The following is a 70,157-nucleotide window of genomic DNA, read 5'->3' as shown; positions in this document are numbered from 1 at the left end:
ACACCTCTGTTAGATTTTCTGACACTGTATATCATCCCCATTTCCTCACATATCTGATCCTGCCCCATTTTCCCCTCCCCTCCTCTCTTCCTCCCAAGTCTTTCCCACTCTCTACTTCCTGTGAGGATATTGTTCCCCCTTCTAAGAAGGACTGAAGCATCCATACTTTTGCCTTCCTTCTTAAGCTTTATATAGTCTGTGAGTTATATCATGAGTATTCTAAGCTTTTTGCCAAATATCCACTTATCAGTGAGTACATACCATGTGTGTTCTTTTGTGACTGGGTAACCTCAGTCAGGGTGGTATTTTCTAGTTCCATCCATTCGCCTGTGAATTTCATGAAGTCATTGTTCTTAATAGCTGAGTAGTGCTCTATTGTGTACCACATTTTCTGTATCCATTCCTCTGTTGAGGGACATATGAGTTATTTCGGCTTCTGGCTATTATAAATAAGGCTGCTGTGAACATAGTGGAGCATGTGTTCTTGTTATATGTTGGAGCATCTTTTGTGTATATGCCCAGGAGGGGTATAGCTGGTTCCCCAGGTAGTGCCATGTCCAATTTTCTGAGGAACCACCAGACTGATTTCTAGAGTAGTTGTACCAGCTTGCAATCCCTCCAACAATGGAGGAGTGTTCCTCTTTTTCCACATCCTTGCCAGCATCTACTGTCACCTGAGTTTTTGATCTTAGTCATTCTGACTGGTGTGAGGTGGAATCTCAGAGTTGTTTTGATTTGCATCTCCCTGATAACTAAGGATGTTGAATATTTCCTTAGGAACTTCTCGGCCATTCCATATTCCTCAGTTGGGCATTCTTTGTTTAATTCTGTACCCCATTTTTAATGGGTTATTTAGTTCTCTAGAGTCTACCTTCTTGAGTTTTTGTATATATTTGATATTAGTCTTCTATTAGATGTAGGATTGGTAAAGATATTTTCCCAATCTGTTGGTTGCCATTTTGTACTATTGACAGTGTCTTTGCCTTACAGAAGCTTTGCAATTTTATGAGCTCCCATTTGTCAATTGCTGATCTTAGAGTGTAAGCCATTGGTATTCTGTTCAGGAAATATTCCCCTGTGATCATGTGTTCAAGTTTCTTCCCCATTTTATCTACTATTAGATTCAGTGTATCTGGTTATGTGTGAAGGTCCTTGATCAACTTGGACTTGAGCTTTGTACAAGGAGATAAGAATGGATTGATTTACATTCTTCTACATGCTGACCACCAATTGAACCAGCACCATTTGTTGAAAATGTGGTCTTTTTCCCACTGGATGATTTTAGCTCCTTTGTCAAAAATCAAGTGACCATAGGTGTGTGGGTTCATTTCTGGGTCTTCATTTCTATTCCATCAATCTACCTGCCTGTCTCTGTAGCAATACCATGCAGTTTTTATCACAATTGCTCTGAAATACAACTTGAGGTCAGGGGTTGTGATTCCCCTCAAAGTTCTTTTATTTTTGAGAATAGTTTTTGCTACCCTGGGTTTTTGGTTATTCCAAATGAATTTGCAAATTGCTCTTTCTAACTCTGTGAAGAACTGAGTTGGAATCTTGATGGCAATTGCATTGAATCTGTAGATTGCTTTTGGCAGGATGATCATTTTTACTATATTAACACTGCCAATCCATGAGCATGGAAGATCTTTCCATCTTTTGAGATTTTCTATTTCTTTGAGAGACTTGAAGTTATTGTCATACAGATCTTTCACTTGTTAGAGTCATACCACAGTATTTTACATTATTTGTGACTATTGTGAAGGGTGTCATTTCCTTAATTTCTTTTTCAGCCTGTTTATCCTTTGAGTAGAGGAAGGCTACTGATTTGTTTGAGTTAATTTTATATCCAGCCACTTTGCTGAAGTTGTTTATCAGCTGTAGGAGTTCTCTGGTAGAATTTTTGGGGTCACTTAAGTATACTATCATATATATCATCTGCAAATAGTGATATTTTGACTTCTTCCTTTCCAATTTGTATCCCTTTGACCTCCTTTTGTTGTTAAATTGTTCTGGCTAGGACTTCAAGTGCTATATTTAATAGATAGGGAGAGAGTAGGCTGCCTTGTCTAGTCCCTGATTTTAGTGGTCTAGTTCTTTGATTACTTCAAGTTTCTCTCCATTTAGTTTGATATTGGATACTGGTTTGCTGTATACTGCTTCTACTATGTTTAGGTATGGGCCTTGATTTTTTTTTTTTTTATCTTTCTAAGACTTTTAACATGAAGGGTTGTTGAATTTTGTCAAATGCTTTCTCAGCACCTAATGAGATGATCATGTGGTTTTTTTCTTTGAGTTTGTTCATATAGTGATGGATTTCCATATATTGAACCATCCCTGCAACCCTGGGATGAAGCCTACTTGATCATGGTGAATGATCGTTTTGATGTGTTCTTGGCTTTGGTTTGTGAGAATTTTATTGAGTATTTTTGCATCGATATTCATAAGGGAAATTGGTCTGAAGTTCTCTTTCTTGGGTCTTTGTGTGGTTTAGGTATAAGTGTAATTGTGGCTTTGTAGAACAAATTAGGTAGTGTTCTTTCTGTTTCTATTTTGGGGAATAATTTGAAGAGTATTGGTATTAGGTCTTCTTTGAAGGTCTGATAGAATTGTGCACTAAAACCATCTGTTCCTGGGCTTTTTTTGATTGGGAGACTTTTTTAATGACTGCTTCTATTACCTTAGGGGTTATGGGATTCTTTAGATAGTTTATCTGATCCTGATTTAACTTTGGTATCTGCCTAGAAAATTGTCCATTTTATCTAGATTTCCCAGTTTTTTGAGTATAGGATTTTGTAGTAGGATCTGATATTTTGAATCTCTTCAATTTCTATTGTTTTGTCTCCCTTATCATTTCTGATGTTGTTAATTTGAATACTGTCTCTGTGTCCTCTGGTTATTCTGACCAAGGGTTTATCTATCTTGTTGATTTTCTCAAAAACCAGCTTTTGGTTTTGTTGATTTGTTGTATTTGTTTCTACTTGGTTGATTTCAGCCCTGAGTTTGATTATTTCCTGCCATCTACTCCTCTTGAGTGTATTTGCTTCTTTTTGTTCTAGAGCTTTCAGATGTGTTGTCAAGCTGCTAATGTATGATCTCTTCAATTTCTTTATGGAAGCACTCAGAGCTATGAATTTTTCTCTTAGCACTGCTTTCCTTGTGTCCCATAAGTTTGGGTATGCTGTGCCTTCATTTTCATTAAATTCTAAAATGTCTTTAATTTCTTTATTTCTTTCTTTACCAAGTTATCATTGAGTAGAGCATTGTTCAGCTTCCATGTGGATGTGAGTTTTCTGTTGTTTTCGTTGTTATTGAAAAACAGCCCTAGTCTGTGGTGATCTGATAGGACACATGGGATTATTTCAATCTTCTTGTTATCTATTGAGGCCTGTTATGTTTGTGACCAATTATATGGTCAATTTTGGTGAAGGTACCATGCATGAAGTGCTGAGAAGAAAGTATATTCTTTTGTTTTAGGATGTTCTATAAATATCTGCTAAATCTACTTGGTTCATAGCTTCTGTTAGTTTCACTGTGTTTCTATTTAGTTTCTGTTTCCATGATCTTCCCACTGATGAAAGTGGGAGTTGAAGTCTTCTACTATTATTGTGTGAGGTGCAATGTGGGCTTTGAGCTTTAGTAAGGTTTCTTTTATGAATGTGGGTTTCATTTATGCATTTGGAGCATAAATGTTCAGAATTAAGAGTTCATCTTGGTAGATTTTTCCTTTGATTGATATGAAGTGTCCTTAGTTATCTTTTTATGTTAATTTTTGGTTAAAAGTCGATTATATTTGATATTGGAATGGCTACTCCAGCTTGTTTCTTGGAACCATTTGTTGAAAAATTTTCAAAGATAGTGTCTGCCTTTGTCACTAGATAATTTGCCTGCATGCTGTGTCCTGTTTATATATTGTCTGTTAGTCTGTCTTTTTATTGGGGATTGAGTCCATTGATGTTAAGAGATATTAAGGACCAGTGATCGTTGCTTTTCTTTATTCACACTTCAAATGTTATTCCTGTTCCAGGTTTTCCGCTCCGGAAACCCCCTATCCCATCCCCCCTTCCCCTGCTTCTGTGAGGGTGCTCCCCCATGCACCCCCACTCCCTCCCTTGTTGAAGATATTTACTGTCCCTTTGAGTGGAGGATCTTCACTCTCTTCTATACTTACTAAGCTTAGGTTTGGTTTTCTCATTGTGTCCTCGATTTCCTGAATGTTTTGGGTTGGGAGCTTTTTGCATATTGCATTTTCTTTGATGGTTGTGTCAATGTTTTCTATGATATCTTCTGCACCTGAGATTCTTCTATCTCTTGTATTCTGTTGGTGATGTTCACGTCTATGACTCCTGATCTCTTTCCTAGGTTTTCTATCTCCAGGGTTGTCTCTCTTTGTGATTTCTTTATTGTTTATATTTCCATTTTTAGATCCTGGATGCTTTTGTTCAATTCCTTCACCTGTTTGGTTGTGTTTTCCTGTATTTCTTTAAGGGATTTACCTGTTTCCTCTTTAAAGGCTTCTATCTGTTTACCCGTGTTCTCCTGTATTACTTTAAGGGAGTTATTTATGTCCTTCTTAAAGTCCTCTATCATCATCATGAGATGTGATCTTATATCAAAATCTTGCTTTTCTGGGATGTTGGGGTATCCAGGTCTTGCAATGGTGCAAAACTCGGTTCTGATGATGCCAAGTAGCCTTGGTTTCTGTTGCTTAGTTTCTTGCATTTGCCTCTTGCCACCTGGTTATCTCTGGTGTTAGTTGGTCTTGCTGCCTCTGGCTGGAGTTTGTCCTTCCTGTGAGCCTGTAAGCCTGTGATCTTAAGGGTGTCAGCACTCCTGGGAGACCAGCTCTCTCCAGGCAGTATTTGGGTATGGAGAGCTGTGGCACAGGCTTATTTCCCATAAAACAAATTTTAATGTATAGATTTCCCATGTGTTTCTCTGCCTTTCTTTAGACATTGTCAACAAATGTCAGTTCAGCATTCCCTCCCACATTTATTGCCTTTCTGTCAGTGAGAACTAGAATCTGTAGTTGTTAGTGTCCACCCAGTACTAACAGCCCTTGTAAGGAATTAGTGGTGAGGCACCACTGATGTAATCATCAGCAGATCACGGTACTCAGCCAAAACATTCAGACAGAGAAACATATTCTTGAACAGTTCTAGCAAGGGCCTTTGACATGAGAATATGGTGTTTGTTTTAGAATTACAGTTGCCTTCATGACCAAGAAACTTGCTTGACAACTAGTATCAATAGAGTAAACATTCCTTTCTCCTGAACTCAAACTGCATTTCTGAAACTGTGTCTCAAGGAAACAGCCCAAACAGAACAGTTTATTCAAAAATGCCTATGCATACCACTTGTAACATCTACAACTGGGAAATACTGGAGACACTGAAGCTGGTCAAATTGAGGAACTCAAGATTCATTCAAAACCTGAAATTCTTATTGTGGGACGTGTAATGGCTTTAGGAGAATATTCCTCCATTCTCATACCTTTATTCCCCTCATGAATATTCAAAGAATTTGGGTTTCTATGTCATTGGGCAGGCATTATGATTTCATCTCTGTGTGTCTTTCCTGGTATACTGGTGGGTTTTGTGCATCAACTTGACACACACTAGAGTCATTTGAGAGAAAAGGGACTCCTTTGAGGAAATGTCTTCATGAGGTCCAGCTGCAAGGCAGTTTCTCAATTAGCGATCAATAAGAAAGGGCCTAGCTTATTGTGAGTGGTGTCTTTTCTGAGCTGGTAGTTCTGGGTTCTACAAAAAGTAGGCTAAGCAAGCCATAGGGAGCAAGCCAATAAGCAGCATCCATCCATGGCCTCTGCATCAGCTCCTGCCTCCAGGATCCTGCCCTGTTTGAGTTCCTGTCCTGACTTCTTTCAATAGTGTTATATATAGTACAGAAGTATAAGACAGATGAACTCCTTCTCCACTTTTTTTTTATGGTCATGGTATTTTGGTGCAGCAATTGAAATTCCAACTAATAGAATAATCCCAACTAGATAGAAGTTGATACCAATGTAGTAGGGTATTGCTGTGACATAACTGACCATGTTTGGAGAGGATTGTAAAAAGACTTTGGAACTTTGATCTAGAAAAGCCAGTGAGGATTGAGACTTCTGTGAGAAGTTCTTTAGGAACTTTGGAGATTAGAATTTGAGAGCAGGCTCCTTCTTCCTCCCCCTTTCCCCCTTCTTCCTCTTCTCTCCCCTGCTTCTCCCCAATTAACCTCTTCTCATGTGAAAAGGGAAAGAATTTTGAGAGCAGTGCAGAACATGGTTGGTTGCCTTGTGACATTTCAGAGGGAAGATTAAATCTTCCAGGCCATTTTCTATTTTGATTTAAGATTCTGTAGTTCTGGTCAGGAAACTACATACTCCTCAAAGGAAAATGTACTAGAAGGACATTGCAATTTTTAACATCTGTACACCAAACATAAAGGCACCCAGGTTAGTTAAAGAAACATTATTATAACTTAAGTCCTGTATATACGCACCGTTAGTGGGAAACTTCATTACCTGACTCTCACCAACAGAGAGGCCATCCAAACAAAAGCTAAAGTGAAAAGTGCCGGAGCTGACTAATGTTATAAACCAAATGAACCTAACAGATGTTTGTAAAACATTTTACCTGAACACAAAAGAATATAATTTTCTAGGAACCTCATGTAACTTTCTCCAAAATTGACAACTTATTGGATACAAAGCAAATTTGTTTCAGAAACAATAGAAAGCTTACAAACTCATTGGGAAATAAGTCACCATTAGGAATAAAAAAATGGTTATGAAAGAAATTTAAAACTTTCTAGAACTGAATGAAAGTGAATACACAATATACTCAAACTTGTGGGGCACATTGAAGGCAAGTGAATAGAACAAAGTGCTTATATAATAAAATTGGAGAGATCTCATAACAATACACCTCAGCACTCTAAAACAGAAAGAAGAAATCACACCAGAAACAGCACCAAATGAGAAAAGATGTTTTTATTATCTATACATCTGATAGAGTACTAGTATCCAAAAACGTAGAGAGCTCAAGAAATTACACATTAAGAAAACAAATAAACCAATTTTAAAAATGTACATAGAGGTTGCCCTAGTGAAGACACAGAAGCCAACCAGGTCACCTACCTCGCAGTGTGTGCACGGGAGGTGGGTACCAATGTGATGAATGAATATGTGATGGAGAGATCAGAAAAATAGAAAGGCAGAGCAGGATGTGCACTGTGGAGAGAGGTAGAACCGGAGACAAGACAGTGGTGAGGACCAGGCTGATGTGAGTGACCTATGCTTACACCAATTGTCATATCTGTGTTCAAGGTCCTATTGCAGCTGTGTGTTGTGTTCATAGTCTGTGCTTTCACCAGATACCATGTGGAAGTCCATGACCCATGCTCCTGGTGGTTGTGAAGAACAAGGAGGGCACTTTTGCTGTGATATACATGAGTGCAGGTGTTGTGGTTTGCCCTGAAGTTATCTGTATTTTGATGCTAATTCCACTGCCCCAAGGACAGCTGCCTAGTCAAGGACTCAGAACTCAGGTGACTTCACCAGAACCACCTCCCCATTGAATGTGTAAAGCAGAGGTGAGGGGCAGGTACAGGATAGAAGGAGGCCTGTCATTGGCGGAGAAGGAAGGATGGGCAGGAGAGAAGTTTGAAGGAAGAGAAGAGAGGAGGAGAGAGGAGAGGGAGAGAGGGGCTGAGAAGCCTTGGCAGGACAAGATGGCAGGTGATGTTAAGATTCTGCTCTGTGTATTTACAGGCTGTTATTAATGTTCTCAAGGGATGGATAGTACCGGGCTTTGTATGTTTAAGTGGGCAATTATATCTTACCAATTGGGTCAAAGATTATTGTGTTGTGTGTTCTTTTATGTGAGGGTTTGAGTGTAGGAAAGTGTGCAGCTGGGATGTGTTTCTGCCAAGATATCTAGCAGATATCTTGGGGCACCGAGGTGTGGACCTAGCAGGGTAAAAGACAACTGTACTCTTTCTATTTTATAGATTTTTACAACAACATACATGTGCATAGTTGAGAAAAAGAGACATGGAAGGCTTCTGTGACAACTTCTACCCCACCCCAACCCCTACCCTCCCAAAAAGTAGCAGGAAGCCATTACAAAGAATGCTTAAACTCTTACAAAATGTAATAAGGATCTTGAACTTAGATCCCCACAATTAATGGCTTTTGGGGGTGGGGAGTGGTATGACTCAGTTCTATTTAAGAGGAAGACAACTGACAGTCTGACCATGGTTTCGTGGGTATCTAGATAATATAAATTGGACTTGTTTTTCTTTTTCCTTTTTTTTCTTTTTAATTTTTTTGGGGGAAAGGTCACAAGGGTGAGAGTGGACATAAAAGGGCAGGGAAATGACTGTGATCAGGTTATATGATGTGAAGTGCCCAAATATCTAATAAAAATATCATGTTGAAAAACTGTATACATCTAAAAAGAGGATCCTCAAAAGATGAAACTCAAATGGTTAGTAAACCAAGAGACATCTAGCATCCTTGGTCGTCAGAAAAATGCAAATCAAGACTACTTTGAGATTTTACCTTACATCTATGAGAATGACTGAGAAAACAAGATAAGACAGTTATGGTACGAATGGGTGAACTAGAATGGGAGGATTTAATTGGGAGGACAATGGAACAGGCAGTTGAGCTAAGAGATATAGGGAGAAACACCTAAATGTAAGTGCCATTGGTGGGGTAGCATGAAAAACCAATACAGACTGAGACAAATGAGGGTACAGCCAACCATTGGGGACCAATATGGAGGAGTTAGAAGAAGGACTGAAGGAGCTGTAGGGGATTGCAACCCCAGAGAAACAAGTGTTGACTAACCCAGACCCCCTCAGAGCTCCCAGAGTTTAAGCCAATAACTAAGGAGCATACATGGTCTGATTCATGGCCCCAGGCATGTGTAGCAGAGGACTTCCCTGTATGACCTCAGTGGGAGAGGATGCGCTTAATCCTGTGGAAACTTGATGCCCCAGGAAAGAGGGATGCTGGTGGGGGTGAGGGGATGGTGGGTGAATGGGTGAGACAGCATCTTTTGAGAGGTGGGAGAAAGAGGTGAAGAACTTGGGGAGGAGGGACAGGGAAGAGGGGCAACTTTTGGAATGTAAATAAATAAATAATTTAATTAATTCATATATATATATATATATATATATATATAGAGAGAGAGAGAGAGAGAGAGAGATTTAAGTTAAATCACCAAGTAATGGGGGAGACAGAGCCCCCACTAGACATCCTATCAGAAAATGAAGTTTTCAGTGCCAGGATTGAGTGACATCTAATTGTGTATGTATCCAAAGAGGTTCCATGGGAACCCCCAAACAGCACAGCTTGTTGTCAAAACTATAGGTTGCTCTACACAAACCGATGGCAAGGCCCTAATGCTAAAGACAACACCTATGCAGATCATTGAACATGAAGAAATCCAGCTGGTGCCTACACAGAGAGCTCTCACCCCTGTATGCTACTTAGGCAAGTACTCTGCACGATTCCCAAAGGAGAGATATAAACACCAAACCAGCAACAGCTACTTTAATCTCCAGGTCCTGCCTGCAAGATGTGCTTGTGCAATTGGTGGCACAATGCTGTAAAAGTGAAGTAATATTTAATTCCATTTAAGGCCTACTTCACAAGACAGAATCTATCCCCAACACTACTTGGGTAACCAAGAACCTGAGACCAGATAGCCTAGGAGACCTAGGGTAATACCAAAAATTACTGTCCTACTAGAAGTACATAGTAATAAAATGACTACTAGTGGTTTTCCGCTTCATGTATAGTTCAATGTCATGTTTAGTTATCACCAGCAAAGCTGGTGGGATCAAATGCAGAGACCCAAAGCCAGATAATATGTAGAGAGGGAGAGATCTTGGAACTTCATTGCAAAACAAAATGTCTCCATCAAATCCTTCCCCTGGGGGCTAAGGGAACCCTGTGTAAGAAGAGCAGAAAAAAAGTGTCCTTTGGGTATATATTCTGGCTTTTAGTTTAGTGTTTCTATGGGATTGCTGTGTGTGAATGACTGCATTTCTCAAGCTATTTCTTATGCTTTTTCTTGTTTTTTTTTCCCTTCTGTTTGTTGATTTGTCCTAATATGTCAATTTTGCTTTATCTTATTATTATCCCTCAGAAGCCTGTTTGTTTTCTAATGAGAGACAGGAAAGGGATGGATCCAGATGGGAGAGAAAGTAGAGAGGAACTTAGAGGAATAGAGGGAGGGAAAACCATGTAATCAGAATATATTATATGAGATAAAGAGTCTATTTTCAAGGAAAGAGAAAGTTCTTTGTACATTTTATTAATCTATGTCATTTATGAGATAAGTTCCATGCCAGCATTTGCCTGGTCTGTAGCTTGACCCCCCAAAGATTCCCTGAACACAGCCTTCACAGAGTTTTATACACTGGAACAAATCTTAATTCTTGAAAGCAAAACCAATACTTTATATGATCAAGGTAACTTAGGATAGCAAGTAAGACAAGACAAAAGATGTTAGCAGATTACAGATAAAGGAGCCACTTTATTAAAGTATAGGATGGAGGGGGTGATCAAACGACTGACTGAGCAGCCCTGGAGTGAATGAGTACAATATATGAGCCTTAAGGGCAAAGAACTACATTGTGATAGCTGTACTTGACATGACTGGTTCCTGTAGAGCTGTGACTAACAATTCTGAAAACACTCAGTAAACAAAATATTTTTTGAATCCAAAACACATGTGTTCTGCTCTAAACCTAAAACTGCTCAAACATAAAGGGAAATAGAGACAAAAATATAGGAGAAGGGCCAGAGGATGGACACACACACACACACACACACACACACACACACACACACACACACACACACGTGAGAGACAGACAGATGAGATAGAGCCAGAGAGAGAAAGCAGTTAGGAACAGGCTCACATAAGTTTGGAAGCTGAATCTCATTGGTCCCAAGGCAAAAACAAAACAAAACAACAACAACAAAAAGCATACTTCTCTGTCTTTCTTCTATGTATAGAGTATGAGGAGCTGCAGATCACAGTGAACTGTGACCAACACAGAGCAGGATACGACAGAGATCAACTGTATGATCCAGAGGCCAAGATTTCAGATTGATGGTGTTAGGAAGAAGGTATGATTGTGGGCAGGCTGCCAGTTGTTGGTTGGTTGCTGTTGCTTGTTGTTGGTCATGGTTTATTAAGTAGTTGTGTGCAAAGAAGAAACAACAACAAAAAAAGTAGAAATTAAATATCCTGATGGTGAATATCAAACTTGCCCCAAGGAATTTGAAACCCCCTAATCAGCAGGAATTAGTCTAATGATCACATTGATCCTTTCCTTTCTATCTTCTTTTTCTCTCCTACCCAACATTATAGGGCTGGAAAAAGAGAAGGGTGGAAAAAGGCAGAAACCAAAAAGTATTAAGCATTGGCTACAAGTGGCACCCAGATATGGGGCTAGGCCCAAAGGGAAATTTGATTACAATGCCACAGAGAAAACAGGAGAGGATGAAGGGATGATTTTTTTTTAAAGATGATGGCAAAAAGATAACTCCCACTTTGCTTTCTGAGGGGAGTTTTCTTTTTGCTCCTTCTTCATCCTATATTCTGTTTCAAAAAATGTTGGGAGAATAGCTGAGCAGTTAAAAAACTGTGGGTGAGGGGTTGGGGATTTAGCTCAGTGGTAGAGCGCTTGCCTAGCAAGCTCAAGGCCCTGGGTTTGGTCCTCAGCTCAAAAAACAAACAAACAAACAAACAAACAAAAACTGTGGGTGAAAATGGAAGGGCCCGAGAAACTATATATATACATGAAATGAAAATATCATTTATGAATATGTTCCAGAGTTGGTCATGCAACTGGAAAAATTATGGGTGGAATTCTTGGGAGGCAAGGAGTGCCAGAGAGAGCAGGGAACGAAAGTGCTCAGTCCTGTTGACAGAACAAGAGAGTGTGATTTTCCCAAAGGATGAAGGTGGGAAAGAAACCTGTGATGCAAGAGTGGGAGGAGGGGTGGCCCGGGGTTACAAGATCAGCATCAGCTTTCAGTAGTCATAGAGTCCTATGCCTACTAATGGTGTGGAACTCAATCATGACAAGATAGGTTGGCATCCTATAGAAACAATGCATCTAAAGCATTTTTGAGTCCATAATTTCATATGGGATGCACTCGCCTTATGTAAAACAAATTCTAAATAACTAAACTACTCAAAATAGAATTATTCCCCAGGGCTAGAAGGGATTGTTGACAGCTATGCTAGAAGCTGGTCCGCAGTTGCAATGGTTGACATGGTAGACGGAAGAAGTTGAGCATATTGAACAGTGAAATAGAGCAAGGGGTTAAATATAGTAAAGTATCAGTTGCTGGGTGAAGGGTGGTACTGTGATACACAAGAACATATTTGTCCTTCCCAGTCTGCTCCTCTGTCAGTAACATCATAATCTCCTGTGTTCATGACCAATGGCCTGGGAGAGAAAGTGAGGTGGGAACTGCCAACTGAGACCTCAGGCAGCAAATGTGCCTGGCCAAGAACAGACTTTCAGAAGGCAGGCTTCGGTGAGACAACTCATTTAATTGGGGAATGGGGGTAGACAAAGGCTATTTAAACCTTTTAGAGATGAGTAGGGGATATTAAGTGAGTGTACATCATTGGCCAGGCCCAGGGTGCTGGGGATGTCTCATTTGCATAAGGAGAAAATCAAGGTGCTGCTGGATAAGGGGAAGGAAGTTTAATCTAGCTACCCGCTAGATGACCTCCTTGGGTGAGGCAATGTTGCGGGGAAGACAGGACTACCTGCACCAGGACATGCAGGACCAGGGCAGGGGGAGGGGGCAAGTTGTCCTACTCATGCCGATCTCAGGATTGGATAGACCTCAACACCACTCTACCTCTGGACTGGCTTCTTCCAGTCCCATGGCTCTCTGGCCCCACTTAGATTCAATTTGATAGCACTACTCTAGGACAGTGATGCTTAGCAGCTTTAAGAACTTGGAACAAAGTTGAGCAGCCCTGGAAAAGGTCCACCTCATTTACAAAGATTATACAAGGCTCTGGAGAAGACATCATTGATTTATTTTCAAAGATTCATCTCAGCTAGGAAGAAAGCCATATCAGACCCAGATGCAAAGCAGATGTTGTTAGAGTCCTTGGTACTTGAAAATGCAAATACTAAATGTGAAATAGTTATTAGATCATTAAAGATTCAGGCAGCACCTATGGATGGTTGGATAAGGGATCTGACCAATATTGGTTGTAATGTGTACCATTGATAATATCATAGGCCGTGCTATGGCTAGACGTCTCCAACATAAAATTTCGTGGTATTCAATCGCAGGAAGAACAGTCATTTGCAAAGAGACTGGGACCAAGCTGCTAAAGGTCTCAGATATGAAAATGTTCAGTGCTGTAATTGTGAGAAATACTGTCAGTTGCAACAAAATTGTGAACAAGGCTTCTCTAAAGGCAATGCTTTTTCTAAATATAAACCAGAAAGAAGGCCTAGGCTTCCAGGGATGTGCAGGTGATGTGTCAATGGTTACCACTGGTCATGAAAATAACTGTAATTCTAAAACAAATACCTTATTATCTTATTTAAAAGGCTCTGGCTATCCCTGTCCAAGAATGTTTCTATACCTGAATGCTTTGGGCAAACACAGTGATCTGTGGTGATAACGTCAGAGGGGTCTCACCACTAATTCCTAACAAAGGCTGTTAGCATGGAGGGGACACCAACAGCTGCAGACTCGAGTTCTCACTGAGAGGAAGATAACTCATGTGGAAGGAACACTGAACTGACATTTGTTGACTATTTCAAAAGGGAGAGAAAAGCACAAAGGGAACATACATTAAATTTATTTATAATGAAGGAAATAAAGGATCCCCCCAAAAAGACTATCAATTTGAGAAGGAAGGAGAGGGTGAGGGTGTGAAGTGAGGAAGGGAGGGCAGGACTGGATGGTGGAAAAAGAAGGGGTAAAGTGATGAAATTCAATGTATTTTAAAAGGTATTGAAATAAAATAAAAATGTGAACTTAAATTTGAACTACAGAATACTAACAAATGGAGACATATGCAGCTGGGAGAGGGAAAAGTAATGACACCTTGCCATTGTATAGCAAAGCCACAGACTTTTTATATGACACAATTAGTAACAAAAAATACACATGGAAAGGCTTATTATTTATGGACCTGATTTATTTATCAATTACAACAAAGCAAAGAGCATCAAGAAAAGCAAAGACATCACATGAGCTCAGATTCTACCTCACAGGACCAGTGACTGGGCAGTCACAGTTACTTACAAAAAGGTTTAAGATGTTGAAAAATGGGGTTTCACAGGCCATTGAAAACTAAAAAAGAGGTGCTCATTTCTTGAATAGGACCCAGACAATGATTTCAAGAATTAAAATGACAGAGACACCCTTGCACAGGCAGCCTCAGTGTTAGAGGTAGGGAGGCAGGAGCCTGGAAACCAAATACAACATGAAGCACCAAGTGTGTGTGAATCGTGATGTGAGCTCAGAGCATGACTATCAAGGGATGAGCAGTGGGGACAGACAGATGAGCACAAGGACACAATTTCCTCAGCACAAGAAGAGAGCAGAGGTTGGTGTCCAGCAAGGAGAAGGCCCTGAGCACAGGGCTCTGAGCAAAGGGCTCTGCAGCCATGATGTCTGGGATCAGGGTAAAGCTCTTAGAGACAGAATTCATGGCCTGTAGCTCTTCCTGGTGGAGGAGGTGGTGGTGTACTTGATGGTGGAAGAGCTGCCACCAGAGGAGCTGAGTCCACTGCTGATGCCTCTGCCACTGCCAGCACTGAAGCCACCTCCAATGCTGTGGCTACCACCATAGGAGAAGCTGCTGCCTCCTCCCAGGCCTATGCTGCTGCTGGCACCACCTGCACTGCCATAGCCGCTGGACACGGTGGACTGCACCACAGCTGTGAAGGAGGAAGAGGACACCACAGACACGGTGAGCTCACTGTGACCAGCTAAGCATGTCAAAAGGAAAGGGAAAGTGGGAACATGTATGCAGAATACTTACAGATGTTGACTGGTCCAATGCCTTCACCATTCAACCTAGGAGAGGAAAGCAGCAAGTGAGAAATGGGCAGACATCACCTTAGTACCAATGGGAAACCTCAGTCAGGTGAAGGTTCAGAGAGAATCCTCTGGCACCATGGAACTGTTGGGGGATGTAGTTACTCACCTGCACTCCTCCCCTTCCAGAAGCTTCCTGTAGGTGGCGATCTCCACATCAAGGGTCAGCTTGACATTTAGGAGCTCCTGGTACTCCTTCAGCAGCCTGGCCATGTCCTGCTTGGCCTTCTGCAGGGCGTCCTCCAGCCCTTCCAGCTTGCCCCTGGCATCCTTCAGGGCCATCTCCCCACGCTGCTCAGCCTCAGCAATGGCAGCTTGCAGGTTGGCACACTGGGCAGAGACAGCAACAAAAGCAATCGTGGAGTGTGCATCTCTACAGAGCCTGAGCCACACCCATTGGTTTCCAGAGAGCAAGAGCTAGAGGACAGCAACAAGGCCAGCATCCCCTCCATTTCTCTGAGTACCCCACCTGCTTCTTCACGTGGTCGATCTCAGACCTCAGCCTCTGGATCATGCGGTTGAGCTCAGAGATCTCCTGCTTGGTGTTGCGCAGGTCATCCCCGTGTCTGCCAGCTGTGACCTGCAGCTCCTCATACTGAAGTCAATGGAAGAGAGAACATTTGTGTGAGTTGTTACATGCAGAAGCAAATCCACTTCTAAGTGTCATGCACGTTCATGGATGAGTTGACTTTTCCTCAAGAGAAGCTTTAGGAGTCGACAAACTCCACAGTTCCCTCAGGAAGAGAAAATGTTTCCTAGTGTCTCCTGAGGACTGGTGTTCAGAGAACAGCTCAAGCAGAGAAAGAGAGAGCATTGATCGCATTAATGGGAACTTCAGTTCTTCTCTGTGTTCATTATCATTCTATAACTCAAGTATAGTACATTTGCTGTGAGAACACCCCATGTTCTGTTCAATGGGACTTCAATACTAAAGTCAGAGACTTCTGGAGTTCAGGGTGGGCTCCACACATCCTGATCTGCCTCTAACCCAGTACTCACTTTTGTCTGGTACCAGGACTCAGCCTCAGCCCGACTTCTCTTTGCGATGTCCTCATACTGGGCCTTGACCTCAGCAATGATGCTGTCCAGATCCAGGTTGCGGTTGTTGTCCATGGAGAGGACCACAGATGTGTCTGAGATGTGGGTTTGCATCAGAGACAGTTCCTGCAGAACAGAAAGTGACAGGGTCAGCTCTATTTGTGAGGATCCTATCAATTTATAAAGGATAAAAAAAAATAACAGGACTGGGAAGGACGAAGAGAGAGAGAAGGGGAGAATTTGGGTGCTTACTGCCTCAAAAATAACTCTCAGGAAGTTGACCTCATCTGCCAGACTGTCTGCATTTCCTTGTAGTTCAACCTTTCTCATAAAGGCGGCGTCTACATCCTGAGGAAACCATAAACAACATGGAATCTGGTTAACTCTCTTGCCCAGACAACCATTTCTTCATGACAACCATTTCTCTGGAATGGCATGGGCAGACAAGGCCATTTCTGTCCTTCAGGAGAGAAACAGGACCCTGTGATTAGTTAACTCACCTTCTTCAGGGTCATGAATTCATTCTCTGCGTGTGAGTGCCTGTTGATTTCATCCTCATATCTACAAGAGGGAGGGTGCACCACATTGGAGCCATCAGATGGATGTGCCTCCAACCCAGGTACCATTCTATAATATGTCCACATGTGGCTAAAAGGTGTTCTTTTATTAAAGAATTCATTCCTTTTCTGTCCTCCAATGTCCTATAACCCACATTGGTCTGATGCTTTTGCTCTCTCCAAATAAATTAGCATTTTTATCTCTGTTAGTACGATTTCTTAAATCATAGAGCCCTTGTCTACATTTGGGCTTCCATCGTTATAAAGTTGGGAGACTGGATTCCTCCTTCTTTGTAACTCACTTGCTCTTGTAGTCCTCCACTGTGTCCTGCATGTTCCTCAGTTCTGAGTCCAGGCGACCCCTCTGTCCAAGGATGCTGTCCAGCTGTTTGCGGAGGTTGCTGATGTATTGCTCAAACAAAGGCTCCAGGTTCTGCCTCACGGTCTTGGTGCCCTGCTCCTGCAGCAGGGTCCACTTGGTGTCCAGGACCTTGTTCTGCTGCTCCAGGAACCGTACCTGGAGGGGTGGAATGTAAGAGGAAGAAGTTTGAGTTTCCTCCTTCTGTGACCCCTTCACTATGTATGTATGTATGTCCTCTCAGACTCTCTGCCTAAACCCATTCCGTGTCGTTAGAACCTGGCCCTGGGTCTGAAACAAACAATCCAGACTGAAGCTCCCAACACCACCTCTCCAAGGAGTGTAGAGCTCTTTTGCAGGGCCCTGGCAGCCTAACGGTGTGTTGCTGGGGGTGAGCTTCAGCTTAGTGAAGCTGGCATTGCTCTCCACAGAACTCTGTAGAGATAGAGTACAGTCATCTGTCCTGTGAGTCTTTAGGTCCTCTCAGTCCATTGGGATCAGACTCCGTTATGTGGCAACCTCTGGGGAGAGGAACTTTGACCCTGATTTCCAGAAGTCAGTCTAATGGAAGGGAACAAAAAACCAGGACAGAGGATTAACTAGGAACAAAGGCAACATCTGAGCCAAGCCTGAAGCCTCTTCCCCCCACCTCCGTTCAGCATTCACTGCAGACACACAGGCTGCTCTAGGAAGCATCCAGTCTCACCTTGTCGATGAAGGAGGCAAACTTGTTGTTGAGGGTCTTGATCTGCTCCCTCTCCTCAGTCCTGACCCGCTGGATGGTGGGGTCGATTTGCAGGTTCAGGGGTGTGAGGAGGTTCTGGTTGATGGTGACCTCTTGGATGCCTCCAGGTGGGCAAACTGGGAAGCCAGCTCCCCCATAGCCACCACCAAAGCCAGCTCCAGCACCAAAGCCAAAGCTACCCCCAACTCCTCCTCCATAGCCCAAGCTTCCTCCGAATCGACCGCCATAGCCTCCTCCAATGCCACAGCTGCCCCCTCCGATGGAGATCCTCCGGGAGCTGCCCACACCACAGAGACTCCTGCTGCCAAAGCCAGCTCCTCCACACACTGCACGGGAGCCACCGCTGCCCCTGGAGCGGCACACAGACACACTGCTGAAGCCAGAGCGGGTGAGCCCAGGCAGTCTGGCTGAGCCCGCACTGAAGCCACGGTGGCTGGTTTGACTCCGGATGACGGTTTTGGTAGACATGGTTCTGTGAGATGAGAGGCAGCAGAGAAGTGGAGAGAGGCAGGGCAGAGCTGAGGAGATGAGTGTGCTGAGCTCCGGGCAGCGGCTTATATATGGTACACATGGTCTGAGCTGAGTCCTGAGGTGAGGTTGCTGAGTGGGTAGGACAGGGCTTTACAGACAGTGAGGTCACACCTAGATTACTTGAAAATGTTATGAAATACTCAGGTTGCAGTTTTGCAGCAAAGGCAGCTGCAGTACATGTTCTGACCTTCGTGAAAATACTCCTACACATAAAATATACAAGTAAATGGAACAACAGAAATAATTGGTTTTTCTAGAACCTACTAAGCATTATTGACTTTAATGTTTTGATTGTTCAGTTTTGAAGATACATTTCATTCTTGTTCTATTTAAGTCATAGATCTTAAAAAAATTCACTGTAATTTTTAGTTCTATATTTTTCTCCTCGTATGATTAAAAAAAAATTGCATGGGTCTTTCGGCTGGATGAAGAATGAAAACCACGTGTGCACCTGGATCCCTTGGAGGTTGCAGAGTGAGTCAGATCCCTTAGAGACGGAGTTGTGAGCTCTGAGTCATAGTGTGGCAAGTGGGAATTGAACCCAGGACCTCTGGAAACCAGACAGTGCTCTTTACCACTGACCCATCTTTCGGACACCTCTGCTGGTAACTCCTGTGTCCAGGAATCCGGATCAGCTTTAACCCAGATCCAGTCTTTAGTGCGTCAGCTGCTGCTTTTCCACTGAGTTACCTTTGCTTTCTCCTTGCTGCTGGCGGCTATGGAGGTCACTGTGTTTCCAACATCTTCTGTAAACTGACAGTCCTTAAATCACAAACCGAAAGAACTATGCAAGCCTTTCAAGTGTTGTGAACTGACAGCAGTTCTTGTAGGTAGCCCGGGTTTTTTGAGTCTCCGTACAGAAAGTAAAAGTTTTCCTCTCAAGATCTGTGAAGAACTGTGTTGGGATTTTGACAAGGCTTGCACTGTATCTGTTCATTCCTTTGGTAGGATGGCCATTTTCCTGTGTTAATCCTACTGACTCCCTAGCATGGGAGGTCTTTTCATCCTCTGATGTCTCCTTCACTTTCTGACTTCAGCATCTTAAAGCTTCTATCGCAGGTGGGATTGGTCTTTTCCTTGGGATGGGTCTCAGGTTGGACCAGTCACTGCCTGGCCAATGTCTCATCTCTGCTCCATCTTTGTCCACGCCCTTCATGTGGACAGGACACACTTGGGGTTGAAGCTTTTGAGGGTGTTTTGGTGTCCTTATCTCTCCACTGAGAGTCCTGCCTGACTACAGGAAGGAAGGGGCCCCTTCAGCCTCCTTATCCCCCAGTGCTAGGAGTCTCAGCTACACTCACCCTCATAGACTTCCTGGAAGCTCCTCCGACCCAGGTCTCTGGCTTGTCCTAGAGATGTCCCCCCATGCTCCACCTCCATTCCTGCCTGCCTCCCAGTTCCACTCACACTCCTGGTCCTCTCTCCCCTACTCTTCCTAGTCTGATCCCCTTCCTTCCTGGGGAGTTCTTTTTCCACTCTGCAGGCTGCCATATTGTCCAGTGGCCTTTGCCTTACTGAAGCATTTACGTTGCTGAGGTCCCATTTACTAAATGTTCATGCTAGTGCCTGAGCTATTACTGTTCTGTTTTGCCTTTTTTTCCCAGGTGTTTGTCTCTTGTATCAATGTGCTCAAGAATATTCCCTAATTTTCTTATATTAAATGTCGTGTATCTGGTTATGTTCTTTGATTCTATTGGACTTGAGTTTTGTGCAGGGTGATAAGTATAGATCTGATAGTTTTCTTCTATACACAGAAATCCAGTTAGAGCCACACCACTTGTTGAAGATGCTTTCTTTTATTCCATTGCATGGTTTTGGCTTCTTTGGCAAAAATCGTGTATCCATAGGTGTGTGGGTTTGTTTTGGAGTCTTTGATTCATTTCCTTTGATCAGCCTTTCTGTTTCTATGCGAATAACCTACATTTTTACTACAATTGCTCTGTAGTAGAGATTGAAACCAGGGATGGTGATGCCTACAGAAGTTCATTTTTTGTGCAGGATTGTTTTAACTAGGCTGGGGTTTTTTCTGTTTTTTGTTTTGTATTTCTTTTTTTTTTTAAAGATTTATTCATTTATTATATATAAGTACACTGTAGTTGTCTTCAGATACACCAGAAGAGGGCATTGGATCTCTTTACAGATGGTTGTGAGCCACCATGTGGTTGCTGGGAATTGAACTCAGGACCTCTGGAAGAGCAGTCGGGTGCTCTTAACCACTGAGCCATCTCTCCAGCCCCCTTGTTTTGTATTTCTATATGAAGTGAGAGTTGTTCTCTCAAGGCCTGTAAAGGCTTGTATTGGGCTTTTGATGGGAAGTGCATTGATCTGGAGACTGCTCTTGGTAAGATGTTTATTTTTACCCTGTTAAGCCTACTGATCCCTGAGTGTGGGAGGCCTTCCCCTCTTCTAATGTCTTCTATAATTCCTTTCCCCAGAGACTTGAACTTCTTGTCATAGAGGCCTTTCACTTGCCTGTTAGAGATTTACCAAGATACTTTGCTGTATTTGTAGCTGTTGTGAAGGGTAATGTTTCCCTGATTCTTTTTCTTCTCAGCTTACTAATCGTTTTTGTTTTTAATTCATTTTGCACCCAGTCACTTTGCTGAAAGTGTTTATCGGGTGTAGGAGTTGTCTGGTAGAGTCTTGGGGGTCACTTAAGTAGACTATCATATCATCTGTGAATAGCAATACTTTGACTTCTTCCTTTCCAATTTGTACTCACTTGATCTCCATTAATTATCCTATTGCCATGGCTAGGACTTCAAGTCTTATACTGAAGAGATACAGAGAGCAAAGACAGCCATGTCTTGTCCTTGGTTTTACTATAGATGTTTTAAGTTTCTTTCCATTTAATTCGGTGTTGGTTGATGGCTTGCAGCACATGGCCCTTATTGTGTGTGTGTGCCTTGTACCCCTGATCTCTCCAAAACATGAACAGGTATTGGATTTTATCAAAAAGCATTTTTAAGCATTGAATGTAATGATCATTCTATCTTTAAGCTAAATTTGTTATGTGGAGGATTACTTTGGTGGATTCTCATATGTGAAACCATCCTTGTATCCCAGGGATGAAGCCTACATGTTCATGGTGGATGATGTTTTCGATGTGTTCTTTGACTCAGTTTGCAATTATTACAGGGTATTTTACTCCAACGTTCATAAGGGAAATGGCTTTCAAATTCTCTTTCTTGAGTGTTTGTGTGCTTTGTGTATCAGGGTGACTGTGGCTTCATAGCATGAGTTTGGCAATATTCCTTCTGTTTCTATTTTCTGGAATAGTTTGAGGAGTATTGGTATTAGCTCTTCTTAGAAAGTCTGGTAGAATTCTATGGTAAAACCATCTGGCCCTGAAAACCATCTGGCCCTCCCCTTTTTGGGTTCATGGATGGTAGATTGAGACTTTTAATGACTAATTGTATTTCTTTAGAAGTTATAGGACTATTTGTATTGTTTACCTGATCTCGATTGATCTTTGGTAAGTGGAATCTACCAGAAATTTTTCATTTTATTGAGATTTCCCATTTTTATGGAATAAGGCCTTTGAAGTAAGACCTAATGTTTCTTTCGATTTCCCTAGTGTCTGTTGTTATGTCTCCCTTTTCATTTCTGATTTTGTTAATCTGGATATTGTCTCTCTGCCTTTTAGTTACTTTGCTAAAGGTTTGTCTATCTTGTTGATTGTCTCAAAGAATCCTTTCTTGCTTTTGTTGATTCCTTTTATTGTTCTCTCTGCTGCTAATTTATTGATTTCAGATCTGAGTTTGAGTATTTCCTGCAGTCTACTCCACTTGGGTGTTTTTGATTCTTTTTCTTCTAGAGCTTTCATGTATGCTGATAAGTTGCTAGTATGAGATCTGTCTAATTTTCTTATAAAGGCATTATTGCTATGAAATTTCCTCAGCAATACTTTCATTGTGTTCTATAAGTTTAAGGAACCTGGACCTTCTTTTTCACCAAATTCTAAAAAGTCTTTAATTTCTTCATTTATTTCTTCTATGAACCAGTCGTCATAGAATAGAGAGTTGTTCAGTATCCTTGACTTGTAGGCTTCCTGTTGTTTCTGTTGTTGTTGAAGTCTACCTTTAATCCATGATGATCTGATAAGATGCAAGGGTATATTTCAATTGTATTGTGTCCATTTAGGGTTGCTTTATGCCCAATGATATGATCAATTATGGAGAATGTTCCATGAGGTGCTGAGAAGAATGTGTATTCTTTTGTGTTTAGGTGAAATATTCTATAGATATCTTCAGGTCCATTTGATTCATAATGTCTTTAGTTGCATTATTTGTCTGTTTAGTTTCTGTTTTGATAAACTCTGATCTGTTAAGTAAGGTGTTGAACTCTCTCACCAGTAACGTGTGGGGTTTGTTGTACACTTTAGGCTTTGGCCATGGTTTTGTTTTGTATGTCTGTTTGCTTTTTACAAATATCGTTGCACTTGAATTCTGGGCAAATATGTTCATAATTGAGAAGTCATCCTGGTGGATTTTTCCATTGATGAGTCTAAGTGTCCTTCCTCATCTTTAATAATTGCTTTTGTTGAAAGTCTATTTTACTAGATATTAGAATGGCTACCCCAGTAACTTTAATGTTTTTCAAGAGCTATCGTTAATGATGGTTTTTAAATGCTTTGACTTCCCTCCTATCCCACCACCCACCACAGGTAGTGGAAAAGGAAGGATGTGGGGGAAGACAATCTGTTTAGAATGGGGTTTTGTTTTTGTTTTGTTTTGTTTTGTTTTTTTGGAACAACTCCCACTTATTTTGTCAGGAACTCAGCACTTCAATTTTCAGGTCAGCAGAGGCGGCTTGAACTACGTGTAAACACTTCTCAGATATACAAGAAGTCCAGTTCAGTGGAGTCAGGATAGCAAATATAATTCAGCAGCAGTGGCACAGCGTAGCACAGTCAGCCAAGCCTCAACCTTGGCCCAAGTCAACAGGAGGCACCATTGGAAATGCCAGAAGTTCTCAGCGATACGTCTCTCAGTGAAGTGAGGATCAGCAAAGAAGCAAGACCAACAAGCATTGCACAACTTTCTCCATATGGAAGTCTAACCCAACCTCTGTCATGGTCTGTGAAGTAGTGTTTATACTCCCTCTAATCATCATGTGTCCTCCTAGGTCTTGCTTCAGCATGTGAGTCTGTCTCAGCCAACATCAATTGCCAAACAGCTTGACTCCATGGAAGCAGCAAGAAACTATAGCATACAACCATAAATTTTTTGGTCTTTTTTGATATGAAGTCCTAACAAATAGAGCTTAATTAAGTAATGTAAGGCTGACCAATATATGTGTGTACCATTACCAAAAAATCCTTCATCATGCTTCCTTTCATGTACTGGTTTTAGTAAGACATCTTTCATATGTGTCTGCTTCAGGAAAACACTCCAATTGTTTACCCAAACAAAATACCATCCAACACTTTCCAAAGAACCCTTAAATTTCCCGTTTATACTCTAGTTTCTTTCTTGGATCCATTGGCTTGGGAAATGTTTTTCAAGATCTTTACTCTGAGGTAAAGTCTACCTTTGTGCTGAGGTGTGTTTCTAATATCCAGCAGAATGGTGGAGCCTATTTATGCGTCTACTATGTTAGCCTGTGTCTTTGTATTGGGGAATTGAGTTCACTGATGTTGAGAGATATCAGTAACAAGTGATTGTTAAATATTGTTATTTTTATGTTGGTCTTGGTGGGAGTGGTGCTGGTAGTGGTGGTGGTTGTGCTGGTAGTAATGGTAGTGTATTGTGTGTTTGTATGACTCTCCTCTTTTTGTTTTGTTGTTGAGAAATGATTGATTTCTTGTTTTCTTGGATGTAGTTACCCTCCTTGAGTTGGACTTTCCCTTCTACTATCCTCTGTAGGCCTAGAATAGTGGAAACACATTGTTTAATTTGATTTTATTGTGAAATATCTTGCTTTGTCCACATATGGTATTTGAAAGTTTTGCTGGGTCTGATATTTTTGATCTCTTAGATTCTGCAGGACCTTTTCCCAGGGCCTTCTGGTTTTTTAGAGCTTCTGTTGAGAAGTCAGGTGAAATACTGACAGTCCTGACTTTATTTGTTACTGAGGCATTTCTACCTCTGATTGCATCTAAGACTCCAAAGATAGAACCCATGGCTGGTATTTAAACAGGTAAAAGCAGGTGACTGCCTCAGTCACAGGCCTTAGGGGAGAAACTAATACTATGATTTACTATGGACATAGTAATAAGCTGTTCATTAAGTTATTAACTTTAAGATTAATTCATGTCTCAAACCAAACCAGAGAAATTTATTCTATTTCAGATAATGATTAATACAGACACCCACACCTAGTCATCTCTTAGAGAGCAAGGGACTGTGAGATATTCAGCTCTAAGTGAAACTCTATATCACAACTCCTCTATATTCACAAGGCTCAGCTATCATTGCAGAGAAGAGAGGTAAGATTGTAATAGCTAAAATTTATGAATATTTCTATCAGAAACATGTTTGCTCGACATAATAGGGCCATTGTACACATGATAAGAGCGCAGCAGTTGGGCTAATCTTCTTGCACATTGCCCCAGGTAGTCCTGTCTCTATTTCCAGAAGGATAGAATACTGTGTGGGCCACCATAAGAGTCCACTTTGTGAACTTAATAGTCATGCAACTGAACCACAACTACAGTCCTTTTTATATTTTTTTTTTGGTTTTTTTTTCGGAGCTGGGGGACAGTCCTTTATATTTTACATTTACATTTTCATTTATTTCATATGTAATGCACACATACTACATGATTTAAATTTTACTTAACCCACTCTACACATGGTCCTGTTTTGCTCTTTTCTATATACTATTTTCCCTGTCAGTGATTTTTCTGTTATCTCCCATGTATGCACTTGTCATAAGAAGGATTAGATTTCAGATATGGAGACTTTATTTTTGTTTGTGTCGAGGAATTCTGGGAGAGAGTGAAGAGAAACCAGGGTGGGAAGCTTTCAGTGCTGTTAGCAGAGCAGTGAACATTGTAACAAGCAGAAAATGATGCCTAAGGCTTCAGAAACAGCAGCAAACCAAGGAAAACATCTATTGGTCTGTGTACTTGTGGGTCAGATGCTAGATGAGGGGACAATGTGCTGAAGGAGTCCTGGGAAGGAATCAAGCAGAAAACCTCACACTACAGCTGAGGTTGCCCTGCTCACTCAGGAGTTAAACCAGGAGTGAAACTAACACACCTGGTCTGCCTCATGCAAACCAAAACACTGTGCGTATCCATGATGGGGGACTAACTGTATTAGAAGGAAAACAATAATATCATGATGCATGTACAATTTATAAAATGAGAATCTCAGGTTTGAAAGCGTCTGACCTCCCCGATTTTGACTAGCTTGTGTGTTTGCAGTATTTCCTAGTTGTAGATGTTACTGTTGGAATGCTTAGCAGCGCCTGAACACTTCCTTGACTTTCTGCTGTCTTTTTAGAGCATTTTTCCAGAAATGCTATTTCAGGTCAGAAGGAGGAAATGTTTCCTGCAATTGTGGCTGCATGTCAGGCAAGTTTCTTCATCATGGAGGAAACTTTTACACTAAAACAAATGCCTTATTCTCTTGTCAAAGCCCTTGCTGTTGCTGTAAGCTTCTCCACCCACATGCATTGGCTCTGTGATCTGCTGGTGATCACATCAGAGGATCCTCCCTGTGAATTCCTCATAAGAGCAGCTAGGAAGTAGGGTACGGTCACAGCTGGAGATTATGTTCTCACTGAGAGAAAGCTACTCATGGGGCAAGGCAAGCTGAACTGACATTTGTTGAATATCTCTAAAGAAAGGGAGTTAAACACCTTGGAAATGGATGCATTAAAATTATCTATAGGTAAATGAAGGAAATAAAGGCTCCTCCAAAAGTCTTTCGATTCAAGAGTGGAGGAGTAGGTGAGGGTTTGGAGGGAAGACATTTTGGATGGACTAGTTATTGGAAAATTAATGGGGAATTTGATGGAATATTACTTTATTTTAAAGAATATTAAATTGAATTTAAAATGTGAACTTAAATTTAAATAGCAGTGTGCTAAAAATGGAGACATAAATGCTGGGAGAGGGAACAGTAATGGCACCTTGTTTAGAAAGGCCACAGATTTTGTGTATACAAAATATTGACAACAAAAATGCACACACAAGAGGTTATTATTTATAAATCTGCTTTATTTAGCGATTATAAGGAAACAAAGAGCATAGAAAAGCAAAGACATCACATGAGCACAGATTCTACATCACAGGACCAGTGACTGGGCAGTCACAGTTACTTGCAAAAAGGTTTATGATGTTGAAAAATGGGGTTTCACAGGCCATTGAAAACTAAAAAGAGGTGCTCATTTCTTGAGTAGGACCCAGACAATGATTTCAAGAATTAAAATGACAGAGACACCCTTGCACAGGCAGCCTCAGTGTTAGAGGTAGGGAGGCAGGAGCCTGGAAACCAAATACAACATGAAGCACCAAGTGTGTGAATCGCGATGTGAGCTCAGAGCATGTCTATCAAGGGATGAGCAGTGGGGATAGAGAGATGAGCACAAGGACACAATTTCCTCAGCACAAGAAGAGAGCAGAGGTTGGTGTCCAGCAAGGAGAAGGCCCTGAGCACAGGGCTCTGAGCAAAGGGCTCTGCAGCCATGATGTCTGGGATCAGGGTAAAGCTCTTAGAGACAGAATTCATGGCCTGTAGCCTTCCTGGTGGAGGAGGTGTACTTGATGGTGGAAGAGCTGCCACCAGAGGAACTGAGTCCACTGCTGATGCCTCTGCCACTGCCAGCACTGAAGCCGCCTCCAATGCTGTGGCTACCACCATAGGAGAAGCTGCTGCCTCCTCCCAGGCCTATGCTGCTGCTGGCACCACCTGCACTGCCATAGCCGCTGGACACGGTGGACTGCACAACGGCTGTAATGGAGAAAGAGGACAACACAGATATGGTGAGCACTATGTGACCAGCTGATGCAGTCACAAAGGATGGGAAAGTGGGGGCTGGTATGGAGGATACTTACAGATGTTGACTGGTCCAACGCCCTCACCATTCAACCTAGGAGAGGAAAGCAGCAAGTGAGAAATGGGCAGACATCGCCTTAGTCCCAATGAGAAACCCAAATCTGGTGAAGATTCAGGGAGAATCTCCTGGAAAGAGCTTTTTGTGGTTGTGGTTTTGGTTTTTTGTTGTTTTTAAGTATTTCTCTACTCATTCTATATATTGGAATACAGCTGTTTTCAGATACACAAGAAAAGGGTATTGGATCCCAGTAGAGACAGTTGTGGGCCACCCTGTAGGAGCTGAGAATTTCACTCAGTAATTCCAGAAGAGCGCTCAGTGCTCTTAAACACTGGACCAACTCTCCAGCTGAGCAAACCGTTTCCTGAAGGGACCAGGGTGGCCACAGCCAGTGCTCCCTCCTCTGGTGCTCAGTGATGGCATCATGGAGGAGCCCTCAGGGATTGGAGTACATACTCACCTGCATTCCTCCCCTTCCAGCAACGTCCTGTAGGTGGCGATCTCCACATCAAGGGCCAGCTTGACATTCATGAGGTCCTGGTACTCCTTCAGCAGCCTGGCCATGTCCTGCTTGGCCTTCTGCAGGGCGTCCTCCAGCCCTTCCAGCTTGCCCCTGGCATCCTTCAGGGCCATCTCCCCACGCTGCTCAGCCTCAGCAATGGCAGCTTGCAGGTTGGCACACTGGGCAGAGACAGCAACAAAAGCAATCGTGGAGAGTGCATCTCTACAGAGCCTGAGCCACACCTATTGGTTTCCAGAGAGCAAGAGCTAGAGGACAGGAACAAGGCCAGCGTCCCCTCCATTTCTCTGAGTACCCCACCTGCTTCTTCACGTGGTCGATCTCAGACCTCAGCCTCTGGATCATGCGGTTGAGCTCAGAGATCTCCTGCTTGGTGTTGCGCAGGTCGTCCCCGTGTCTGCCAGCTGTGATCTGCAGCTCCTCATACTGAAGTCAATGGAAGAGAGAACATTTGTGTGAGTTGTCACAGGCAGAAGCAAATCCACCTCTAAGTGTCATGCACGTTCATGGATGAGTTGACTTTTCCTCAAGAGAAGCTTTAGGAGACCACAAACTCCACAGTTCCCTCAGGAAGAGAAAATGTTTCCTAGTGTCTCCTGAGGACTGGTGTTCAGAGAACACCTCAAGCAAAGAAAGAGAGCATTGAATGCATTAATGGGAACTTCAGTTCTTCTCTGTGTTCATTATCATCATTCTATAACTCAAGTATAGTACATTTGCTGTGAGAACACCCCATGTTCTGTTCAATGGGACTTCAATACTAAAGTCAGAGACTTATGGAGTTCAGGGTGGGCTCCACACATCCTGATCTGCCTCTAACCCAGTACTCACTTTTGTCTGGTACCAGGACTCAGCCTCAGCCCGACTTCTCTTTGCAATTTCCTCATACTGGGCCTTGACCTCAGCAATGATGCTGTCCAGATCCAGGCTGCGGTTGTTGTCCATGGAGAGGACCACAGATGTGTCTGAGATGTGGGTTTGCATCAGAGACAGTTCCTGCAGAACAGAAAGAATTGCGGTCATCTTTGTCTTTGAAGACCACTGTGGTCCAACGCTTTGCGTGGAAAAGAAAGAAAGAGTGGAGAGGGGAGAGAAGCAGGGGAGATAAGGGGTCTTACTGCTTCATAGAGAGCTCTCAGGAAGTCGATCTCATCTGTCAGACTGTCTGCCTTGGCTTGCAGTTCAACCTTGTTCATGTAGGCAGCGTCTACATCCTGAAGAAACCATCAACAACACGGAGTCAGGTCAACACTCTTAAGCTCACGTCTGTCTTCTCATTCACCTCTCTCTTAAAGACCTTTCATTATTCCTCTGGAATGGCCTGGACAGGCAAGGCCATGTCTGTCCTTTGCAGAGAAACACCTCCCTGTGATTGGTGAGCTCACCTTCTTCAGGGTCACGAATTCATTCTCTGCTGCTGTGCGCCTATTGATTTCATCCTCATACCTACAAGAGGAAAGGTGCATCACATTGGAGCAATAATGTGGATGGAATCAATGGCAGCCTCTCACCCAGATGCCATTTCTATAACATACCCACTTGAGATTAAAAGGTGTGTTTTTATTAAATAGTTCATTCCTTTTCTGTCCCCCAGTGTGCTCTAACACACCTTGGTCCAAGGCTTTTGCTCCCTCCCAATAAATTATAACTTTCCTCTGTTAGTATGATTTCTTAAGTCATAGAGCCCTTGCCTACATCTGGACTTCTATCTTTATAACTCACTTGCTCTTGTAGTCCTCCACTGTGCCCTGCATGTTCCTCAGTTCTGAGTCCAGGCGACCCCTCTCTCCAACGATGCTGTCCAGCCTTCTGCGGAGGTTGTTGATGTATTGCTCAAACAAAGGCTCCAGGTTTTGCCTCACGGTCTTGGTCCCCTGCTCCTGCAGCAGGGCCCACTTGGTGTCCAGGACCTTGTTCTGCTGCTCCAGGAACCGTACCTGGAGGGGTGGAATGTAAGAGGAAGAAGTTTGAGTTTCCTCCTTCTGTGACCCCTTGACTGGTGTGTATGTGCTCTCAGGCTCTCTGCCTAAACCTATTCAGTGTCGTTAGAACCTGGCCCTGGATCTGAGACAAGCAATCCAGACGGAAGCTCCAAATACCATCTCTCTAAGGAAGGCACAGTTCCCTTGCAGGGCGATGGGAGCCAAATGTGACTTTTTATCTTGTGTGACAATTTAGTGAATCTGTCAATGCTCTCCATGTAGATGGAGTGCTGTCATCTGTCTTGTGAGTCTTTAGGTCATCTATGTCCAAATGGGTCAGACACCTTTATGTGTCAACCTCTGGAAGAGAGGAACTCTGACCCTGATTTCCAGATCCCCATCTAACTGAAGGGAGCACAAAACCAGGACAGAGGATCAACTAGGAACAAAGGCAACATCTGAGCCAAGCCTGAAGCCTCTTCCCTCCACCTCCGTTCAGCATTCACTGCAGACACACAGGCTGCTCTAGGAAGCATCCAGTCTCACCTTGTCGATGAAGGAGGCAAACTTGTTGTTGAGGGTCTTGATCTGCTCCCTCTCCTCAGTCCTGACCCGCTGGATGGTGGGGTCAATTTGCAGGTTCATGGGTTTGAGGAGGCTCTGGTTGATGGTGACCTCTTGGATGCCTCCAGGTGGGCAAACTGGGAAGCCAGCTCCCCCATAGCCACCACCAAAGCCAGCTCCACCACCAAAGCCAAAGCTACCCCCAACTCCTCCTCCATAGCCGAAGCTTCCTCCGAATCGGCCGCCATAACCTCCTCCAATGCCACAGCTGCCGCCTCTGATGGAGATCCTCTGGGAGCTGCCCACACCACAGAGACTCCTGCTGCCAAAGCCAGCTCCTCCACACACTGCACGGGAGCCACCGCTGCCCCTGGAGCGGCACACAGACACACTGCTGAAGCCAGAGCGGGCGAGCCCAGGCAGTCTGGCTGAGCCTGCACTGAAGCCACGGTGGCTGGTTTGACTCCGGATGACGGTTTTGGTGGACATGGTTCTGTGAGATGAGAGGCAGCAGAGAAGGGGAAAGAGGCAGGGCAGAGCTGAGGAGATGAGTGTGCTGAGCTCCGGGCAGCGGCTTATATATGGTACACATGGGCTGGGCTGGGTCCTGAGGTGAGGTTGCTGAGTGGGTAGGGCAGGGCTTTACAGACAGTGAGGTCACACCTAGATTACTTGAAAATGTTATGAAATATTCATGTTGCAGTTTTAGTTTCCTTTAGTTAGGGAAAATGCTTCTGCCTCCAGTTTTGATCACTACAACAGTTCTTCACTCCCAGGACCTCAGAGTTAGTCATCAACTCTACAAAGGTTTTGCATGTCCTGTTGAATGTGCTGACAGCTTGCTCCCAACCTGTCTTCTCTCCCATGGAAATTCTGGAGACCTGCTGTCGTTTGCAGCCATTAGAGAGAGCATAACTCACCTTTAGAGGTTAGGATATGAAGTATAATCAGTTTTCCTTTGCAGGAAAAGTCAGTCACACATTTGTCCCACACCTCTGTAACCCTTTGAAGACAAGCGGCTCACAACCAGCCTTTGCTTCCTGCTATCATTCAATTCACTCAACCACCTAATGGTATTTGAAAGGAGATCTCTGAGAACATATAATACCTCTAGTATATAACTCAATATTACATACAAAATAAGGCTGCTTTTTATACCTGAAGGAGTGACAAATGCCTTTTTTTTTAAAAATACTTGCATATTTATTCAGTTTCCTTTAACAATGGTGTTGAAGTCTATGAAGCTGGCTCACTACTGAGGAGCACTGGTTTCTCTGGCAGAAACCTGAGTTCACTTCCCAGCACCCACATCACAGGCTGCAAACATCTGTAACTCCAGAGCCTGGGAATCCCATGTCTGTTCTGCCCTCTGAGGACAGCAAAGACAGCTGTGGTAAATGTTCTTACCTTCGTTAAAATACTCCTACACATAAAATATACAAATAAATGTATCCACAGAAGTAATGGTTTTTCTAGAACCTGGTTAGCATTATTGACTTTCAAGTTTTGATTGTTCAAATTTAAAAATACTTTTTGCTCTTCTTTTATTTAAGCCGTAGATCTGAAACAGTTCACTCTTAATTTTAATTCTCCTAGATATTTTTCTCCTCATATGTTAAAAAAAATTGTATGTGTCTTTTGGCTGGATGAACAATGAAAACCACGTGTGCACCTGGATCCCTTGGAGGTTGCAGAGTGAGTCAGATCCCTTAGAGACGGAGTCGTGAGCTCTGAGTCATAGTGTGGGAAGTGGGGATTGAACCCAGGACCGCTGGAAACCAGACAGTGCTCTTTACCACTGACCCATCATTCTGACCCCTCTGCTGGTAACTCCTATGTCCAGGAATCCAGATCAGCTTTAATCCAGATCCAGTCTTTAGTGCGTCAGCTGCTGCTTTTCCACGGAGTTACCTTTGCTTTCTCCTTGCTACTGGCTGCTTTTGGAGGTCACTGTGTTTACAACATCTTCTGTAAACTGACAGTCATTAAATCATGACTCTTAAGACCTACTCAAGCCTTTCAGGTGTGGTGAACTGACAGCAGTTCTTTTAGTTATCCTGGGTTTTTTGAGTTTCCAAACGAAGTTAAAAGTTTTCCTCTCCGCTACAAAGGATAATACATGGTAAAGCCCAACATAAGGAGGCAAGCTACACTCTAGAAAAAGCAAGAAACTAATCATCTTGGCAACAAAACAAAGAGAAGAAAACCACACAAACATAATCTCACATCCAAATATGAATATAACAGGAAGCAATAATCACTATTCCTTAATATCTCTCAACATCAATGGTCTCAACTCCCCAATAAAAAGACATAGATTAAGAAACTTGATACACAATGAGGACCCTGCATTCTGCTGCCTACAGGAAACACACCTCAGAGGCAAAGACAGACAATAGCTCAGAGTGAAAGGTTGGATAACAACTTTCCAAGCAAATGGTCTGAAGAAGCAAGCTGGAGTACCCATTCTAATATCAAATAAAATCGATTTTCAACTAAAAGTCATCAGAAAAGATAAGGAAGAACACTTCATATTCATCAAAGGAAAAATCTACATACATAAAAGATACCTTACTAAAGCTCAAAGCACACATTGCACCTCACACAATAATAGTAGGAGATTTCAACACCCCACTCTCATCAATGGACAGATCACAGAAACAGAAATTAAACAGAGACATAGACAGATTAAGAGAAGTCATGAACCAAATGGACTTAACAGATATTTATAGAACATTCTATCCTAAAACAAAAGAATATACCTTCTTCTCACCACCTCATGGTACTTTCTCCAAAATTGACCATATAATTGGTCATAAAACAGGCCTCAACAGGTACAGAAAGATAGAAATAATCCCATGTGTCCTATCAGACCAACATGGGCTAAAGCTGGTCTTTAATAACAATAAGGGAAGAACACCCACATATACATGGAAGTTGAACAATGCTCTACTCAATGATAACCTGGTCAAGAAAGAAATAAAGAAATTAAAGACTTCCTAGAATTTAATGAAAATGAAGGTACAACATACCCAAACTTAGGGGACACAATGAAATCTGTGCTAAGAGGAAAACTCATAGCTCTGAGTGCCTGCAGAAAGAAACAGGAGCAAGCATATACCAGCAGCTTGACAGCACACCTAAGCTCTCGAACAAAAAGAAGCAAATACACCCAGGAGGAGTAGAAGGCAGGAAATAATCAAACTCAGAGCTGAAATCAACCAAGTAGAAACAAAAAGGACCATAGAAAGAATCAACAGAACCAAAAGTTGGTTCTTTGAGAAAATCAACAAGATAGATAAACTCTTAGCCAGACTAACGAGAGGACACAGAGAGTGTGTCCAAATTAACAAAATCAGAAATGAAAAGGGAGACATAACTACAAAATCAGAGGAAATTCAAAAAACCACCAGATCCCACTACAAAAGCCTATATTCAACAAAACTTGAAAATCTGGAGGAAATGGACAATTTCCTAGACTGATACCAGGTACCGAAGTTAAATCAGGAACAGATAAACAATTTAAACAACCCCATAACTCCTAAAGAAATAGAAGCAGTTATTAAAGGTCTCCGAACCAAAAAGAGCTCAGGTCCAGATGGGTTCAGTGCAGAATTCTATCAGACCTTCATAGAAGACCTCATACCAATACTATCCAAACTATTCCACAAAATTGAAACAGACGGAGCGCTACCGAATTCCTTCTATGAAGCCACAATTACTCTTATACATAAACCACACAAAGACCCAACAAAGAAAGAGAACTTTAGACCAATTTCCCTTATGAATATCGACACAAAAATACTCAATAAAATTCTGGCAAACCGAATCCAAGAGCCCATCAAAACAATCATCCACTATGATCAAGTAGGCTTCATACCAGGCATGCAGGGATTGTTTAATATATGGAAAACCATCAACATAATCCATTATATAAATAAACTGAAAGAACAAAACCACATGATCGTTTCATTAGATGCTGAGAAAGCATTCGACAAAATTCAACACCCCTTCATGATAAAAGTCCTGGAAAGAACAGGAATTCAAGGCCCATACCTAAACATAGTAAAAGCCATATACAGCAAACCAGTACCTAACATTAAACTAAATGGAGAGAAACTTGAAGCAATCCCACTAAAATCAGGGACTAGACAAGGCTGCCCACTCTCTCCCTACTTATTCAATATAGTTCTTGAAGTTCCAGCCAGAGCAATCAGACAACAAAAGGAGGTCAAAGGGATACAGATTGGAAAAGAAGAAGTCGAAATATCAATATTTGCAGACGATATGATAGTATATTTAAGTGATCCCAAAAGTTCCACTATCAGGTTTAGAGAACTACTAAACCTGATAAACACCTTCAGCAAAGTGGCTGGGTATAAAATTAACTCAAATAAATCAGTAGCCTTCCTCTACACAAAAGAGAGACAAGCCGAGAAAGAAATCAGGTAAACGACACCCTTCATAATAGTCCCAAATAATATAAAATACCTTGGTGTGACTTTAACCATGCAAGTAAAAGATCTGTATGATAAGAACTTCAAGCCTCTGAAGAAAGAAATTGAAGAAGACCTCAGAAGATGGAAAGATCTCCCATGCTCATGGATTGGCAGGATTAATATAGTAAAAATGGCTATTTTACCAAAAGCGATCTACAGATTCAATGCAATCCCCATCAAAATACCAATCCAATTCTTCAGAGAGTTAGACAGAACAATTTACAAATTCATCTGGAATAACAAAAAACCCAGGACAGCTAAAACTATCCTCAACAACAAAAGGACTTCTGGGGGAATCACTATCCCTGATCTCAAGCAGTATTACAGAGCAATAGTGATAAAAACTGCATGGTATTGGTACAGAGACAGACAGATAGACCAGTGGAATAGAATTGAAGACCCAGAAGAAATGAACCCACACACCTATGGTCACTTGATTTTTGACACAGGAGCTAAAACCATCCAATGGATCAAAGATAGCATTTTCAGCAAATAGTGCTGGTTCAACTGGAGGTCAGCATGTTGAAGAATGCAGATCAATCCATGCTTATCACCCTGTACAAAACTTAAGTTCAAGTGGATCAAGGACCTCCACATCAAACCAGATACACTCAAACTAATAGAAGAAAAAGTGGGGAAGCATCTCGAACACATGGGCACTGGAGAAAATTTCCTGAACAAAACAACAATGGCTTATGCTCTGAGATCAAGAATCGACAAATGAGATCTCATAAAACTGCAAAGCTTCTGTAAGGCAGAGGACACTGTTGTTAGGACAAAACGACAACCAATAGATTGGGAAAAGATCTTTACCAATCCTACAACTGATAGAGAGCTTATATCCAAAATATACAAAGAACTCAAGAAGTTAGACCGTAGGGAGACAAATAACCCTATTAAAAATGGGGTTCAGAGTTAAACAAACAATTCACAGTTGAGGAATGCCGAATGGCTGAGAAATACCTAAAGAAATGTTCAACATCTTTAGTCATAAGGGAAATGCAAATCAAAACAACCCTGAGATTTCACCTCACACTAGTGAGAATGGCTAAGATCAAAAACTCAGGTGACAGCAAATGCTGGCAAGGATGTGGAGAAAGAGGAACACTCCTCCATTGTTGGTGGGATTGCAGACTGGTACAACCATTCTGGAAATCATTCTGGAGGTTCCTCAGAAAATTGGACATTGAACTACCTGAGGACCCAGCTATACCTCTCTTGGGCATATACCCAAAAGATGCCCCAACATATAACAAAGACACGTGCTCCATTATGTTCATAGCAGCCTTATTTATAATAGCCAGAAGCTGGAAAGAACCCAGATGCCCTTCAACAGAGGAATGGATACAGAAAATGTGGTACATCTTCACAATGGAATATTACTCAGCTATCAAAAACAATGACTTTATGAAATTCATAGGCAAATGGATGGAACTGGAAAATATCATCCTGAGTGAGGTAACCCAATCACAGAAAAACACACATGGTATGCACTCATTGATAAGTGCCTATTAGCCCAAATGCTTGAATTACCCTAGATGCACAGAACACATGAAACTCAAGAAGGATGACCAAAGTGTGAATGATTCACTCTTTCTTTAAAAGGGGAAGAAGAACACCCTTGGGAGGGAATAGGGAGGCAAAGTTTAGAACAGAGGCAGAAGGAATACCCATTCAGAGCCTGCCCCACATGTGGCCCATACATATACAGCCACCAAACTAGATAAGATGGATGAAGCAAAGAAGTGCAGACCAATAGGAACCGGATGTAGATCTCTCCTGAGAGACACAGCCAGAATACAGCAAATACATAGGCGAATGCCAGCAGCAAACCACTGAACTGAGAACAGGACCCCCGTTGAAGGAATCTTAGAAAGGACTGAGAGAGCTTGAAGGGGCTTGAAACTCCATATGAATAACAATGCCAAACAACCAGAGCTTCCAGGACTAAGCCACTACCCAAAGACTATACATGGACTGACCCTGGACTCTGACCTCATAGGTAGCAATGAATAGCCTAGTAAGATCACCAGTGGAAAGGGAAGCCCTTGGTCCTGCCAAGACTGAACCCCCAGTGAACGTGATTGTTGGGGGTAGGGTGGTAGTTGGGGGAGGATGAGGAGGGGAACAACCATACAGAAGTGGAGGGGGAGGGGGAGGCATTAGGGGGATGTTGGCCCGGAAACCAGGAAGGGGATTAACAATCTAAATGTAAATAAGAAATACTCAAGTTAATAAAGATGGAAAAAAATACCTGTTCTGTAAGGATGAGTTTCACCAGGAAAAGTCCCAAAGAACTTTCTGAGATATTGAAATACTTTATTCCTTGACTGGAGGACCAACTTCATAGCAACATATTTGTTGAAACTCATTAAGTATAAATATTCGTCTCTTCACCTTCTTGGCTGTAAATTCTGTCTCAACAAAAATGTTATAACAAAAATTTTTAAAGTATTGTATATTTTATATCCTGGGCTTCTTAAAGTATAAAGAAAATACAACTGAAGAAAACTTGGGTTATGACTGGGCAGATTAAAGGAAATACAGTGTGAGAATGGTATTTATTAAAAAACTTTAAGAATAAATAAGAATCAAGGATGAATGAAATGTCAGGCAGTTTAGCATGACTAAGAGAACAAATTGGTTGTTTGTGGATGCATGGAACTTCTGAAGACACTGATGATCTTAGCATAGTTGAAATATGTCCTCCTGCCAAAGTGAACCTACTTTGCATTGATTAATGGACATAGCATCAAGCCACTCTCCAAATTCCTATTTCTAGAGCCATAGATCAGTGCAGCTCTCAGAAAGACCATGCCACAGATGTTTATGTGCACAACGGACCACAGCTAATGCAGGAATTCACAGAAGCCCAAAGTGCAGAGAATAGCTATCAGTGGATTGCTTGGCTGCACGTGGGACTTCTATAGCACCTCCTCTGTGCCCACATTCAAGAAACATCCTAGAAGATGGTAGACAGTCTGTAAGAGTCAGAGGTTCAGAAAGATGGTCATGAAACAGTGTTTTTCAGTCAGGACAGGACCACTGCATGCAAATTTATAGCAACTGTGACCATCTGCATAAGATAAACCAGTAAGAATTTCAGCATGTAGTAGTGAGGGGCTGATGAGTCTAACATCTATCTGGAGAAATAGGAACAAGTGATGACTTTTGGGAGGGAATGTTTGTATTCTTCGAAGATGTGGCCACTTGTAGCTCAACACATGTGGTGAAAGATTTCATGAAGCAACAAGGCACAGTACAAAATTGGAGTGAGTGCTTTCTAGAAACCCAGAGCACAGAAAATCAAAGGAACTAGGAAAATGGAAGGTGGATTTGGGGGTGGGGTTAAGGTTTGGAATGGCTTGTGAATATAATAAAAATATGTATGCATGAAATTCTTGAAAAATTAATTAAAATATTAATGATTTATTATTTTATAAAAATTATTTATTTTAGAAATAAAAAGGTGCCCTTAGACAAATGTTTGTAAAACATAATTAAATTACATTTTACAATTTATAGTAGGTAATTTATTATAGGAAGTGGGTGTATGCTAACAGTAGTAATTGTAGTTTACCCATAATGACCTCTTATTAGAGGCTGCTAAGTGGAGCAAAATACTACAATAAATCAATTTTGATTTAATAGGCCAAACATGTAATGCCTAGTACAATTATTGCTCCAATATAGTCTGGTTAAGAGTACATGAAAGATTGATAATCTGAACATTATTAATAACTGCCAAATAGAGGGGCATGAATTAAAAAAATGTTTTAGGATTTGAGAATGAATATAAAAATCCCAATGTTTGACATGAATTTAGCAATAAAGACTGGCTGTTAACCCTATTCAGGTGGGAAAAGAGATAAACTTAGCAGAGATAAAAAATTGTTTTAGGAGTTTTTCAGGAGTAATCTTTATTGCATTTGTTTGTTTATATTTTGAGAATGGGTATATGTGCTACAATGTATATAAGGAAGTCAGAATATAACTAGGAGGACTCACTCAGCAGACCAGGCTGGCCTTGAACTTGGAGAACTTTGAGCCACTTCAGCCTCCATATCCCCCAGTGCTAGGAGTCTCAGCTAGACTCACCCTCATAGACTTCCTGGAAGCTCCCCCGACCCAGGTCTCTGGCTTGTCCTAGAGATGTCCCCCCATGCTCCACCTCCATTCCTGCCTGCCTCCCAGTTCCACTCACACTCCTGGTCCTCTCTCCCCTACTCTTCCTAGTCTGATCCCCTTCCTTCCTGGGGAGTTCTTTTTCCACTCTGCAGGCTGCCATATTGTCCAGTGGCCTTTGCCTTACTGAAGCATTTACGTTGCTGAGGTCCCATTTACTAAATGTTCATGCTAGTGCCTGAGCTATTACTGTTCTGTTTTGCTTTTTTTCTTGATGTTTTCCCTTTTCTCAATACGTTCTAGACTATTCCCCACCTTTTCTTATATTAAATTCAGAGTATCTGGTTGTGTTCTTTGATTCTCTTTGACTTGTGTTTTGTGCAGGGTGATAAATACAGATCTGTCTGCTTTCTTCTATACACAGAAATCCAGTTAGACCAGCACCATTTGTTGAAGATGCTTTCTTTTTTCCATTTTATGGTTTTGGCTTCTTTGGCAAAAATGCATACGTGTGTGGGTTTGTTTGGGGTCTTTGATTCATATCCATTGATCAGCCTTTCTGTTTGTATACCAATACCCTACACATTTATTACAATTGCTCTGTAGTAGAGATTGAAACCAGGGATGGTGATGCCTACAGAAGTTCATTTATTGTACATCATGGTTTTAACTATGCTGTGTTTTTTGTATTTCCATATGAAGTGGAAGTTGTTCTTTAAAGTCCTGTAAAGGGATTTTGATAAGAAGTGCATTGAATCTGGAGACTGCTTTTATTAAGATGCTTATTTTTACTGTTTTAAGCCTGACTGAGTGTGGGAGGTCTGCCCTCTTCTAACGTCTTCTTCAAATACTTTCCTCAGAGACTTGAAGGTCTTGTCATAGAGACCTTTCACCTGCTTGTTAGAGTCATACCAAGATATTTTGTAGCATTTGTCGCTGTTGTGAAGGGTGATGGTTCCCTGATTTTTTTCCTCTCAGCCTGCTAATTGTTTGTACAAAGGAGGGCAATTGATTCCTTTTGTTTTCTGTTAATTTTCCATCCATCAACTTCGGTGAAAGTGATTAACAGGTGTAGGAGTTGTCTGGAAGTCTTGTGGGTCACTAGTGTGTAGTATCCTATCATCTGTGAATAGCAATACTTTGACTTCTTCCACTCCAATTTGTACCCACTTGATCTCCATTAATTGTCCAGTTGCCCTGGCTGGAACTTCAAGTCCTACACCGAAGACATACGGAGAGCATAGACAGGCTTGTCTTGTCCCTGATGTTAGTGAAATGCTTAAAGTTCCTTTCCATTTAATTCAATGTTGGTTGTTGGCCTGAATCACATGGCCCTTATTGTGTGTGTGCCCTGTGTCCCTGATCTCCCCAAAACATGATTAGACGTTGGGTTTTATCAGAAAGCATTTTTAAAGCTTTGAATGTGATGATCATTAAATATTTTAACTATCTTTGTTCATGTGGAGGATTATTTTGGTGGATTCTCATACATGGAACCAACTCGTATCCCAAGGATGAAGTCTATTTGTTCACAGTGGATGACGTTTTGATGTGATTTTTGATTCAGTTTGCAAGCGTTTTATTGAGCATCGTTGCATGAATGTTCATAAGGGAAATTGCTCTGAAATTCTCTTTGTTGAGTGTTTGTGTGATATGAGTATTAGGGTGACTGTGGCCTCATAGCATGAGTTTAAACATATTATTTCCGTTTATTTTGTGGAATAGTTTGAGGAGTATTCGTATTAGCTCTTCTTTGAAAACCTGGCATAATTCCGTGTGAAAACGATCTGGCCCTGGCCTTTATGGGGGCAGGGATAGTGGATGGAGACTTTTAATGACTAGTTGTATTTCATTAGGAGTTATTGGACCATAGATTGTTTTCTTGATCTTGATTTAACTTTGGTAAGTGGAGTCTATCCAGAAAATTTTCATTTCATTCAGATATTCCAGTTTGTGGAGTAAGGTCTTTGAAGTAAGACCTAATGATTCTTAAGATTTCCCTAGTGTCTGTTGTTATGTCTCCCTTTTCATTTCTGATTTTCTTAATCTGGATATTGTCTCTCTGCCTTTAGTTACTTTGCTAAAGTTTGGTCTATCTTACTGATTCTCTCTTCTTGATTCCTTTTCTTGTTCTCTTTGTTGATAATTTATTGACTTCAGAACTGAGTTTGAGTATTTCCTGCTGTCACTCCTCTTGGCTGTGTTTGATTCTTTTTGTTTTAGAAGTTTCATATGTGCTGATGAGGTGCTAGTATGAGATCTCTCCAATTTGCTTATGAAGGCACGTAAAATTTACTATAAAATTTCCTCAGCACTGCTTTCATTGTGTCCCATAAGTTTAAGTGTGTCCTCCCTCCTTTTTCATCGAATTCTAGAAAGTCTTTAATTTCTTCCAGTGGTTATAGATTAGAGAGTTGTTCAGTATCCCTGACTTGTAGGCTTTCTTTGTTTCTGTTGTTGTTGAAATCTAGAGTCAATCCACGGTATTCTGATAAGATGCAAGGTTTTATTTCAATTGTCTTGTATCCATTTAGCCTTGCTTTGTGCCCAATAATATCCTCAAATATGGAGACTGTTCCACGAGGTGCTGAGAAGAAAGTATATTCTTTTGTGTTTAGGTGTTCTGTAGATATCTTTGGGCCCATTTGATTCACAATGTCTGTTAGTTCATTATTATCCTGTTTTGTTTCTGTTTCGATAACCTGTCCATTGGTTAAGTTAGGGTGTTGAACTCTCCCACCATTAATGTGTGGGGTTTGCTGTCTGCTTTATGATTGATCCACCGGTTTTGTTTTGTTTTGTCTGTCTGTCTGTTTGTTTGCTTTTTATATATGTAGATGCCCTTGAGTTTTGGGCAAATATGTTCAGAATTAAGAAATCCTCTTGGTGGATTTTTCTGTTGATGAGTATAAAGTGTTCTTCATCTCTTATCATTGCTTTTGGTTGAAAGTCTATTTTACTAGATATTAGAATGTCTACAGCTGTAACTTAAATTTTTTAAGGGCTATCTTTAATGATGGTTTTTAAATGCTTTAACTTCCCTCCTAGCACACTGCCCACCAGAAGTAGTAGAAGAGGAAGGATGTGGGGGAAGAGGATCTGTTTAGAAATGGTTGTTTTGGAGCAACTCCCATTTGTTTTTCAGGAACTCATCACTTCAGTTTTCAGGTCAGTAGCGGCAGCTTGATCTACTTGTAAACCAGATACACCAGAAGGCCAGCTCAGTGGAGTCAGGATAGCAAACATAATTCAGCAGCAGGGGCACTACCTAGCACACTCAGCCAGGGCTCAACCTTGGCACTAGTCAATAGGAGGGACCATTGGAAATACCAGAAGAAGTTCTCAGCCATATCTCTCTCAGTGATGTGAAGATCAGCAAAGAAGCAAGGCCAACAAGCATTGTACAGCTTGCTCTATAGGGAAGCCTAGGCCAGCCTCTGTCATGGTCCAACAAGTCAATTTTATACTTCCTGTAGTCATCATTTGTCCTCCTAGGTCTTGTTTCAGCACATGGGTCTCTCTCAGCTGACATCACTCTGCCAATTAGCCCAAGCCCAAGAAAGCAGTAAGAAACTGCAGCATACAATGAGAGGTTCTTGGTGCATTTCTCTCTATGAAGTCTTGGCAAGTGGAGCTCAACTAGTTAATGTAAGTCAGACCAATGTATGTGTGAGTCATTATCAAAGAATCCTTCATCTGTGTCCTTCCATGTGCTTGTTTTAGTAGGATATCCTTTCACTTCTGTCTGCTTCAGCAAAACACTCCTTCATCTGTCTGCCCAAACAAAATCCAGTCCAACAGTTTCCAAAGAACCCTAAAGTTTCCACTTCATACTCCAGCTTGCTTCTTGGATCCATTGGCTTAGGAAACCTTTTCTCAGACCTTTACTCTGAAGTAATGTCTATCTTTTTGCTGGGCTGTGTTTCTAATATTCAGCAGAATGATGGATCCTTTTTAGGCATCTACTATGTTAGCTTGTGTCTTTGCATTGGTGAATCAAGTTCAATAATGTTGAGAGGTATTAATAACAAGTGATCTTTTATTCCTGTTATTTGTAAGGTTGTTGTCGGTGGTGGTGTGTCACGCGCCCCATGTCCCACCAGCAAGAACGACGCGCGGCAACAGGATTCTTCTGCAAACAAGCCTTTACTGTGTTACAGCTCTCTTAGTGTTACAGCTCTCTTGAACAGGGACCCCGAGCAGCAAAATCGCTCGACTTATATAGACAACAGTATGCTAATTTTCTCTCAGGGATTGGTGGGGCTTGGATCACCCCACTACTTGTCCTCCAGGGATTGGCGGAGAATGAATCACCTCATTAGCATATTAACAGTCAACTGACACCTGGTGCATAAACTGCACATGTGCAGTACCGCTGTTCACCACTAGAGGGAGCCCTAGCAAGAGGACAAGCCTGCACATGCGCAGTAAGTCGTTTATATCCAGACAAGGCTGGATGTCGGCGCCATCTTTGTTTCGCCGCGCCGCTCTCTACAGTGGTGGTGGTAGTAAAAGTAGATGTAGTATTAGTAATAGTGGTAGTAATGTCTGTCTGCCTCTCTCTCTCTCTCTCTCTCTCTCTCTGTCTTTCTCTGTGTGTGTGTGTGTGTGTGAGAGGGGGGGAGGGAGGGGGAAAGAGAGAGATTTTCTTCTTTTTGTTTTGCTGTTGTAAAATGATTAATTTTATGTTTTCTTGAATGTAGTTACCCTCCTTGTGTTTGACTATTTCTTCTTTTATCCTCTGTAGTCCTGGAATAGTGGAAACACATTGTTTAATTTGGTTTTGTTGTGGAATATCTTGCTTTGTCTATGTATGGCATTTGAACGTTCTCCTGGGTATGAACTTTGTGATCTCTTAGAGTTTGCAGGACCTCTTCCAAGGTCTTTCTGACTTTTAGAGTCTCTGTTGAGAAGTCAGGTGAAATACAGACAGGCCTGACTTTATCTGTCACTTGGGCATTTCCACCTCTGATTGCATCTAACACTCCAAAGATGGAACCCATTCCTGATATTTAAACAGCTCAAAACAGGTGACTGCCTCAGACTTAAGCCCTAGGGGAGAAACTAATACTATTATTTGGTTATGAAAATAGTAATAAGATTTTCATTAACTTTCTATCTTTAAGATTAATTCACATCTCAAACCTAACCAGAGAAACTTATTCTATTCTCGATAACGATTAACACGGAAACCTACGGCTCGTCATCTTTTGAGAGCAAGGGACTGTGAAGTGTTTAGCTCTAACTGAACATCTATATCACACCTCCTCCACACACACAAGGCACAGATATTATTGAAGAGCAGAGAGGGAAGATTGTAATAGCCAAATTTTATGAATATTAGTACCAGAAATATATGTGGTAGAAACAACAGGGCCACTGTACACATAACCACAGCTTACTGGTTAGGCTGGTTTCTCTTGGCACATTGCTCTAGGTAGGCCTGTCTCTACTTCCCGAAGGCTAGAATACCATGTGGGCCACCATAGCAGTCCATAGTGTACACCTAATATTTATGCAACTGAACCACAAATGCAGCCATTTTCTAGTATTCATTTTTTACATATGTAATGTACACACACTACATGATTTAAATTTTACTTGACCCACTCTACACATGATCTTGTTGTGCTCTTTTCTATATACTATTTCCCTGTCACTGATTTTTCTGCTATCTCCCATGTATGCACTTGTCATAAGAAGGCTTAAATTTCAGATACAGAGCCTATATTTTTGCTCCTGTTGAGAAATTCTGGGCAGAGAGGGAAGAGAAGCCAGGGTGGGAAGCTTCCATTGCTGTCCGCAGAGCAGTGAACATTGTAACAAGAGATTGATGCCTAAGGCTTCAGAAACAGCAGCAAACCAAGGAAAACATCTATTGGTCTGTGTACTTGTGGGTCAGATGCTGGATGATATTTGAGGGGACAATGTGCTGAAGGACCCTAGGAAGGAATCAAGTGAACGACCTCACACTAGAGCTGAGGTTGCCCTGCTCACTCAGGAGTTAAACTATGAGTGAAACTAACACACCTGGTCAGCCACATGCAAACCAAAATACTGTGCATATCCATGATGGGGGACTAACTGTATTAGAAGGAAGACAATTATGTCCTCAAGGCTTTAAGACTTACAAAATGAGAATGTCAGTTTTTGTGTACATCTGAAGTTCCTTGATTTGAGCAGCTTGAGTATCCCCTGTATTGCCCAGCTGTAGATGTTATGCAGGGCCTGAGCACCACCTGGAGGTTCTGTTCTCATTTCAGGGCATCTTTCAGGAGTTCCATTTCAGGTGAGAAGGAAGAAATGTTTCCTGCTATTGTGGCTGCATGTCAGGCAAGTTTCTTCATCATGAAGGAAATTTAACTCTAAAACAAATGCCTTATTCTCTTGTCAAAGCCCTTGCTGTTGCTGTAAGGTTCTCCACCCACATGCAGTAGCTGAGGACTGTGTTCTGCTGGTGATCACATCAGAAGAGACTCCCTATTAATTCCTAAGAAGGGCTGTTAGCAAGGAGGGTACTCTCACAGCTGGAGATTATGTTCTCACTGACAGAAAGTTGTCTATGGGGGAAGACAAGCTGAACTGACTTTTATTGACTATTTCTAAATCAGGGGAGTTAAACACATGGGAAATTGATGCATTACAGTTATCTATATGAGAGGGAGAGGGCAAGAAGCCATGGCAGATGAATTTAAGATTCTGCTCTGTGTATTTTGAGGTTGTTATTAATGTCCTTAAGGGATGGATGGTACTGGGCTTTGTATGTTTATGTGGGCAATTATATCTTACCATTTGGATCAAAGATTATTGTGTTGTGTGTTCTTTTATGTGACAGATTGAGTGTAGGCAAATGTACGGCGGATGGAGACACTGGGCTGCCGCCAAGTTGGGATGTGTTTCCGCCATCTTGGGGCACTGCAGTGTAGACCTAGCAAGGTAAAAGACAACCATACTTTTTTTTATTTTTTATATTTTACAACAACAGATGGCGAACCAACCTGTGGACAAGAATCCACTAGTAATCCTAACAGTTGAGAGAAAGTTTTTATTTTTGAAGTAAGAGGAGGCCAGGGCTATGTTCAGTCATGTGATATCTCAAGTGTGGGATTTTAACAAAGAAACAGGAAAGCAGCCTGGGTTGGCAGGCTGTCAGTCCCCTGCTGTGTGATAAGTAATGGCAGATCAGAGAGTTAGAGATTAAAAGCTGCTTTTTAAAGAAAGGTGTTTAGAAAGTCTTTCAAGATATTCCTTCTAACGTGGGCTCCACTGGAATTTTGGGTTGAAATCCTGGTTAGACAAGCTACTTCTTGATGAGGGGTATTATTAAAAGGTGATTCGGTTTGTTTTTAGATAGAAGAGAGTAAAGAGATTACCTGAATCATGTGGGGATTTTCACCCATGGTTCAGAACTTAGATAGAGAAAAACTAGTCACTAACTTCAAGTATGGTGTTTTGATAAATGTCTGTAACACCAGGCAGAGTGAATTCAGACATATATCATAGGAGTTATTAGGGCTAAATAAATTTGTGTGGCTCTGGGTAGAGAGCTTAACAGATGGATATATTTTGGGCTAAAGTCCTGATTTTAAGTTGCTTGTTGATATTGGAATTGATAGAAGGTATTTACAAGTTATTAAGGTTAAAGAAAAATCTGTGGCTCTGGGTAGCGAGCTTAACAGACGGATATATTTTGGGCTAAAGTCCTGAGTTTTAAGTTACTTATTGGTTTTAGAATTGATAGAAGGTGTTTAAGTTTGTTTTAAGGAGAGTACAGAGATTACCCGAATCACGTGGGGATTTTTATCCATGGTTTGGGACCTAGGGAAAAATTAGTCACTGTCTCCAAGTAGAGTATTGTGATATTTACAAGTTATTAAAGTTAAATAAAAATCTTTGGCTCCTGGTAGAGAGCTTAACAGATTGATATATTTTGGGCAAAAGTCCTGGTTTGATATGTTGGTTACTGATAGTGGAATTGATAGAAGGTATTGGGTTTGTTTTATGAATCACCCCGCTAAAGGCCACATGGCTCGTTGATGCCAGCTAGCGAGGGTTTGTAGTTACTTTTGATATTTACCACAACAGGAAGCTCAGATTCTCTTAACATGGGCTCCACGGGAATTTTGGGTTCATTTCCTGATATCATAGAGTACGAAAGCCTATCAGGCTCATTGTTTAGCTTACTTCCTTTTTAAAAATTGCTGAATCTTCATAATGGGGGTGACTTTGAGTTTATGGTTGTATTATTACTCTGTGAGAGAGTCCAAGACATAAGCTTTTCTGGCTATAGACTAAGGAACACAGTATTTGGGGAGAAATATTTTGTCTTTGTGTTTTTAAAAAGTATGATTAGGCTCGGGAAATATCAAAGATTCATACTGATCAGATTTGATAGAGGTAGACCACCTGAAAAAATTGATTCAGGAGAATCAAACAAAGGGTATCTCGATTCTAAACTTTTGTCTTGAGAGTTATATTTTACAGAGTGTGCCTACTTGGATTCCTGGTCTCAAGGACTTTCAGCTGGGTCCAGTCAGGACACATCCAGCTACAGCATTTGCTTCATTCTTCTTACCCCCTACCCGCAAGGATATCTCAATGCCCATGTACAGCTTGAGGTGTCATCACCCCTATTCCATGGACTTTTGGGGGGTTGAAAATGGTTATTCTAAAGTTGTTTTTATGAGGAATTTAAATTGGTTGTAATTTAACAGGGAGGAATTAGATAGATTGAATTGTACACTCACAATCTCATTTGGTAATTAAGCTTAAATCTTATCTTTGTTTTGGTATAGAATTTATTTGACACAGTTTAATAGTACAAGGTTTAGGGGGCTGGAGAGATGGCTCAGCAGTTCAAAGCACTGACTGCTCTTCCAGAGGTCCTGAGTTAAATTCCCAGCAACCACGTGGTGGCTCACAACCGTCTGTAATGGGATCTGATGCCCTCTTCTGGTGTGTCTGAAGACAGCTACAGTGTACTCATATGTGAAATAAATAAATCTTAAAAAAAAAAAAAGTACAAGGTTTAGAGCCAGTCCTTCTGTTGATGTCATTACAAACTTCTGAGTTGATTACACATGTGAGTTAATGCCAAATAGCAAATTCATGGCTCTGACTTTGTAAGAGTACTTTGAAGATAATATTTAGGATATGAAGACAACAGTGCAGATTACCTTATATAGATAGATGGTTTTCAAAAACGTCAAAAATCCACAAAATTTGAGATTTAAAGTTATTTATCTTTTGTTGAGACATATCTACTCCTAACACTTCCCCTTTGGCAGATTTAATGAAGAATTTGAACATCTCTACCTCCAGGTGAGGCAAAACTGCCTGTTTCATCTGCAGACTAATACTGTCCAGAAGAGGACAAATTATGCAGAATAGTTGATTGATAAACCCTGCCAAGACAGGGTGATCAGCCCTTAAAAATCTGCATTTCAAGAGGCTGTCAGTTGATTTTGGGCCAGAAGGCTGAAGACTTGAGCTCACATGCTGCTGACAGAGGACTGTGTTGGTGGAGATTTGTCTCTACAACCTCTCAGTTCTGGAAGCTGTGTTAGACTTCCTATGTGTATAGATGTTTGGTCATTCAAAGATTTCTGACGTGGTTGAAGACTGGTAGATTGGTAAACAACCCAAGCTGTTTAGCATTGAGAAAGATAATAAATTTGAAAGGGAGGTTTTTTAGATGGCACATGATCTCCAACCAGGATACAACTCAGGTATAGAGTTCTAGTCTTTTAGGACAGGTGACAAGGTGCTTTAAGTCATGGACAAAATTGATGGACTGGGTGTTGAGTGTGTCCTATGTTTTATAAATCGTAGAATGGTAATAATTGTACTCACTTTATATATAAGTGAAAAGGCCTTTTTACTGGACAAAAGGGGAGAAATGTTGTGGTTTGCCCTGGAGTTATCTGTATTTTGATGCTAATCCCAGAGCCCCAAGGACAGCTGACCAGTCAAGGACTCAGGACTCAGATGTCTTCAGCAGAACCTTCTCCCCATTAAATTTGTAAAGTACAGGTGAGGGGCAGGTACAGGATAGAAGGAGGCCTGTCATTGGAGGAGAAGGAAGGATGGGCGGGAGAGAAGTTTGAAGGAAGAGGAGGAGACAGGAGGGAGAGGGTGAGAAGCCATGGCAGGTGACTTTAAGATTCTGCTCTGTGTATTTACAGGTTGTTATTAAAGTTCTTAAGGGATGGATAGAACTGGGTTTTGTATGTTTAGGGGGGCAATTATATCTTACCATTTGGGTCCAAAATTATCTATAAGTAAACGAAGGAAATAAAGATTCCAACAAAAGACTACCAACTTGAGAATGGAGGAAAAGGTGAGGGTTTGGAGGGAAGACATTTTGGATGGACTAGTTACTGGAAAATTAATGGGGAATGTGATGGAATATTACTTTATTTTAAGGAATATTAAAATAAATTTAAAATGTGAACTTAACTTTAAACAGCAGTGTGCTAACAATGGAGGCATAAATTCTGGGAGAGGGAACAGTAATGGCACCTTGTCGAGAAAGGCCACAGATTTTGTGTATACAAAATATTGACAACAAAAATGCACACACAAGAGGTTATTATTTATAAATCTGCTTTATTGAAATTATAAGGAAACAAAGAGCATCAAGAAAAGCAAAGACATCACATGAGCACAGATTCTACATCAAAGGACCAGTGACTGGGCAGTCACAGTTGCTTACAAAAAGGTTTATGATGTTGAAAGATGGGGTTTCACAGGCCATTGAAAACTAAAAAAGAGGTGCTCATTTCTTGAATAGGACCCAGACAATGATTTCAAGAATTAAAATGACAGAGACACCCTTGCACAGGCAGCCTCAGTGTTAGAGGTAGGGAGGCAGGAGCCTGGAAACCAAATACAACATGAAGCACCAAGTGTGTGTGAATCGTGATGTGAGCTCAGAGCATGACTATCAAGGGATGAGCAGTGGGGACAGACAGATGAGCACAAGGACACAATTTCCTCAGCACAAGAAGAGAGCAGAGGTTGGTGTCCAGCAAGGAGAAGGCCCTGAGCACAGGGCTCTGAGCAAAGGGCTCTGCAGCCATGATGTCTGGGATCAGGGAAAAGCTCTTAGAGACAGAATTCATGGCCTGTAGCTCTTCCTGGTGGAGGAGGTGGTGGTGTACTTGATGGTGGAAGAGCTGCCACCGGAGGAGCTGAGTCCACTGCTGATGCCTCTGCCACTGCCAGCACTGAAGCCGCCTCCAATGCTGTGGCTACCACCATAGGAGAAGCTGCTGCCTCCTCCCAGGCCTATGCTGCTGCTGGCACCACCTGCACTGCCATAGCCGCTGGACACGGTGGACTGCACCACAGCTGTAAAGGAGGAGGAAGAGGACAACACAGATATGGTGAGCACAGTGTGACCAGCTGATGCAGTCACAAAGGATGGGAAAGTGGGGGCTGGTATGGAGGATACTTACAGATGTTGACTGGTCCAACGCCCTCACCATTCAACCTAGGAGAGGAAAGCAGCAAGTGAGAAATGGGCAGACATCACCTTAGTCCCAATGGGAAACCTCAATCTGGTGAAGTTTCAGGGAGAATCCCCTTGAAAGAGCTTTTTGTGGCTGTGGTTTTGCTTTTTCTTTTTAATATTTCTTTACTGATTCTATGCATTTGAGTTCGACTGTTTTCAAATACTCAAGAAAAGGGTATTGGATCCCAGTAGAGACAGTTGTGAGCCACCCTGTAGGAGCTGAGAATTTCACTCAGTAATTCCAGAAGAGCGCTCAGTGCTCTTAAACACTGGCCCAACTCTCCAGCCCAGCAAACCGTTTCCTGAAGGGACCAGGGTGGCCACAGCCAGTGCTCCCTCCTCTGGTGCTCAGTGATGGCATCATGGAGGAGCCCTCAGGGATTGGAGTACATACTCACCTGCACTCCTCCCCTTCCAGCAACGTCCTGTAGGTGGCGATCTCCACATCAAGGGCCAGCTTGACATTCATGAGGTCCTGGTACTCCTTCAGCAGCCTGGCCATGTCCTGCTTGGCCTTCTGCAGGGCGTCCTCCAGCCCTTCCAGCTTGCCCCTGGCATCCTTCAGGGCCATCTCCCCACGCTGCTCAGCCTCAGCAATGGCAGCTTGCAGGTTGGCACACTGGGCAGAGACAGCAACAAAAGCAATCGTGGAGTGCGCATCTCCACAGAGCCTGAGCCACACCCATTGGTTTCCAGAGAGCAAGAGCTAGAGGACAGCAACAAGGCCAGCATCCCCTCCATTTCTCTGAGTACCCCACCTGCTTCTTCACGTGGTCAATCTCAGATCTCAGCCTCTGGATCATGCGGTTGAGCTCAGAGATCTCCTGCTTGGTGTTGCGCAGGTCGTCCCCGTGTCTGCCAGCTGTGATCTGCAGCTCCTCATACTGAAGTCAATGGAAGAGAGAACATTTGTGTGAGTTGTCACATGCAGAAGCAAATCCACCTCTAAGTTTCATGCACTTTCATGGATGAGTTGACTTTCCCTCAAGAGAAGCTTTAGGAGTCCACAAACTCCACAGTTCCCTCAGGAAGAGAAAATGTTTCCTAGTGTCTCCTGAGGACTGGTGTTCAGAGAACACCTCAAGCAAAGAAAGAGAGCATTGAATGCATTAATGGGAACTTCAGTTCTTCTCTGTGTTCATTATCATCATTCTATAACTCAAGTATAGTACATTTGCTGTGAGAACACCCCACGTTCTGTTCAATGGGACTTCAATACTAAAGTCAGAGACTTCTGGAGTTCAGGGTGGGCTCCACACATCCTGATCTGCCTCTAACCCAGTACTCACTTTTGTCTGGTACCAGGACTCAGCCTCAGCCCGACTTCTCTTTGCAATTTCCTCATACTGGGCCTTGACCTCAGCAATGATGCTGTCCAGATCCAGGCTGCGGTTGTTGTCCATGGAGAGGACCACAGATGTGTCTGAGATGTGGGTTTGCATCTGAGACAGTTCCTGAAGAACAGAAAGAAATGAGGTCATCTTTGTCTTTGAAGACCACTGAGGTCCAATGCTTTGCGTGAAAAAGAAAGAAAGAGTGGAGAGGGGAGAGAAGCAGGGGAGATAAGGGGTCTTACTGCTTCATAGAGAGTTCTCAGGAAGTTGATCTCATCTGTCAGGCTGTCTGCCTTGGCTTGCAGTTCAACCTTGTTCATGTAGGCAGCGTCTACATCCTGAAGAAACCATCAACAACATGGAATCAGGTCAACTCTCTTAACCTCACCTCTGTCTTCTCATTCACCTCTGTCTTCAAGACCTTTCATTATTCCTCTGGAATGGCCTGGACAGGCAAGTCCATGTCTGTCCTTTGCAGAGAAAGCCCTCCCTGTGATTGGTGAGCTCACCTTCTTCAGGGTCACAAATTCATTCTCTGCTGCTGTGCGCCTATTGATTTCATCCTCATACCTACAAGAGGAAAGGTGCATCACATTGGAGCAAGAATGTGGATGGCATCAATGGCAGTCCCTCACCCAGATGCCATTTCTATAACATACCCACTTGAGATTAAAAGGTGTGTTTTTATTAAATAGTTCATTCCTTTTCTGTCCCCCAGTGTGCTCTAACTCACCTTGGTCCAAGGCTTTTGCTCCCTCCCAATAAATTATAATTTTCCTCTGTTAGTATGATTTCTTAAATCATAGAGCCCTTGCCTACATCTGGACTTCTATCTTTATAAATTTTGGAGACTGGTTTTTTCCTTCTTTGTAACTCACTTGCTCTTGTAGTCCTCCACTGTGTCTTGCATGTTCCTCAGTTCTGAGTCCAGGCGACCCCTCTCTCCAACGATGCTGTCCAGCGTTCTGCGGAGGTTGCTGATGTATTGCTCAAACAAAGGCTCCAGGTTTTGTCTCACGGTCTTGGTCCCCTGCTCCTGCAGCAGGGCCCACTTGGTGTCCAGGACCTTGTTCTGCTGCTCCAGGAACCGTACCTGGAGGGGTGGAATGTAAGAGGAAGAAGTTTGAGTTTCCTCCTTCTGTGACCCCTTGACTGGTGTGTATGTGCTCTCAGGCTCTCTGCCTAAACCCATTCAGTGTCGTTAGAACCTGGCCATGGATCTGAGACAAACAATCCAGACTGAAGCTGCAAATACCATCTCTCTAAGGAAGGCACAGTTCCCTTGCAGGGCGATGGGAGCCAAATGTGACTTTTTATCTTGTGTGACAATTTAGTGAATCTGTCAATGCTCTCCATGTAGATGGAGTGCTGTCATCTGTCTTGTGAGTCTTTAGGTCATCTATGTCCAAATGGGTCAGACACCTTTATGTGTCAACCTCTGGAGGAGAGGAACTCTGACCCTGATTTCCAGATCCCCATCTAACTGAAGGGAGCACAAAACCAGGACAGAGGATCAACTAGGAACAAAGGCAACATCTGAGCCAAGCCTGAAGCCTCTTCCCCCCACCTCCATTCAGCATTCACTGCAGACACACAGGCTGCTCTAGGAAGCATCCAGTCTCACCTTGTCGATGAAGGAGGCAAACTTGTTGTTGAGGGTCTTGATCTGCTCCCTCTCCTCAGTCCTGACCCGCTGGATGGTGGGGTCGATTTGCAGGTTCATGGGTGCGAGGAGGCTCTGGTTGATGGTGACCTCTTGGATGCCTCCAGGTGGGCAAACTGGGAAGCCAGCTCCCCCATAGCCACCACCAAAGCCAGCTCCACCACCAAAGCCAGCTCCAGCACCAAAGCCAAAGCTACCCCCAACTCCTCCTCCATAGCCAAAGCTTCCTCCGAATCGGCCGCCATAGCCTCCTCCAATGCCACAGCTGCCGCCTCCGACGGAGATCCTCTGGGAGCTGCCCACACCACAGAGACTCCTGCTGCCAAAGCCAGCTCCTCCACACACTGCACGGGAGCCACCGCTGCCCCTGGAGCGGCACACAGACACACTGCTGAAGCCAGAGCGGGTGAGCCCAGGCAGTCTGGCTGAGCCCGCACTGAAGCCACGGTGGCTGGTTTGACTCCGGATGACGGTTTTGGTGGACATGGTTCTGTGAGATGAGAGGCAGCAGAGAAGGGGAAAGAGGCAGGGCAGAGCTGAGGAGATGAGTGTGCTGAGCTCTGGGCAGCGGCTTATATATGGTACACATGGGCTGGGCTGGGTCCTGAGGTGAGGTTGCTGAGTGGGTAAGGCAGGGCTTTACAGACAGTGAGGTCACACCTAGATTACTTGAAAATGTTATGAAATATTCATGTTGCAGTTTTAGTTTCCTTTAGTTAGGGAAAATGCTTCTGCCTCCAGTTTTGATCACTACAACAGTTCTTCACTCCCAGGACCTCAGAGTTAGTCATCAACTCTACAAAGGTTTTGCATGTCCTGTTGAATGTGCTGACAGCCTGCTCCCAGCCTGTCTCCTCTCCCATGGAAATTCTGGAGACCTGCTTTGGTTTGCAGCCATTAGAAAGAGCATAACTCACCTTCAGAGGTTAGGATATGAAGTATAATCAGTTTTCCTTTGCAGGAAAAGTCAGTCACACATTTGTCCCACACCTCTGTAACCCTTTGAAGACAAGCGGCTCACAACCAGCCTTTGCTTCCTGCTATCATTCAATTCCCTCAACCACCTAATGGTATTTGAAAGGAGATCTCTGAGAACATATAATACCTCTAGTATATAACTCAATATTACATATAAAATAAGGCTGCTTTTTATACCTGTAGGGGAGACAAATGCCTTTTTTAAAATACTTGCATATTTATTCAGTTTCCTTTAACAATGGTGTTGAAGTCTGTGAAGCTGGCTCACTACTGAGGAGCGCTGGTTTCTCTGGCAGAAACCTGAGTTCACTTCCCAGCATCCACATCGTAGGCTGCAAACATCTGTAACTCCAGAGCCTGGGAATCCCATGTCTGTTCTGCCCTCTGAGACAACAAAGACAGCTGCGGTAAATGTTCTTACCTTCGTTAAAATGCTCCTACACATAAAATATACAAATAAATGTATCCGCAGAAGTAATGGTTTTTCTAGAACCTGGTTAGCATTATTGACTTTCAAGTTTTGATTGTTCAAATTTAAAATTACTTTTTGCTCTTCTTTTATTTAAGCCGTAGATCTGAAACAGTTCACTCTAATTTTAATTCTCCTAGACATTTTTCTCCTCATATGTTAAAAAAAATTGTATGCGTCTTTTGGCTGGATGAACAATGAAAACCACGTGTGCACCTGGATCCCTTGGAGGTTGCAGAGTGAGTCAGATCCCTTAGAGCTGGAGTTATGAGCTCTGAGTCATAGTGTGGGATGTAGGAATTGAACCCAGGACCGCTGGAAACCAGACAGTGCTCTTACCACTGACCCATCATTCTGACCCCTCTGCTAGTCACTCTTGTGTCCAGGAATCCGGATCAGCTTTAATCCAGATCCAGTCTTTAGTGCGTCAGCTGCTGCTTTTCCACGGAGTTACCTTTGCTTTCTCCTTGCTGCCGGCTGCTATGGAGGCCACTGTGTCTACACCATCTTCTGTAAACTGACAGTCATTAAATCACGAGCAATAAGAGCTACAGAAACCTGTCAGATGTGGTGAACTGACAGCAGTTCATTCAGCTATCCTGGGTTTTTTGAGTGTCCATACAGAAAGTAAAAGTTTTCCTCTCAAAATCTGTGAAGAACTGTGTGGGGATTTTGACAAGGCTTGCACTGTATCTGTTCATTCCTTTGGTAGGATGGCCGCTTTGACTGTGTTAATCCTACTGACTCCCTAGCATGGGAGGTCTTTTCATCCTCTGATGTCTCCTTCACTTTCTGACTTCAGCATCTTAAAGCTTCTATGGCAGGTGGGATTGGTTCTTTTCCTTGGGATGGGTCTCGGGTTGGACCAGTCACTGCCTGGCCAATGTCTCATCTCTGCTCCATCTTTGTCCACGCCCTTCATGTGGACAGGACACACTTGGGGTTGAAGCGTTTGTGGGTGTTTTGGTGTCCTTATCCCTCCACTGAGAGTCCTGCCTGACTACAGGAAGGAAGCAGCCCCTTCAGGCTCCATTTCCCCCAGTGCTAGGAGTCTCAGCTAGACTCACCCTCATAGACTTCCTGGAAGCTCCCCCAGCCCAGGTCTCTGGCTTGTCCCAGAGATGTCCCCCCATGCTCCACCTCCATTCCTGCCTGCCTCCCAGTTCCACTCACACTCCTGGTCCTCTCTCCCCTACTCTTCCTAGTCTGATCCCCTTCCTTCCTGGGGAGTTCTTTTTCCACTCTGCAGGCTGCCATATTGTCCAGTGGCCTTTGCCTTACTGAAGCATTTACGTTTCTGAGGTCCCATTTGCTAATTTTTCGTGCTAGTGCCTGAGCTATTACTGTTCTGTTTTGCTTTTTTTCATGATGTTTTCCCTTTTATCAATACATTTTAGACTATTCCCCACCTTTTCTTATATTAAATTTAGTGCATCTGGTTGTGTTCTTTGATTCTTTTTGACTTGTGTTTTGTGCAGGGTGATAAATACAGATCTCTTTGCTTTCTTCTATACACAGAAATCCAGTTAGACCAGCACCATTTGTTGAAGATGCTTTCTTTTTTCCATTTTATGGTTTTGGCTTCTTTGGCAAAAATGCATACGTGTGTGGGTTTGTTTGGGGTCTTTGATTCATATCCATTGATCAGCCTTTCTGTTTGTATACCAATACCCTACACATTTATTACAATTGCTCTGTAGTAGAGATTGAAACCAGGGATGGTGATGCCTACAGAAGTTCATTTATTGTACATCATGGTTTTAACTATGCTGTGTTTTTTGTATTTCCATATGAAGTGGAAGTTGTTCTTTAAAGTCCTGTAAAGGGATTTTGATAAGAAGTGCATTGAATCTGGAGACTGCTTTTATTAAGATGCTTATTTTTACTGTGTTAAGCCTGACTGAGTGTGGGAGGTCTGCCCTCTTCTAACGTCTTCTACAAATACTTTCCTCAGAGACTTGAAGGTCTTGTCATAGAGACCTTTCACCTGCTTGTTAGAGTCATACCAAGATATTTTGTAGCATTTGTCACTGTTGTGAAGGGTGATGTTTCCCTGATTTTTTTTCCTCTCAGCCTGCTAATTGTTTGTACAAAGGAGAGCAATTGATTCCTTTTGTTTTCTGTTAATTTTCCATCCAGCAACTTTGGTGAAAGTGATTAACAGGTGTAGGAGTTGTCTGGAAAAGTCTTGTGGGTCACTAATGTGTATTATCCTATCATCTGTGAGTAGCAATACTTTGACTTCTTCCACTCCAATTTGTACCCACTTGATCTCCATTAATTGTCCAGTTGCCCTGGCTGGAACTTCAAGTCCTACACCGAAGACATACGTAGAGCATAGACAGGCTTGTCTTGTCCCTGGTGTTAGTGAAAATGCTTAAAATTCCTTTCCATTTAATTCAATGTTGGTTGTTGGCTTGAAGTACATGTCCCTTATTGTGTGTGTGCCCTGTGTCCCTGATCTCCCCAAAACATGATTAGACGTTGGGTTTTATCAGAAATCATTTTTAAAGCTTTGAATGTGATGATCATTAAATATTTTAACTATCTTTGTTCATGTGGACGATTATTTTGGTGGATTCCATATATGGAACCAACTCGTATCCCAGGGATGAAGCCTACTTGTTCACGGTGGATGACGTTTTTGGTGTGATTTTTGATTCAGTTTGCAAGCGTTTTATTGAGCATCGTTGCATCATTGTTCATAAGGGAAATTGCTCTAAAATTCTCTTTGTTGAGTGTTTGTGTGATATGGGTATCAGGGTGACTGTGGCCTCATAGCATGAGTTTAAACATATTATTTCCGTTTATATTTTGTGGAATAGTTTGAGGAATATTCGTATTAGCTCTTCTTTGAAAATCTGGCATAATTCTGTGTGAAAACGATCTGGCCCTGGCCTTTATGGGGGCAGGGATAGTGGATGGAGACTTTTAATGACTAGTTGTATTTCATTAGGAGTTATTGGACCATAGATTGTTTTCTTGATCTTGATTTAACTTTGGTAAGTGGAGTCTATCCAGAAAATTCTCATTTCATTCAGATTTTCCAGTTTGTGGAGTAAGGTCTTTGAAGTAAGACCTAATGATTCTTAAGATTTCCCTAGTGTCTGTTGTTATGTCTCCCTTTTCATTTCTGATTTTCTTAATCTGGATATTGTCTCTCTGCCTTTGAGTTACTTTGCTAAAGTTTGGTCTATCTTACTGATTCTCTCAAAGAATCATCTCTTGGGCTTCTTGATTCCTTTTCTTGTTCTCTTTGTTGATTATTTATTGACTTCAGAACTGAGTTTGAGTATTTCCTGCTGTCACTCCTCTTGGTTGTGTTTGATTCTTTTTGTTTTAGAAGTTTCATATGTGTTGATGAGGTGCTAGTATGAGATCTCTCCAATTTGCTTATGAAGGCTCGTATTACTATAAAATTTCCTCAGCACTGCTTTCATTGTGTCCCATAAGTTTAAGTGTGTCCTCCCTCCTTTTTCATCGAATTCTAGAAAGTCTTTAATTTCTTCCAGTGGTTATAGATTAGAGAGTTGTTCAGTATCCCTGACTTGTAGGCTTTCTTTGTTTCTGTTGTTGTTGAAGTCTAGAGTCAATCCACGGTATTCTGATAAGATGCAAGGTTTTATTTCAATTGTCTTGTATCCATTTAGCCTTGCTTTGTGCCCAATAATATCCTCAAATATGGAGACTGTTCCACAAGGTGCTGAGAAGAAAGTATATTACTTTGTGTTTAGGTGAAATGTTCTGTAGATATCTTTGGGCCCATTTGATTCACAATGTCTGTTAGTTCGTTATTATCCTGTTTGGTTTCTGTTTCGATAACCCGTTCATTGGTTAAGGTAGGGTGTTGGACTCTCCCACCATTAATGTGTGGGGTTTGCTGTCTGCTTTATGTTTGATCCACCAGTTTTGTTTTGTTTTGTCTGTCTGTCTGTCTGTCTTCTTTTTGCATATGTGGATGCCCTTGAATTTTGGGCAAATATGTTCAGAATTGAGAAGTCCTCTTGGTGCATTTTCTGTTGATGAGTATAAAGTGTCCTTCTTCATCTCTTATCATTGCTTTTGGGTGAAAGTCTATTTTACTAGATACTAGAATGTCTACTCCTGTAACTTAATTTTTTTAAGGGCTATCTTTAATGATGGTTTTTAAATGCTTTAACTTCCCTCCTAGCACACTGCCCACCAGAAGTAGTAGAAGAAGAAGGATGTGGGGGAAGGGGCTCTGTTTACCTGAATCATGTGGGGATTTTCACCCATGGTTCAGAACTTAGATAGAGAAAAACTAGTCACTAACTTCAAGTATAGTGTTTTGATAAATGTCTGTAACACCAGGCAGAGTGAATTCAGACATATATCATAGGAGTTATTAGGGTTAAATAAATTTGTGTGGCTCTGGGTAGAGAGCTTAACAGATGGATATATTTTGGGCTAAAGTCCTGATTTTAAGTTGCTTGTTGATATTGGAATTGATAGAAGGTATTTACAAGTTATTAAGGTTAAAGAAAAATCTGTGGCTCTGGGTAGCGAGCTTAACAGACGGATATATTTTGGGCTAAAGTCCTGAGTTTTAAGTTACTTATTGGTTTTAGAATTGATAGAAGGTGTTTAAGTTTGTTTTAAGGAGAGTACAGAGATTACCCGAATCACGTGGGGATTTTTATCCATGGTTTGGGACCTAGGGAAAAATTAGTCACTGTCTCCAAGTAGAGTATTGTGATATTTACAAGTTATTAAAGTTAAATAAAAATCTTTGGCTCCTGGTAGAGAGCTTAACAGATTGATATATTTTGGGCAAAAGTCCTGGTTTGATATGTTGCTTACTGATATTGGAATTGATAGAAGGTATTGGGTTTGTTTTATGAATCACCCGGCTAAAGGCCACATGGCTCGTTGATGCCAGCTAGCGAGGGTTTGTAGTTACTTTTGATATTTACCACAACAGGAAGCTCAGATTCTCTTAACATGGGCTCCACGGAATTTTGGGTTCATTTCTGATATCATAGAGTACGTAAAGCCTATCAGGCTCATTGTTTAGCTTACTTCCTTTTTAAAAAATTGCTTAATCTTCATAATGGGGGTGACTTTGAGTTTATGGTTGTATTATTACTCTGTGAGAGAGTCCAAGACATAAGCTTTTCTGGCTATAGACTAAGGAACACAGTATTTGGGGAGAAATATTTTGTCTTTGTGTTTTTAAAAAGTATGATTAGGCTCGGGAAACATCACAGATTCATACTGATCAGATTTGATAGAGGTAGACCACCTGAAAAAATTGATTCAGGAGAATCAAAAAAAGGGTATGTCGATTCTAAACTTTTGTCTTGAGAGTTATATTTTACAGAGTGCACCTACTTGGATTCCTGGTCCCAAGGACTTTCAGCTGGGTCCAGTCAGGACATATCCAGCTACAGCATTTGCTTCATTCTTCCTACCTCCTACCCCCAAGGATATCTCAATGCTCATGTACAGCTTGGAGAAGTTATTGAGGTGTCATCACCCCTATTCCCTGGACTTTTGGGGGGTTGAAAATGGTTATTCTAAAGTTGTTTTTATGAGGAATTTAAATTGGTTGTAATTTAACAAGGAGGAATTAGATAGATTGAATTGTACAGTCACAATCTCATTTGGTAATTAAGCTTAAATCATATCTTTGTTTTGGTATAGAATTTATTTGACACAGTTTAAAAGTACAAGGTTTAGGGGGCTGGAGTGATGGCTCAGCAGTTCAAAGCACTGACTGCTCTTCCAGAGGTCCTGAGTTCAATTCCCAGCAACCACGTGGTGGCTCACAACCGTCTGTAATGGGATCTGATGCCCTCTTCTGGTGTATCTGAAGACAGCTACAGTATACTCATATGTGAAATAAATAAATCTTAAGAAAAAAAAAAAAGTACAAGGTTTAGAGCCAGTCCTTCTGTTGATGTCATTACAAACGTCTGAGTCTATTACACATGTGAGTTAAGGGCCAAATAGCAAATTCATGGCTCTGACTTTGTAAGAGTACTTTCAAGATAATATTTAGGATATGAAGACAACAGTGCAGATTACCTTACCAAAAACGTCAAAAATCCACAAAATTTGAGATTTAAAGTTATTTATCTTTTGTTGAGACATATCTACTCCTAACACTTCCCCTTTGGCAGATTTAATGAAGAATTTGAACATCTCTACCTCCAGGTGAGGCAAAACTGCCTGTTTCATCTGCAGACTAATACTGTCCAGAAGAGGACAAATTATGCAGAATACTTGATTGATAAATCCTGCCAAGACAGGGTGATCAGCCCTTAAAAATCTGCATTTCAAGAGGCTGTCAGTTGATTTTGGGCCAGAAGGCTGAAGACTTGTGCTCCCATGCTGCTAACAGAGGACTGTGCTGGTGGAGATTTGTCTCTACAACTCTCAGTTCTGGAAGTTGTGTTAGACTTCCTATGTGTATAGATGTTTGGTCATTCAAAGATTTCTGACGTGGTTCTGACTGGTAGATTTGTAAACAACCCAAGCTGTTTAGCATTGAGAAAGATAATAAAGTTGAAAGGGTGGTTTTTCAGATGGCACATGATCTCCAACCAGGATACAACTCAGGTACAGAGTTCTAGTCTTTTAGGATAGGTGACAAGGTGCTTTAAGTCATGGACAAAATTGATGGACTGGGTGTTGAGTGTGTCCTATGCTTTATAAATCGTAGAATGGAAATAATTGTACTCACTTTATATATAAGTGAAAAGGCCTTTTTACTGGACAAAAGGGGGGAAATGTTGTGGTTTGCCCTGGAGTTATCTGTATTTTGATGCTAATCCCAGAGCCCCAAGGACAGCTGCCCTGTCACTACTCAGGACTCAGATGTCTTCAGCAGAACCTTCTCCCCATTGAATTTGTAAAGTACAGGTGAGGGGCAGGTACAGGATAGAAGGAGGCCTGTCATTGGAGGAGAAGGAAGGATGGGCGGGAGAGAAGTTTGAAGGAAGAGGAGGAGACTGGAGGGAGAGGGAGAGAAGCCATGGCAGGTGACTTTCAGATTCTGCTCTGTGTATTTACAGGTTGTTATTTAAGTTCTTAAGGGATGGATAGAACTGGGTTTTGTAAGTTTAGGGGGGCAATTATATCTCACCATTTGGGTCCAAAATTATCTATAAGAAAACGAAGGAAATAAAGATTCCAACAAAAGACTACCAACTTGAGAATGGAGGAAAAGGTGAGGTTTTGGAGGGAAGACATTTTGGATGGACTAGTTATTGGAAAATTAATGGGGAATGTGATGAAATATTACTTTATTTAAAAGAATATTAAAATAAATTTAAAATGTGAACTTAACTTTAAACAGCAGTGTGCTAACAATGGAGGCATAAATTCTGGGAGAGGGAACAGTAATGGCACCTTGTCGAGAAAGGCCACAGATTTTGTGTATACAAAATATTGACAACAAAAATGCACACGCAAGAGGTTATTATTTATAAATCTGCTTTATTGGAATTATAAGGAAACAAAGAGCATCAAGAAAAGCAAAGACATCACATGAGCACAGATTCTACATCACAGGACCAGTGACTGGGCAGTCACAGTTACTAACAAAAAGGTTTAAGATGTTGAAAAATGGGGTTTCACAGGCCATTGGAAACTAAAAAAGAGGTGCTCATTTCTTGAGTAGGACCCAGACAATGATTTCAAGAATTAAAATGACAGAGACACCCTTGCACAGGCAGCCTCAGTGTTAGAGGTAGGGAGGCAGGAGCCTGGAAACCAAATACAACATGAAGCACCAAGTGTGTGAATCGTGATATGAGCTCAGAGCATGACTATCAAGGGATGAGCAGTGGGGATAGAGAGATGAGCACAAGGACACAATTTCCTCAGCACAAGAAGAGAGCAGAGGTTGGTGTCCAGCAAGGAGAAGGCCCTGAGCACAGGGCTCTGAGCTAAGGGCTCTGCAGCCATGATGTCTGGGATCAGGGTAAAGCTTTTAGAGACAGAATTCATGGCCTGTAGCTCTTCCTGGTGGAGGAGGTGGTGGTGTACTTGATGGTGGAAGAGCTGCCACCAGAGGAACTGAGTCCACTGCTGATGCCTCTGCCACTGCCAGCACTGAAGCCGCCTCCAATGCTGTGGCTACCACCATAGGAGAAGCTGCTGCCTCCTCCCAGGCCTATGCTGCTGCTGGCACCACCTGCACTGCCATAGCCGCTGGACACGGTGGACTGCACCACAGCTGTAAAGAAGGAGGAGGACAACACAGATATGGTGAGCACAGTGTGACCAGCTGATGCAGTCACAAAGGATGGGAAAGTGGGAGCTGGTATGGAGGATACTTACAGATGTTGACTGGTCCAACGCCCTCACCATTCAACCTAGGAGAGGAAAGCAGCAAGTGAGAAATGGGCAGACATCACCTTAGTCCCAATGGGAAACCTCAATCTGGTGAAGTTTCAGGGAGAATCCCCTGGAAAGAGCTTTTTGTGGCTGTGGTTTTGCTTTTTCTTTTTAATATTTCTTTACTGATTCTATGCATTTGAGTTCGACTGTTTTCAGATACTCAAGAAAAGGGTATTGGATCCCAGTAGAGACAGTTGTGAGCCACCCTGTAGGAGCTGAGAATTTCATTCAGTAATTCCAGACGGGTGCTCAGTGCTCTTAAACACTGGCCCAACTCTCCACCCCAGCAAACCGTTTCCTGAAGGGACCAGGGTGGCCACAGCCAGTGCTCCCTCATCTTGTGCTCAGTGATGGCATCATGGAGGTGTCCTCCCTCATGGGTTGTAGTACATGCTCACCTGCATTCCTCTCCTTCCAGCAACGTCCTGTAGGTGGCGATCTCCACATCAAGGGCCAGCTTGACATTCATGAGGTCCTGGTACTCCTTCAGCAGCCTGGCCATGTCCTGCTTGGCCTTCTGCAGGGCATCCTCCAGCCCTTCCAGCTTGCCCCTGGCATCCTTCAGGGCCATCTCCCCACGCTGCTCAGCCTCAGCAATGGCAGCTTGCAGGTTGGCACACTGGGCAGAGACAGCAACAAAAGCAATCGTGGAGAGTGCGTCTCTACAGAGCCTGAGCCACACCCATTGGTTTCCAGAGAGCAAGAACTAGAGGACAGGAACAAGGCCAGCATCCCCTCCATTTCTCTGAGTACCCCACCTGCTTCTTCACGTGGTCGATCTCAGACCTCAGCCTCTGGATCATGCGGTTGATCTCAGAGATCTCCTGCTTGGTGTTGCGCAGGTCGTCCCCGTGTCTGCCAGCTGTGACCTGCAGCTCCTCATACTGAAGTCAATGGAAGAGAGAACATTTGTGTGACTTGTCACATGCAGAAGCAAATCCACCTCTAAGTGTCATGCACTTTCATGGATGAGTTGACTTTTCCTCAAGAGAAGCTTTAGGAGTCCACAAACTCCATAGTTCCCTCAGGAAGAGAAAATGTTTTCTAGTGTCTCCTGAGGACTGGTGTTCAGAGAACAGCTCAAGCAGAGAAAGAGAGCATTGAATGCATTAATGGGAACTTCAGTTCTTCCCTGCGTTCATTATCATCATTCTATAACTCAAGTATAGTACATTTGCTGTGAGAACACCCCACGTTCTGTTCAATGGGACTTCAATGACTTATGGAGTTCAGGGTGGGCTCCACACATCCTGATCTGCCTCTAACCCAGTACTCACTTTTGTCTGGTACCAGGACTCAGCCTCAGCCCGACTTCTCTTTGCAATTTCCTCATACTGGGCCTTGACCTCAGCAATGATGCTGTCCAGATCCAGGCTGCGGTTGTTGTCCATGGAGAGGACCACAGATGTGTCTGAGATGTGGGTTTGCATCTGAGACAGTTCCTGCAGAACAGAAAGAATTGCGGTCATCTTTGTCTTTGAAGACCACTGTGGTCCAACGCTTTGCGTGGAAAAGAAAGAAAGAGTGGAGAGGGGAGAGAAGCAGGGGAGATAAGGGGTCTTACTGCTTCATAGAGAGCTCTCAGGAAGTTGATCTCATCTGTCAGACTGTCTGCCTTGGCTTGCAGTTCAACCTTGTTCATGTAGGCAGCGTCTACATCCTGAAGAAACCATCAACAACATGGAATCAGGTCAACACTCTTAAGCTCACCTCTGTCTTCTCATTCACCTCTCTCTTAAAGACCTTTCATTATTCCTCTGGAATGGCCTGGACAGGCAAGGCCATGTCTGTTCCTTTAGGAGAGAAAGCCCTCCCTGTGATTGTTGAGCTCACCTTCTTCAGGGTCACAAATTCATTCTCTGCTGCTGTGCGCCTATTGATTTCATCCTCATACCTAGAAGAGGAAAGGTGCATCACATTGGAGCAATAATGTGGATGGAATCAATGGCAGCCTCTCACCCAGATGCCATTTCTATAAAATACCCACTTGAGATTAAAAGGTGTGTTTTTATTAAATAGTTCATTCCTTTTCTGTCCCCCAGTGTGCTCTAACACACCTTGGTCCAAGGCTTTTGCTCCCTCCCAATAAATTATAATTTTCATCTCTGTTAGTATGATTTCTTAAGTCATAGAGCCCTTGTCTACATTTGGGCTTCCATTGTTATAAAGTTGGGAGACTGGATTCCTCCTTCTTTGTAACTCACTTGCTCTTGTTGTCCTCCACTGTGTCTTGCATGTTCCTCAGTTCTGAGTCCAGGCGACCCCTCTCTCCAACGATGCTGTCCAGCCTTCTGCGGAGGTTGTTGATGTATTGCTCAAACAAAGGCTCCAGGTTTTGCCTCACGGTCTTGGTCCCCTGCTCCTGCAGCAGGGCCCACTTGGTGTCCAGGACCTTGTTCTGCTGCTCCAGGAACCGCACCTGGACAGGTGGAATGTAAGAGGAAGAAGTTTGAGTTTCCTCCTTCTGTGACCCCTTGACTGGTGTGTATGTGCTCTCAGGCTCTCTGCCTAAACCTATTCAGTGTTGTTACAACCTGGCCATGGATCTGAGACAAAAAATCTAGATTGAAGCTCCCAATACCACTTCTCTAAGGAGTGTAGAGCTCCCTTGCAGGGCACTGGCAGCCTAACTGTGTGTTGCTAGAGTTACTGAAGCTTACTGAGGCTGATATGGCTCCCAACTGCACTCTCTAGAGATAGAGTACAGTCAGCTCTCCTGTGAGTCTTTAGGTCATCTATGTCCAAATGGGTCAGACACCTTTATGTGTCAACCTCTGGAGGAGAGGAACTCTGACCCTGATTTCCGGATCCCCATCTAACTGAAGGGAGCACAAAACCAGGACAGAGGATCAACTAGGAACAAAGGCAACATCTGAGCCAAGCCTGAAGCCTCTTCCTTCCACCTCCGTTCAGCATTCACTGCAGACACACAGGCTGCTCTAGGAAGCATCCAGTCTCACCTTGTCGATGAAGGAGGCAAACTTGTTGTTGAGGGTCTTGATCTGCTCCCTCTCCTCAGTCCTGACCCGCTGGATGGTGGGGTCGATTTGCAGGTTCAGGGGTGTGAGGAGGTTCTGGTTGATGGTGACCTCTTGGATGCCTCCAGGTGGGCAAACTGGGAAGCCGGCTCCCCCATAGCCACCACCAAAGCCAGCTCCAGCACCAAAGCCAAGGCTACCTCCAGCTCCTAATCCATAGGCGAAGCCTCCTCCGAATCGGCTGCCATAGCCTCCTCCAATGCCACAGCTGCCGCCTCCGACGGAGATCCTCTGGGAGCTGCCCACACCATAGAGACTCCTGCTGCCAAAGCCAGCTCCTCCACACACTGCACGGGAGCCACCGCTGCCCCTGGAGCGGCACACAGATACACTGCTGAAGCCAGAGCGGTTGAGCCCAGGCAGTCTGGCTGAGCCCGCACTGAAGCCACGGTGGCTGGTTTGGCTCCTGATGGTGGTTTTAGTAGACATGGTTCCTTGTGCTGAGAAGGCTGGGATGTGGAGATATGGCAGGGCAGAGCTCAAGAGATGATTGTGTTGAGCTTCAGGTCGTGGCTTATATATGGTACAAATGGGCTGGGCTGGGTCCTGAAGGTGAGCTTGCAGAGTGGGTAGGGCAGGGCTTTACAAATAATGAGATCACCCCCAAGTTCTAGAAAGGCATGATACATGAAGATTGCTTTTGGATTCCTTTAGTCACGGAGCAAATTCTCCTGCCTTCCAGCCTTGACTTGATCCCAACACAATGAGCCTGAACGTAAATTCTCTTAAGTCATGAGTTAGTCATCTCCTCAAACAAAAGACACAAGGAGCTGATCTGTGATAATTGTCCCTTCCTCTGCCCATGTAGACACTCCCTGTGTGCCCCCTCACCACACAGGTTTTCCCTTCCACCTGCTTCTCCCTCCCCAGCCACTAAATCTCTCCCTGAAGTCACACTTGCATTTGTCCAAAATCCCCATCTAGAAATTGCCTGCTGCTCGGAACTAATTGTCTAGCTCTCGGCTGCCCTTTCCGATGGTCTGAGATGGCCAGGAGGGACTCAATGCCCATGTAGTCCTCCTTTCTAAGGTATAAGAGTAGAGCAGTTGATCCTTTCCCACTGTAAGACTGGCATTGTCTGTGTCTGAAGTGTTCGGCTTCTCTTGACTTTTCCCTGAGGACAGAGGCAGACAGCACCTGACCTCTGCAGTTGCTCTGCCCCAGCTGGCGCCTCCCTCCCAATATTTGCTTTCCCATCAGTCTGATTCTTCGGTAAAGTAGTCATTCCACATTCACATTCACAGACACTGTCCTCTGCGCTGTGTTACAATGTTTCCCCTCTGTACTGTGTTACAATGTTTCCTTAGCACTTAAACCCTAGAGCCCCAAATAATCAGGACCACAGGTTCCCAGACTTTCTTGGAGCTTTTTTTTTTTTTTAACCACCGATTTGGACACTTCTTAGGGATCGGGAATCAGAAAATATTAGTAGGGTGTGCAGAGAACGCTGAGGGGCCTAAAAGCCAGCAGTGAATCACTGCGATGTGCCCTTACAGGTGTGGTGATTTCACAAGTTATATCGTGATTTATTTTTCTAGTCTCGCTTCCTGAAAAGCCACGTTTGAAAGGAAAGCTTGCTCTCCAGGGGGGTGAGGTTCCACTTTTTCCAGTCTACGTGTTAGGAACCGTGCGTGAGGGAAACAGAACAATTCTAGGTGTGGTGTTCTCTGAGAAGATGCAGCTAGAGAAGCCACTGTGGGAGGAAAGGCTAGCTCCCACACTGAGCAGAGTCTGAGTAAGGTCCTGTTACTGTTTTGAATTCAGTTGCAGTTCTCAGACATACTAGGACCCAGCATCCAGGAACGTAGGAAGCTCCCTACCCATCAAAGGTGCTAACTCAGCGTCTGGCAGGAAAGAGATACCTTCCTCAGACAACGGAAACAGCTGCCCTCCCTCCACCCTGTTGCACAATTCTTCACCAAGAATGTGCTTCCACCCAGTTCTGGGAAACAAGTGTCCTTGTGGGTTGGAGCTCTGATTCTCTACTCTCCCCGGTGAGGGGCTGAAGGTGTGGTGGGGCTGCTAGGTGAGGAAGCCAGGTGATGCATCACATGGCTTCCCACTTCCCTAGTCTGTGGCTATTTCAGTGTCTGTAACTGCTCCACACCATGCCAACCAAGACTGACTCGCAAAGCCAGGAGAATTCACTCTACATTCCTTCGTGGAGATCCTTTGCCAACCCCTGGTACAGAGCTTGAGTCCTGGGGTCAGACAGAGCAGGTTTCCATGTGTTCATCTGCAGACCGCTGAACCAACCCTTCATGCTTACTTTTATGCCCATAAACAAGATGGGAACTGGACCTACCTCAGTGTCGTGAAGCTGAGGTGAGAAAGTTCCTTCCCATGAAGGTCCTGGTGTAGCATCTGACACAGACGTTCTCAATGGGGATGAGCTAGTATCACTAGGAAAAGGGAGCATGAAGGAGTGTGATGTATAGAAATCCAGAAACTTCGGGAACTGGATCGCAGGTACAGTGTATAATGTGTAGGGGGTGGAGGGAGGGGTCTTTGGAAGACAGTGGGAGAATCAAAGCCATGATTGCAAGTTTGTGCCGTATTTACCGTGGACCTGGAAACCACATGTAGGAGAATGTCCCTGTGTCTGCCAGATATGCAGCTGACAAAGAGTCCTGCAGAAGCTGTGTTGTGTGGACAGAGAACGTGGGTGTGGCACAACCCTAGTAGTCTGCGCTCCCTCCTTTGGAGCCAGGATACCTGCTCGCCTTTACTGGGTCTCTGTCTCTACATGTGCAGGGACATGCTACCACTGACCAGCACAGGCAACTACATCACTTTGTATTGTTTTTTTTAGAGTGGTGTCCTCAAATAAAGTATGTCCTTTAGTTGCACCAGGAACTTCACTTTTAGTCCTCGAGCCCATCGAAGTTTGGGCTTATATCTGACTTCAGGCGTGGCATGTGCTCCCAATGGCACTAGAAGTGTAAAGTGCCATTTGGTTTCCAGACACAATCTTTCCTGTTGGTTGGTGGATAAGGCATAATTCTCATGTAAAATCCCATCAGTAGGGTCGAGTGTTTGAGTGGTTCCCTTAAGCTGGCGGCTGTACGATGTCTTTACTGGTGGGTTAAGTAGGATAAAGTAATTCTGTTGAAAATATTTAATTCAAATTTTCTTAGTCAACTGCTAGAGAGCTCTCTGAGAACCAGTTCTGGGGGCCTTGTCTGAGAGGGCTCATGGGCAATGGTGAGGGCTTTAAGACTGAGAGGAGGCTCCGGGAAGAAAGAACATGCATAGACACATGCACGTGTGCATGTACACAGGCACACGCACGTGCACACACACACACACACCAGGAGCTCCATTTCTGATTATTCTCAGACCCACAAGCCTTCAAGGATAAGCTCATACTTGACTCTGATTGGTCTTTCATGCTCTCACACTTGGCTCTCATTGGCCCTTCATGCTCTCACACTTGGCTCTCATTGGTCCTTTGTGCCCTCATTGTCTGAGAGTGCCCTGTTGAATTTCAGAACTGAGCTGTTTCTCTGTCTTCCTAGACTCCAGTCTTTACCCCTTCCTTAAGGCAAACAAACAAACAAAGAACAAAAACCAGGAGCTCACTATGTAACGTTGGTTGATCTAAAGCTGTAGAGACCAGGCTGGCCTTGAACTCACAATACTGGGATTAAAGGCCTGTGCCAACACACCTGACTTCACCCCCCTGCTTTATCATCCATGGGAGTTCTAGGCAGTAGGGACTCCTAAATGGATAAAGACTTGCCTGAGCTCTCCCCGGTGGCCCTGAGTCACACTCCACAGTGTCACCCCAAGCAGTTCTGTTTCCCAGAGGAGTCG

The 70,157-nt window shown here is 42.8% G+C and overlaps 4 protein-coding genes across 4 annotated transcripts; all 4 read right to left on the bottom strand.

Annotated features, from left to right (window-relative positions):
• Nucleotides 1-14,719: 14,719 nt before the first annotated feature.
• LOC116890210 (keratin, type II cytoskeletal 6A-like) lies at nt 14,720-18,278 on the bottom strand. The gene is made up of 9 exons (XM_032890947.1): nt 17,772-18,278; nt 17,010-17,224; nt 16,651-16,711; nt 16,403-16,498; nt 16,112-16,276; nt 15,582-15,707; nt 15,222-15,442; nt 15,057-15,091; nt 14,720-14,952 (listed from the first exon to the last, which is right to left on the bottom strand). Exons 1-9 carry the CDS (start codon nt 18,276-18,278, stop codon nt 14,720-14,722), a joined length of 1,659 nt encoding a protein of 552 aa, XP_032746838.1.
• An 8,727-nt stretch (nt 18,279-27,005) lies between these two features.
• Nucleotides 27,006-30,842, bottom strand: LOC116890173 (keratin, type II cytoskeletal 6A-like). The gene is made up of 9 exons (XM_032890913.1): nt 30,336-30,842; nt 29,590-29,804; nt 29,253-29,313; nt 28,986-29,081; nt 28,699-28,863; nt 28,168-28,293; nt 27,808-28,028; nt 27,349-27,383; nt 27,006-27,244 (listed from the first exon to the last, which is right to left on the bottom strand). The coding sequence occupies exons 1-9, from the start codon at nt 30,840-30,842 to the stop codon at nt 27,006-27,008; spliced, it is 1,665 nt and encodes a 554-aa protein (XP_032746804.1).
• Nucleotides 30,843-50,096: 19,254 nt separating this feature from the next.
• On the bottom strand, nt 50,097-53,975 carry LOC116883662 (keratin, type II cytoskeletal 6A). Its single transcript, XM_032884862.1, has 9 exons — nt 53,451-53,975; nt 52,705-52,919; nt 52,336-52,396; nt 52,069-52,164; nt 51,782-51,946; nt 51,251-51,376; nt 50,891-51,111; nt 50,437-50,471; nt 50,097-50,329 (listed from the first exon to the last, which is right to left on the bottom strand). Exons 1-9 carry the CDS (start codon nt 53,973-53,975, stop codon nt 50,097-50,099), a joined length of 1,677 nt encoding a protein of 558 aa, XP_032740753.1.
• Nucleotides 53,976-62,383: 8,408 nt separating this feature from the next.
• On the bottom strand, nt 62,384-66,775 carry Krt6a (keratin 6A). Its single transcript, XM_032884875.1, has 9 exons — nt 66,264-66,775; nt 65,508-65,722; nt 65,137-65,197; nt 64,868-64,963; nt 64,581-64,745; nt 64,062-64,187; nt 63,702-63,922; nt 63,244-63,278; nt 62,384-63,139 (listed from the first exon to the last, which is right to left on the bottom strand). Exons 1-9 carry the CDS (start codon nt 66,768-66,770, stop codon nt 62,907-62,909), a joined length of 1,659 nt encoding a protein of 552 aa, XP_032740766.1. The 5' UTR covers nt 66,771-66,775; the 3' UTR covers nt 62,384-62,906.
• Between the last annotated feature and the right edge of the window lie 3,382 nt (nt 66,776-70,157).

Source organism: Rattus rattus, chromosome 1 (genome assembly GCF_011064425.1).
Source record: "Rattus rattus isolate New Zealand chromosome 1, Rrattus_CSIRO_v1, whole genome shotgun sequence".
Lineage (NCBI taxonomy): Eukaryota > Metazoa > Chordata > Mammalia > Rodentia > Muridae > Rattus > Rattus rattus.
Note: the sequence above shows the minus strand (reverse complement) of the source record. Positions and strands in the feature narration are given on the sequence as shown.

Excerpts from the sequence above, each read along its gene's own strand:
- LOC116890210 (XM_032890947.1), bottom strand. The coding sequence starts at position 18,278 with ATGTCTACCAAAACCGTCATCCGGAGTCAAACCAGCCACCGTGGCTTC. Across the intron at positions 16,499-16,650 it reads AATTCATGACCCTGAAGAAG|GATGTAGACGCCGCCTTTAT; the intron begins GTGAGTTAACTA and ends TGGTTTCCTCAG. Across the intron at positions 15,708-16,111 it reads AGTCCTGGTACCAGACAAAA|TATGAGGAGCTGCAGGTCAC; the intron begins GTGAGTACTGGG and ends CATTGACTTCAG.
- LOC116890173 (XM_032890913.1), bottom strand. The coding sequence starts at position 30,842 with ATGTCCACCAAAACCGTCATCCGGAGTCAAACCAGCCACCGTGGCTTC. Across the intron at positions 29,805-30,335 it reads TTGCCTCCTTCATCGACAAG|GTACGGTTCCTGGAGCAGCA; the intron begins GTGAGACTGGAT and ends CCACCCCTCCAG. Across the intron at positions 28,029-28,167 it reads TCGACCACGTGAAGAAGCAG|TGTGCCAACCTGCAAGCTGC; the intron begins GTGGGGTACTCA and ends GTCTCTGCCCAG.
- LOC116883662 (XM_032884862.1), bottom strand. The coding sequence starts at position 53,975 with ATGTCCACCAAAACCGTCATCCGGAGTCAAACCAGCCACCGTGGCTTC. Across the intron at positions 52,920-53,450 it reads TTGCCTCCTTCATCGACAAG|GTACGGTTCCTGGAGCAGCA; the intron begins GTGAGACTGGAT and ends CCACCCCTCCAG. Across the intron at positions 50,472-50,890 it reads CTGGAAGGGGAGGAGTGCAG|GTTGAATGGTGAGGGCGTTG; the intron begins GTGAGTATGTAC and ends TTCCTCTCCTAG.
- Krt6a (XM_032884875.1), bottom strand. The coding sequence starts at position 66,770 with ATGTCTACTAAAACCACCATCAGGAGCCAAACCAGCCACCGTGGCTTC. Across the intron at positions 65,198-65,507 it reads GTGGAGGACAACAAGAGCAA|GTATGAGGATGAAATCAATA; the intron begins GTGAGTTACAAA and ends TTCCTCTTCTAG. Across the intron at positions 64,746-64,867 it reads TGAGAGCTCTCTATGAAGCA|GAACTGTCTCAGATGCAAAC; the intron begins GTAAGACCCCTT and ends TCTGTTCTGCAG.